The 54571-nt window shown below is 31.8% G+C and overlaps 6 protein-coding genes across 9 annotated transcripts; 3 read left to right on the top strand and 3 right to left on the bottom strand.

The window, feature by feature from the left end:
* Nucleotides 1-296: 296 nt before the first annotated feature.
* Nucleotides 297-4408, top strand: LOC111285513 (uncharacterized). The gene is made up of 6 exons (XM_022874992.2): nt 297-1469; nt 1568-1822; nt 1933-2385; nt 2744-3043; nt 3360-3407; nt 3541-4408. The coding sequence occupies exons 1-6, from the start codon at nt 738-740 to the stop codon at nt 4210-4212; spliced, it is 2460 nt and encodes an 819-aa protein (XP_022730727.2). The 5' UTR covers nt 297-737; the 3' UTR covers nt 4213-4408.
* Nucleotides 4409-16896: 12488 nt separating this feature from the next.
* On the bottom strand, nt 16897-22613 carry LOC111284198 (uncharacterized). Its single transcript, XM_089761666.1, has 5 exons — nt 21923-22613; nt 21601-21825; nt 21252-21494; nt 18031-18327; nt 16897-17699 (listed from the first exon to the last, which is right to left on the bottom strand). The coding sequence occupies exons 1-5, from the start codon at nt 22559-22561 to the stop codon at nt 17034-17036; spliced, it is 2070 nt and encodes a 689-aa protein (XP_089617792.1). The 5' UTR covers nt 22562-22613; the 3' UTR covers nt 16897-17033.
* A 6067-nt stretch (nt 22614-28680) lies between these two features.
* LOC111284199 (cyclin-dependent kinases regulatory subunit 1) lies at nt 28681-30113 on the bottom strand. Of its 2 annotated transcripts, none has more exons than XM_022872921.2 (4): nt 29973-30113; nt 29740-29868; nt 29515-29575; nt 28681-29092 (listed from the first exon to the last, which is right to left on the bottom strand). In XM_022872921.2, the coding sequence occupies exons 2-4, from the start codon at nt 29790-29792 to the stop codon at nt 28940-28942; spliced, it is 267 nt and encodes an 88-aa protein (XP_022728656.1). In that variant the 5' UTR covers nt 29793-29868; nt 29973-30113; the 3' UTR covers nt 28681-28939. The 2 variants fall into 2 exon arrangements, with proteins under 2 accessions (XP_022728656.1, XP_022728657.1); XM_022872922.2 differs by having other exon boundaries at nt 30009-30032.
* Nucleotides 30114-30515: 402 nt separating this feature from the next.
* On the bottom strand, nt 30516-37671 carry LOC111286350 (uncharacterized). Of its 3 annotated transcripts, none has more exons than XM_022876262.2 (18): nt 36422-37671; nt 36237-36326; nt 35923-36124; nt 35720-35828; nt 35050-35142; nt 34825-34906; nt 34682-34741; nt 34549-34601; nt 34293-34459; nt 33124-33337; nt 32438-32495; nt 32265-32321; nt 31930-32178; nt 31605-31672; nt 31437-31493; nt 31248-31341; nt 31009-31149; nt 30516-30931 (listed from the first exon to the last, which is right to left on the bottom strand). In XM_022876262.2, the coding sequence occupies exons 1-18, from the start codon at nt 37376-37378 to the stop codon at nt 30821-30823; spliced, it is 2862 nt and encodes a 953-aa protein (XP_022731997.2). In that variant the 5' UTR covers nt 37379-37671; the 3' UTR covers nt 30516-30820. The 3 variants fall into 3 exon arrangements, with proteins under 3 accessions (XP_022731997.2, XP_089617790.1, XP_089617791.1); XM_089761664.1 differs by having other exon boundaries at nt 34819-34906; nt 36422-37621; XM_089761665.1 differs by lacking the exon at nt 32265-32321 and having other exon boundaries at nt 36422-37661.
* Nucleotides 37672-47105: 9434 nt separating this feature from the next.
* Nucleotides 47106-48662, top strand: LOC111286354 (uncharacterized protein At1g08160-like). The gene has a single exon (XM_022876267.2). The coding sequence runs from the start codon at nt 47247-47249 to the stop codon at nt 47847-47849; it is 603 nt and encodes a 200-aa protein (XP_022732002.1). The 5' UTR covers nt 47106-47246; the 3' UTR covers nt 47850-48662.
* Nucleotides 48663-52136: 3474 nt separating this feature from the next.
* On the top strand, nt 52137-52842 carry LOC111286323 (uncharacterized protein At1g08160-like). The gene has a single exon (XM_022876233.2). It carries the CDS (start codon nt 52222-52224, stop codon nt 52840-52842), a length of 621 nt encoding a protein of 206 aa, XP_022731968.2. The 5' UTR covers nt 52137-52221.
* The last annotated feature ends 1729 nt before the right edge of the window (nt 52843-54571 follow it).

The raw sequence follows: 54571 nt of genomic DNA, 5'->3' as shown, positions 1-54571 counted from the left end.
AGACATAAGATTCAACCCCAACCTCTTTTCTCCTTTTGTTGTAGGGCTCTACCTATTGAAACAAAAAAAAATGTTGCTACGTGAAATGAAGGAAAAAAAAAAAAAAAACCATAAGTGACTAAAAGTGCTTTTTTTTTTTTTTTGCTGGAACACCATTGTAACCTCGAGGGATGTCGGTCAATTTAAACATTTAATTTACAAAATTGTACCATGCTGGGGTTGAAATCCTAGAAGTCTAGAACCAACGCTAGCGCGCGGTTTTCTTAATAAAAAGTAGGTAGCTACCTGCTGGAACCATGGCTGACGCGCGACTAGTCCCTTTTACCTGCAATGAGAATTGGTAGACCTCCATCCTGTTAATTGAATTTTCCCCTGCTGGTTTCCTTCGAGCTACCGTTTACCGTTTATATAAACCTTTCACATCTCCTGCTTTGTCAGTCTCCATGTTGATTATAGTTCTAACAGAGTGCAACCCATTTCCTTAATTGGCTACTCGACTTGCTTTTCCAACTTCTATGGCTTTCAGCAGCAACAGTTGCTGATCTTTTTAAGCTTACAAAACTACGCGCCTTTATTTTGTGCTAAGGCAAAGAAGTTCATTGATTTAAGAGACTCCACGCCTCTGGGATTGGTCCTCACGCTCTCAGTTTCCTATCTGAAAGGAATTCAAACCAAACGAAGTCCGATTCCCTGACAGCATACTAAAACTTTTGAGTTGAAAATCACTTTTAACAGCCATGTCGACGTTGCCAGCACAAGGAAATCCGAATGAGTTGACACAGCAGGTGATGAAATCATTCGCTGAGAACTTAACTTCTGCTGATCAGCGATTAAACTCTCAGATGCCGCCTTGCGTTGAGTCGGAGGCCGGTTCTATGGCACATACTGAAAATTCAGGTTTTAATTGGAAATCATTTTTGCCATTCACGTCGTCGAAATCACTTTTTGATGATGATTTATTATATCATGAGCAGCCGTTGAACTCTGAGCCGGAATTTATAGAGGAGCCCGGTTCCATGGCACAGAATGAGGATATGAATCCAATATGGGAAAATTGGGAATCATCTGCAAAAACCATGTCCTCGCTAGGAGAAGAAGAAGAAGAAGAGGAAGAAGAAGAAGAAGAAGAAGGTAATCCTAACGAGTTGCCACAGCAGCTCAGTTCTCATGATAACTCTCAAAGAGGCGTTGGTGAAAAGGGAGTTGGGGATAGTGAACCAAACCCAAGCCACCTGGACAACGCTGATCAAGCTTCAAATGAACGAATACAAAAGGATCGTAAACCAAGGCTACTACCAGTCGGAAAAGCAACAATGCAACTTGACCAAACAGGAACATCAGCTGAAGCAAGCATTAACTTTGGACAGAAACGAAAGGCTCGCGAAACGAGAATGCTCAAGGAAGAGCAAAAAGATGAAAGAAAAAAGAAAAAAATAGTAAGTGACAGAAAATATCGAGCAGATAAGAAGGTAAATGAATTATCTATGTATTCAATATTTCCGGTTGCTATATATGAGTAAAGTATATCATAGTATATTAATTTTTTGTTTTCTATGTGCAAATGAAGAAAGAGTTAAATGAACTGAGGAAAATCAAGCCACAGTACGAGAAACTGATGAAAATAGCATCCAGTTTTGGGGGGATTGACGAAATGGAGTCACAGATTAATCACATGAACTCTGAGTTATGTAGACTCCAAAAAGAAGAGGTAGAATACGATATGTTCCGGCAAGTAACTGAAACCGAGTTCCATCAGTTAGCGCGAAAGAGATCGAAGTATGGTGGAACTGAAGAAATGGAGTCCATGTTGGACAAATTCAAGGTATTTAATGTGTTGTAATATTCTCCAGTTACTATTAAGTTTGACTTTTTCCTTGCATCATGTTAATTTAACTGATGTTAAGGTTTATGATTTTTGATGTGAATGACAAGGAATTGGAGGTCGAGTCCCAGAAACTGAAACTAATGAAATCCAAGTATGGAGAAATTGGGGAAATGGAATCCATCTTGGATAAATTCAAGGATATGGAGGCCGAGTGCCATAGACTGGAACTAATGAAATCCAAGTATGGAGAAATTGAGGATATGGAATCCATGTTGGATAAATTCAAAGATATGGAAGCCGATTCCCATATACTGGATCAATTGAAATCTTTGTTCGGGGGGATTGAAGAAACTGAGTCCATGCTGGATAAAGCAAAGGAAATCGAGGCCAAGTTACAAAGGTTCGACCAAATAAAGTCTATGTTTGGTGGAATTGATGAAATTGAGCCCGAAATAAATAGGCTTAAGAAGATGGAGTTGCAGTTCGAAAAGCATAAGCAAATGGAGAAGCAAACGGAAATGGAAACCTTGCAGTTTCATGCATCTCCTGGTAGTCGCCGGGTATATCCCTCTTGCCCTCTATCTTTAGTTTTATATTTCTTTTGGGTTGGATCTGGAGAAAGTGTAAAATTCAGAAACCTATGATTTACACTCTCAGTCTTATTCTTCCATCCTTTATGTTCGGCTTATAGTTTTTCTGTTTTCCATCTCTCAGATTAGTGATCCGTCGTCAGATAATTCGTTGAACTTTTTGGACACAAATTTAGTGTATATACACACACATTTCAGTCGACCCATTAAGATTTCTCAAGGATAAACCAATTAGTTATGTATATCTTCTATCCTGCCTTTATTCTCTTTGTCTCGCAACATTTTGGCTTTGATGAAACAGTATTTTGCTGCCTTTGATATGTTCCAGCAAATGGAGTTCGATCATCAATACTACACACAACAGCAAATGGGGACTGATTTTGATCGATTCGAGCAAATGAAGTCTAAGTTTGGTGGAACTGAAGAAATGGAGATGAAGTTGGATAAATTCCATCATATGGAGGCCAAGTTACATATATTGGAGCAAATAAAGTCCATGTTGGGTGGCATTGATGAAAATGGAATCGAGAATGAAATAAATAGGCTTCAGGCAATAGAACCGCGGCACAACAAACATAAGCAAAAGGAGCTGCCATTCTTCCGTGAATCCCCAGGTAGCCTCCAGCAGGTATCTTCCGTCTGTCTATCAATTTTTTAGGTGAAAAGCACTATTTTCCATGACAGGTACTAGGACTTAAAGTTGTATTACGTTTTGAGTTGATGAAAGGAATGGAAGTGTTGTTTTTAAAATTCCAAAACCCAAGTTTTTCTGCTTTCAATCTCTCACATATTCATTCGAGTGAATTCGATAAAGATAAAAGACTCGCACATTAAGTCAACATAAATAATACCAATTAGTTACGTTTACCCAACTTTTTTTTTCTCTCCTGATATTTTGGCTATTATGAGATGCGCCTGTACATATTACATTATTTACCTTACAGGAGCAGCGGGGATCACAGTCATTGGACTTGAATGGCGACTCTCACATGGTATGGTTATTGCAACGTTGCAATACTTGGTTTGTTCAGTGAGGTTCAGTTTGTTATTTTTTTTATTCCTGCTTTTAAACTAGATCGTTTATTGTATTGATCCTTTCTCCAATAACTTATATTAATGTTTCAGGTGTCAGATCAGAATGGAATTAGTCTGAATTCCTCTGCCACCGTGAGTGGGATAACGCTTGACATGCAGTATTCTGATGTGCTTGTGCATGAACTTATAGCTAGACTTAGTGATGAGAACGTTGCGAGCAACTTGGACCACGAAAGCTTTAAAGATTTGTTAGATGGAGAGTGCGAAAGCGTTGGCAAGTATACAATCCCACGGTCTCTGGTCTCGACTGCTCGTGATATCTTCAGGGCCCATGATGATATTACAACAAGAAGCAGATACAGTTTTGTTATTGTTCAGACTATATTTGTTTTGTGTTGTGCTGCTATCAAAGAGATGGGTGATCGGTCTCTTGAAGAAGTTACTGAAAAGATTATCTGGAAGTGGAGAAACGCAATCATGGATGCTAAACGCAGTGAATGCAATGTGGAATTTGCGATGGAACATTTGAAGACAATTGCTAAGGGTTACTTTGGTCTCAAAGCAAGCAAAGATCGCGATAACTTGAAACAGAGGATGGAAAGTCTAAGGGCCTATGAAGAAGCATTGAGAAAGCAGCTTGAAAAGATGTCAAATGAGATAAAGGCCATGGAAATGAAACTAGGAGACCTGACATCTGAGCAATGCAAGATTTGCCAGGAATCCGCAGATAAATTTTTGGGCAAAACTGTTGGTATTTTCTGATTAATTGGTTCTGTACTTTTCATTTCCCCATTTTTGGCTGATCCACGAAATTGCCAAGGTATTATTGCTTACTGGGCTGCTGTCATTTTTTTTTTTTTGGTGACAAGCAGTCGTTGTTATGTAACCTTGATAGAGGCCATATTGACAAATAAATCTCCATTTATTCACTTAAAGATGTGCTACAACCATGGGCTTTAATATTTATATAGAATTTAATTGTATATAAGTTTAGATAAGAAAAAAAAAAAAAATTTCGTCCCAAAAAAATCAAATATTTTCGTCTTGATTTTAAATTGAAAATCCTAACTCTATTACGGACTACAACACTATTGGCTTTTGGTTTCGGATGCACAAAAAAAAAATAGTGCATCTCTATGGTCAAAATGATACTGACATAGGCCAAAAATGCAGCCTCGGCCAAATTATGGAGAATACTTTTGATTGGTTTCGCCAAGCTTTGCTTTGGAGCATTTTTGTTTGGAGCAGATGTTGCGAATTAGAGAGGAGAATTTGATGCAGACGCAAGCGAGACAAGCCCGGCTTTTGGGGTCGTCTTCAAGCTTCGAGAAGATATTTAGAGTAAGAAACTAGAGCAGAGAAGAAAGAACAAGATTGACGACAAATGAATCATTTTAAACCCTGTGATCTCCGAAACAAAATAACAATAACAGGAAAATGTCAGATCGATATGCATATATCTCGTGCTTCATATTTCTTATAGAACAACATTATGGGCATTTGTAATAGGATAATAGGTGTGCTTACGCAGCCACTTCCACTCCATAAGATGGAAAATTGGAATGAAACTTAAAAATGCAAGCCAGATGCTGTAGCTAGTAAGTTCTATATTGACAGTCGGTTAATTTCATTCTCATCATTCATGCAAGACCAAAAAACTCAGAACTAGTAACAATAATCTTCCTCACATGGCAATCAACTAAGCAGTGTATTCTAATAAAGGATTATTATATCATCCACCGCCAATTGATGAATAAGGCTGAGTTGATTCAGCAGCGGATTAATTATGGAGATAATGTGGGAAACTGGGTCTGCGTTTCTGATATTTCTTTTAGTTGTAGTTTGATTGTACTTTTATTTTCATCTGTGTAATTGACTACATTAATTGTTTGGTGCCTTTTGAGGGTTGAGCTGCAAACTCAGTTACTCAGGAAAAATGATACGATTTTAAGGTTAACAATGTGTTTTGTGCAGCCCATTAATCCACTTATTGTTAATGCAGATGAAGATTTTGAAACTGTGAATTGTTTGTAAGCTTTCATCTCTTTTTTCCTATTGTTCTGTTTTAAGCTTCAGGTTTTGCATTTTTTTAGCGGCATTTTGGACCGAGGGGAAACTTTCAAAAATGAAGAATTTTATGTGGTAGAGTCCATTGCTTGGTGAGTTTTCTTTGTTAACCTTGTTAAATTTCCAGAGTTAGGATCTTGCAGGTATTTGATTGTTTATGTGGGGATTCTCTTTTCAGAATTTCAAACAAGAAAAAAAGGGGCTTCACCAGGAGCCTGGCATGACCTGAGAAGAGTGGTTTTTTTTTTTTTTTTTTTGGGGGGGGGGGTACAGAAATTGTTTTCTATATTAGAGATAAGGGGGTCAAGGTCACTTATTTCAGGAAAATATGATCTCCAGGCTTGAGTCTGTGCCATGCGATGCTCCAATTAGGTTTGAAGTTTCATTTCGTCAAGAAGAGGGCTATAAGCATTGTGCAGAGAAATCTTACAGGGAAGCTGAAGTTATAGCTCAATATTGGTGCGTGAAATACTGGATGATTTTAAAAAATAAATAAATAAATTTGAATAGAGAACACTCTTTGAAACCTGTAGATAGATTTCTTCTAAAAATTGACAAGGCACAAAGCTTGACTTGACAAGGAAGATTAAATGACATCAACAAAATAAGGTGATCTTTAAGAACCACATAGAACAATGAGAGATAGAATTACATAAATCAATCAAAATTCAAGAAAAAATTTCATCCATGCTATCTAAACATTTTAAAATTTATATCTAAGATGCAGAGTACCAATGACATTAGGTCATCAGATGAAGAAAGTACCAAAGAAACCAAACATGGAATTATCGTCCACGGTATAGAACTACAACACAAAACAATCCAGAACATCCAAACTGTTTACGCAGAGCATAAACACAAACGAGTGTTTTGCTTTTCATCCATTTTTAGGATACTGAACACCAAATATAATTACTTAGCAAACATATTTTGCTGGGCCTGATTCTCCTGCTGCTGTTGATAGTTGAGTGGCCTCCTGAAGAGCTTGATGTGTGGTTCAGGGCGATGAATAGCATAATGGACCCAACCACGACTCTGCTGTACTCCAATCGCACGCCACTCATTCTACAAAAGGATACCAAACAACCCAATCAAACCTGGAAATCCCCAAAAACTAATTGACATAACAGAATCAATACTTTTAGCCCCAAAACAAAGTAAAAAGAGTGAAAAAAAGATAAAAAAAGACACAAATCATAAGATAAGCATAGTTCAAAACTAAGTGAAAAAAACACAAACCATGTCTAATGTTTTGAAAAGCAAAACAGAACATATGACATTAAAAATCATAGTTCATTCATCCAATTCATACTTCAAAACTAAGTGAAGGGGTTGGAAGAGAAGAAGTTGAGGAAGATGGATCAAGAGTGGCTGTTTATAAAGGTGAAGAAGCTAAACTGGTGGCTAAGAAGGCTGAGTTGATGCAGCAACAGATTTTGGAGATAATGGGTGATTTTGGGTCTGCTGATGGGGTTAATTAGTTTCTGATATTTCTTTTAGTTGTAGTTTCATTATACTTTTATTATGATCTGTGTAATTGATTTCATTGTTTGGTTGGCTATTGAGGGTAGAACTGCAAACTGAGGAACAATTTTAGGATTTTAAGGTTAACAATGTGTTTTTGTGCGCCCATTAATCCAAATGTGCAAATGAAGCTGAAAGTATGAAACTTAGAATTGTTCTTAAGCTTTCATCTCTTATTTTTTAATCTTTTTTGCTATTTCAAGCTTCAGGTTTTGCCTCTTTTATAGGTAAACTATAGCAGCAGCATTTTGGGCTGATGGGAAAACCCCAAAAGTGAAAATTTTGTATACTGTAGCTTGGTTAGTTTTCTTTGCAATCTTGTTAGACCCTTGTTAGATTTCCAGAATTAGGATTTTACTGGTATTTGATTTTTTTTTTTTTTTACCTGATGGCTCTTTTCTGTGGAGGATCCTCTTTTGAGAATTCGAACGAGAAAAAAAGGGCTTCACAATGAGGTTGACCTCACCTGAGAAGAGGTTTTTTTTTTCTTTTTTTTTTGGGTACAGAGAAGAGGCTCTTTCTTACATTGGAGAAAGGGGGATCAAGGTCACACAGGAGAGAGCTTCAGTAACTTCATAAATATACTGCTTATTTGTGCTTGTAAGTTGTAATCTTCACTTTAGAGTTCTGATGAGCATGAATTATGAATCGATGAAATACTTTTCAGTCAGATTATGAATCTTACAATCAAAAAATAACTTGTCAATAGAATCTAATATGATGCCTGTTACAAATATTACTATAGATAGATAAAATCGGGTAACGGAAACCTGACTATTTTATACGTTGTTTGATAATGGAACTTCCATAAAATGACACAGCGGGTATATTAATCATCAAGCCCACGCAACAAAGGCAAAGTTCAAAGGTAGAAAATCAGTCTAGTTCTATTCTTTTCGCTAGGAAAATATAGTACTTATGAACTATACCAACCTCTGCAACAGTAGCTGGGACAGAAAGCTAGTTTATACAAAGGTTCTATCTTGTTGGCAAGCGCACCTGAAAACTGCTGGAAATTTATTTAGTTATTTTAAGGCCAATATTGTTATGTCCAGCCCGTTAATGCTAATGGTGTTTCTGAAGTCAGTTGTTTAAGCCTTCATTTGGTTTCGTTGTTCCTTTGTGGCCCATTTTGCTGTTTTGAGCTTGAAATGTTACCCTCTTAAATTTATGGGTAACACTTTTAACATCAGATTGATTGAAAGAGTTGGGCCAGTCGGAAAAATCTCAAACATGAAAAGTTCATGTTTTTTAGCCTGCTGAATTTCCTTTGCTATCTTGCTGTACTCTTGTTATGTTTCAAGAATTATTGTGGTCTTACAAACATGAATTTTTATGTGTTTTCTCTTTGCTAGTTTTCAGTTTTCACGACCTTTTTCTAGGAACCGCACTTCCTTCAGAATTCATACTAGAAAATTGGCTTTACCTTGAGGATCAGAAGCGTCTGTTGTCATGTTCAGAGCTAGGGAATGTTACACAGAAATTTATTAACTCTATAAATAAATTGGTTATTTATTATTGTAATCTTCGAATTGGAGTTCAGATTAGCACTGAAATAAGTTGCGAGATAATGAATATTACTGCCTCAGAATAGTTTCAGTATAAACTACTGGTATGGCTGCTAATTTAGTGACAGAAACCAGACCATTCGAGATTATGCACCAAACCAAGGCGTTTGTATGATCTTTGTACTTTGAAAGCAAATGGAATAACTAAGGCGAATTCCAAGGCAGAAAATTGATAAGCAAGCAGAAATATGGAAATTATGAAGAAAGCAGCGTTCAGTGCAATACGAGGGGATGAAATCCCAATAATATCTACAAAAGAGTCTCGCACAAAAAGTTAGGAACAGCTGGAGGTTTTCTCTTTTGTTGGCCAAAGCATCTGCAGCTCTCTCTGCTACCTTGGATCTGCAATCTTCGATAGGGGGCCTTGGCTAAGGGTGCAAGGTGGTATTTAACTTCATTTTTCCACTTTCAGGATTCAGCTTAAATTCGTCCATCCTGGCTGTGGTGAGTTGGTTCCCAGGTTCCACCCAGGGTGGGGAATTGAACCCTCTTTGGATTTGGCCCAAAAAACTCAATTCACTGAAGGAAAATAGACTTGAGAGATAAATAAGAATAGGGTCGGATAATAGTTCAAATATTCTTCTATTCGTCTATTTCCAAAATTTCAAGTACCACTGGCAAACAAGGCAGCCTGCAGATGTCAAATGAGAAGAGAAACGAGAGGGATGTTCAAGTGAAGAACTTTTTAATCAAGATAGGCAACATAGATACATTACCTGAATCCCGTGATTTCCAACGACAGAATAACCACATTAAGACACAACAGAACAGAATAAAGGGCAAATTCTAAACTGTAGTCCGGATGCAAAGCATGCAGCACCACAAATCGAAAATAAATCAAACGTATTTTCTTTATATTTTTGTTAATTTGTTATGTATTGTTGATTTTAGGGGTTGTCATTCTTCAATATGAAATTAACTTTAATCTATTGATTTTGTTGAGACCTATATAAGTATATACTAAGTTTCGGCCATCGTTTTGTCTAGATTTTTTTTTATATATATATATATAATTTTTGTATAGAATTAACCTCAAAATATAATATCTTAATATACATTTTTTACTTAATGACATAAAAATTATAAAATTTTCATGTTATCAATTTTTTTTGGATAAAGAATTTTGTTAAGTTGTTTTTATCCTAATATTTTAAGACATTGTCAAGATAAATCATTATTCAATTATGTATGAATTATTTCAAAGATCTCTTTAGTCCTAAAATTATTTTTAAAAATCTGATGTTGCTTTAAATTGAAATACAGGGGATAATTTTTATTTATTGTATAAATTGGAAGAGAGAAAACAAAACGTGAGATAGAGATTAAAGAAATCGGGAAAGGAAAGCGAAAAAAACACAGCCAAAACCAGGCGTGGGCCATGGACACATCATCAATGAAGCAGTGAAGAATTCTTTGTCTTTGTCATATTTTCATAATTGTGGGAACCGTTCGATTTGTATTTAACCACAATCCAAATTTTCAAAATTTCTCAACGAAAAAGAATGGTCAACTTAAAATGACTTTTTCAGCCTTTGCCTAAAATTAACTCCGCTAACAAATGTTACTTCCGTCATTGGCCCTCAAATCATGAGTAATTTGGTGGCTGCAAATTGAATAAGAAATAATAGGGGATTACTTTAATTTAATTGTATTCATTGTATTCATCTTGATATGAAAGAGGTGGAAGCCTACAAATAAAGAAGACAAAAAAAATAATAATAATAACGAAAATGAAAGTGTTGGGATTACAATTTCAATGAAAAATTCACTTCTAAAATAGTCAATAAAATGGTTCTAAATTCTGATTAAGACCCTGTGCGATAACGTATTGAAATTGAAATTTTTTAATAAATTAATTTTTTCAATGCATTTAATAATACATTTTAAAATTCACTTAATAGAAATTTTTTTAAATAAGAAAAGTATATAAATACCTACTTATCACTTAATTTAATGCAGAAAAAATTCAATAATTTTTTTTTTTAAATTCTTAACTATTGTCCCCTAAAAACATTGCTTCATTATCCATAATAAAAATAAAAATGTAAAATGATCAATTTTCAAATTTTAATATTTTAAAATTATGAAACAATATATTTATATTCAACAATTAATTTTCAATAAAACATCAAACATTTTTTTTATAATTCAAATTCAATAGTAAAAGTTCAATACTTAATTTTTTAGCACTTAATGTTTCAATTTATCAAATCATAACCTAAGTTTATATTGTTGTTGAATTCCATAAACATCATAATATATAAATGAATAATAGTAAGGATGTTAATGGGTGGAGTATGAGGCAATTAAAGTATTTCTCATTTTTATTTTTGAATTTTTATATTATATTCATTCCTATATCCATATTCAATGAGTATTCTAAATCTATTCACATCTCATATCCATTGATATTTAATGGATAAAAATAATCCACATACTAGTAGCATTTTTTAAAAAAATAAAAAATATTTTTTATTTTTTTATTTTGATCATGCACATTTATGTAATATTTTTATAAATATATTTTAAATGAAAATATATTAGTTCTAATTAATCTAAAATAATAATTTACATTATTTAATTAAAAATTTATTTACTAAATATATATAAGATATGAGTATGTGATAAATGTCATATTACTCATTTTCATTCTTATACTAGATACAAAATTTAAAATTGTAACTATTTTCATAATGTTAGTATAATACCTAACCCTTTTCTCAATTTGGATAAAAAATAAAGTTGCTATTTGATATAGATAAAATTAATATTCAAAATAGTAATTTTAATATTTTCACTTAAAACAATTGATTTTTTTTAAAAATTAACAGTTTGAGCCTTCAACAAGATATAAAAAATTTTAAGTACAATTCGATAATATAAATATAAAAATATAAAAACAATAGAATTTAAAATAAAAAAATGATATAAATTTAATAAAAATAAAAAATATATTTCGATTGAAGCACTGCCAATTTTTTCCATGTAATCGCGCCGCGCGTATGGTTTGCAGTTTGGATAACGCCAGTGTGCTAACCGCGTAGTGTCCCATTCTTCCACTTGACTTTATCGAGGTCAAGTACTCTCACCAGTCACCGCACTAGACATTTGTATTATATTATTACTTTTTTTGTCCTTAAAAAGCATGGCATGTGGATAAAAATATCTCTATCATCATTAATTTTGCTATTTGGTCCTATCAATATTATGATTTGGTAGGTAACTTATTCTTCACCTATCTTTGTTTTAATTTAATTTGAAAAAAAAAAATTAAATGCCACGATAGCTGGCCTGGCTCATCAAGTTACTATTTCTCTTACTAAAACTAAAGATATACTTTTGTTAGCTCAATCTAAAAGAAAAAAAAGATTCGTCCATTGATCATGAAGTTCCGCTGGCCTTAACGTCGGTTGGATTTTGTTTGCAAATTTTAACTACTTCAATCCAGCTTTGCTTAAATTATTTTTTAAAATAATATTCGACACTTGTAAAAGTTTTAGTTTTGAATTGAGGTTGGACAATAACTTTTAAATGTCTCAACAAGATTTATGCTTCTAATTTTCTTTTTTAACCATATATTTCAGTAGCTGTTTGATTTATCTTAAATTCTCTATTCTTATCAATATCAAATGATTTTACTACTTTGCTTAGACTTTCGGCTTCGGTATTTATTGGAGTACAATATATAATTATCTCAATGTGGATTTTTTTAACACGGAAAGAAATATCGAAGTCAAGGAACTTTGAACTTTCTGCTTCGGTCGATTGCATTTCTTACAACGCACCCCACAGCGTTGTCTTCCTCGTGGCAACCACACGACCCAATTCATGCAATTAATGATGCAGCGTTTGGTTGGTCATGGTTATTTTAATTGGATAATGAAAGTCCTCATTTGGAAAAGTAAACTACATATGTGACCAAAATTTTGTTTATTTATAAAGTTTATAACTGATATATTGTTAATATATAAATTTTATATATTATCAATGAATTAAATTATGATAATTAATTAATGAGTAAATATTAATTTTTAAAATAAATATTAAAATAATTTATTCATTGATAAGATATTATAATTTGATTCGCTTAATTAATTAATTATTATTATTTAATTCATTGATAATATATAAAATTATACACTGACAATAATTTTTATTTATATATATATATTTGAAATAGGCTATGATTAAGATTTTGGTTGTAAAAGAAATATATATATAAATATGAAAAGTTGGAAAAAAAAAAAAGAAAAAAATTGGATAATATTAATATTTCCTTATATAAAATATTTTGGTAACACTTAAAAGAAAAGTAGTAAGATTACCTATTTTATTACTATATCCTTTATGAGTAGATTTTAAAAGAAAACCAAAATTATGAATTTATAGCACTTAATTCATCTTTCTAGTTTCATTTTCACCATCCCGTCATCTCCCTTACGTATCCACGATGAGTATGATTGCTTAATTATAGGCGGAGAAAGCAGAATTGAAGCTAAGATTACAATAGAGACGGAGGTCATTAACAATTCTAGTGGAAAGAGACAATGGGTGCATTTTTGTGATCAAGGAAAAAAAAAAAAACCAAAAGAAAGAGATTGAATCACAAAACTGTATCCATAGTAAGGTGAGAGTCCCCCTCCCCAAACTTTTTTTTTTTTTTTGAAGTGTTAGAAAGACTCCTCTCTCCCGTCAAGTGAAAATTAAGCCGAATGAACGATATACAGTGAGATCGGGGCAGGTCATGACATGGTTTGACCCACCAGAATCAAAAATTGCATTATAAAAGGCCTTTCTCGTATGAAAACAAGAAAAAGAACTACTCCCTAGATATTTTGTCACAAACACTATCTTCTTGCTTTCCTTCCTTTCTCACCCCTTTTACCTGTCCTTCTCATGTCATATCCAATTGAATCGGAATCACCACCTTTTTCACCTTGAAGATGAGCACGTTCGGATGGATACCGAGTTACTCATAAAGAATATACATCCAAGCATGCAGTCTTACTAATTTGACACCAAAAACTGTACTACTATATATGTACTAATCGGCCAGGCCAGGCTTTGTTTCCCATATTGCCCTAGATCACAGTCCAATATATATACAAAACATGCTAATTAACCATTTTTAATTTATTTCAGTGCTATAAATTCATTATTATTTTAAGTTAGTCCCAAAATTAAAGCTATCAAATTAATTGATGAAGCATATATATTACACAACATATCCACAACAAAGCTTAATTAATGTGTTCAAAAGCCAAAAGCCAAACCTTTCAGTACTTAGTGTTCTTTATACTTATATATTATATGCTATTTGAAGACAAGAAATATATATAATTATGGACTCACGCACTTATGAGATACAAGGGCAACAGTTAAAAGTGTTGCTATATGAAATTAAAAAAAAAAATCCATATGTGACTGGTAACGCCTTCTTTTCTTTTCTTTTTTTTTTTTTTGTATTAATCGGTCAGGCCAGGCTTGGCTCCCCATATTGCCCTAGATCATAGTCCAATATGTATACTATCACAAAACATGCTAATTAACCATTTTTAATTTATTTCAGTGCTATAAATTCAAGATTATTTTAAGTTAGTCCCAAAATTAAAGCTATCTAAATTAATAGATGATACCTATATTACACAACATATCCACAACAATGATTAATTAATGTGTTCAAAAGCCAAAAGCCAACCCTTTTAGTACTTCATTAGTGTTCTTTATACTTATATTTTGTGTGCTATTTGAAGACAAGAAATATACATATAATCATGGACTGAAGCAATAAGATACAAAGGAAACAGTTAAAAGTGCTGCTATATGAAATGAAAAAAAAAAAAAAAAAAACACTCGCAACTAGTTGTGCCTTTTTTTTCTTTTTTGCTGTAACACCTTTGTAACCTCGAGGGATGTTGGTCAATTTAAACATTTAATTTGCAAAATTATACTATGTGATACATGTCTTAATAAAAAAGTGGGATTGAAATCCTAGAGCTGGAAATTTAGAGCCGTGGCTGAAGCGCGGTTTTGTAAATAAAAAATAGGTAGCTACCTGCTGGAACCGTGTCGGCGGCTTTCTTTATAAAAAGTAGCCAGGTAGCAAACTGATCCAGCAATCAGCACCCAGATCTAAACATAAATCAAGAAAAAATTTCATCCATGCTATCTAAACATTTTTAAATTTATATCTAAGATGCAGAGTACCAATGACATTAGGTCATCAGATAAAGAAAATACCAAAGAAACCAAACATGGAATTATCCTCCACAGTATAGAACTACAACACAAAACAATCCAGAACATCCAAACTGTTTACGCAGAGCATAAACACAAACGAGTGTTTTGCTTTTCATCCATTTTTAGGATACTGAACACTAAATATAATTACTAAATTTCCACTAATCTTTTTGGTTTCAGTAATGATCGATGGGTGTGGTGCAATAGAAATTTTCCAGTCACCAACCCTAAACATCTTTCTTCAGTGTGAAAATATCCTTAATTGCACCGTACTGGTGCTAAAAGCAAAACTAAATGGGCCCTCAGGCAACGAAACAGAATAAAGGGCAAATCAAAATCCGGATGTAAAGCGCGCAATGACAGCACAACAAATCAAAAAGTAAAAAAATGCGGTATTTAAATAAATTAAGAAATAATGTCACATTATTTATGAATTTTAATAAAATATTTAATATATTTTTTAAATTTAAAATTTTTTTAATATGATAATTAAATTATAAATTTATTAATTAATATTATATTTAAAATATCATTTATTAATCATAATTATCAATAAAAATTAACAATAATTATCATATTAATTAATAAATTCTTAATTCATATATAAATCATAAATTTTTAAAATTTAAATAACATATTAAATATTTTATTATAATTCAAAAATCATTTGTGGGATTACAATTAAATTTAATTTATCATGATAACAGAAAAATTAAAGTTCTACAAGCATTATTATGAGAAACAAAGGCTAAATTAAATGTATTTCCTTTTTTTTTTTGTTAATTTGTTATTTATTGTTGATTTTAGGGGGTTTCATTTTTCATATGAAATTAATGTTAATCTATTGAATTTGTTGAGACTTATATAAGTATATATTTCGATACAAAGAGGTAGAAGTCCACAAATAAAGAAGAAAAAAAATGAAAATGTTGGGTTACAATTTCAGTGAAAAATTCACTCCTAAAATAGTTAGTAAATCCTTATGATTAGGACGCTGTATGATAACGTATTGAAAATGAAATTTTTTAATAAATTAATTTTTTAACGTTTTTGATAATATATTTTAAAATTTGCTTGATAAAATTTTTTTAATAAAAAAGTGTTGAATAAGAAAAATAGATAAATATCTACTTATCACTTAATGCAGAAAAAATTCAGTAATTTTTTTTTTAAAATTTTAACTATTATCCCCTGAACGCTACTTCATTCTTTATAATAAAAATAAAGATAAAAAAGTAAATGATAAATTATCAAATTTTAATATTTTCATACCCATCACAATATTATATCATTATTGCAATTTTGTAATATCTTACCTTTATTAGACTTGACATTACCTATGTTGTGCTACAAATATGTCAATTTATGTATACGCCTCATAATACTCACTTTCAAGCTGTGAAACGAATCTTGAAATATCTTAAAGGAACTATCAATTATGGTATTCGATTACTTTTTTGCACTACACCAAATTTGGTATGCTATGTTAATGCTGATTGGGTTGGTTGTCCAAACACTAAAACATTCTACAATAGGTCACTGTATTTTCTTAGGTTTCAATCTTGTTTTTTGGTGTATTAAAAAGCAAGTTTCTATTGCTCAATCTAATACTGAAGCAGAATATATAGCTCTTTCTATAGCTTATCAAGATATACTTTGCATTTCTTATATATTGAATGAGATTGGATTTCCTGTTGCATTACCTTGTTTTGTATATTCTAACAATATGGTTTCTACTCAACTTGCTACCGATCTAATCTTTCAAGCTCACACAAAGCATATAGAGACCTCTTATCACTTTGTTTGAGACTTTGTTTACAAGCATTTTCTTAATGTCCTTTTTTGTTTGTTCTCAATAACAACCAGCTGATATATTTACCAAATGACTTTTTTTCTCAATTTTTCATCCATTTAAGAACAAGTTCTTATGGCTCCCCAATCACTTGAGGGGTGTATTAGAATATGTTATCAATAGTTGTACACTTAGTTATGTGTAAATCTGCTTGTACTTTTTCATGATATAAATATACATGACATAACTCTAAATGGGATAGAGCAAAACATTTATTCTTTATAGATTTGTTTCAACAACAAGAAAACAAAGGAAATTCAGTGAGAAGAGAAACGAGAGAGATGTTCAAATGAGAACCTTTTAATCAACATAGGTAACATAGAACCAATTAATCAGAAAATACCAACAGTTTTGCCCAAAAATTTATCCGCGGATTCCTGGCAAATCAAGCATTGCTTAGATGTTAAGTCTCCTAATTTGGCTTCGATGGCCTTAATCTCATTTGACTTCATCTCAAGCTCCTTTCTCAAGGCTGCTTCATCGGCCCTTAGACTTGCCATTCTCTGTTTCAAGCTATTACGATCTTTGCGTGCTATTAGACCAAAGTAACCCTCAGCAATTGTCTTCAAATGTTGCAACGCAAATTCCACATCACATTCACTGCGTTTAGCATCCATGATTGCTTCTCCCCACTTCCGCATAATCTTTTCATTAACTTCTTCAAGCGACCACTCACCCATCTCTTTGATAGCGGCACAACACAAAATAAATATTCTCTGAGAAGTCATACCACTGTATTTGCATTTTGCTGTAATATCGCCATGGGCCTTGAAGATATCACAGGCAGTCGATACCAGAGCCCGTGGGATTGTATATTTGCCAACGCTTTCACGCTCTCCATCTAATAAATCTTTAAAGCTTTCGTGGTCCAAGTTGCTCGCAACGTTCTCATCAGTAAGCTTACCTATGAGTTCATCCACGAGAACATCAGAATACTGCATGCCAGGCCCACTCACAGCGGCATGGGAATTTAGACTAATTACGCATTCATCTGACACCTGAAACATTAATATAAGTTGGAGAAAAGATCCATAAACGATCTAGTTCAAAAGCAAGAATTAAAAAAAAAAAAAAAACCATAATGAACCTCTCTGAACAAAACAACTAATACAACGTGGCAATAAACATACAATGTACACGCGCATGTCAAGGGCAGCAAAATAATGTCTCATAACAGCCATTACGAGAGAAAGAGAAAAAAAAAAGTTGGGTAGACGTAACTAATAGGTCTTATTATCTTGACTTAATGTGTGAATCTTTTATCTTTATCAAAGGCACTCGAATATGCTTTTAACCTTAAAAAGGATAAACAGGCGGGAGATCAGATACCTGGAGACTACCAGGAGATTCCTGGAAGAACGGCAATTCCTTTTGCTTATGTTTGATGTGCTGCGATTCTATTGTCTTAAGCCTATTTATTGCGGTCTCGATTCCATTTTCATTGATTCCGCCGAACATGGAGATTATTTGCTCTAATCTATGTAACTTGGCCTCCATATGATGGAATTTTTCCAACTTCGTCTCCATTTCTTCAGTTCCACCAAACTTAGATTTCATTTGCTCGAATCGTTCAAAATTGGCGACCATTTGTTGTTGTCTGTAGTATTCATGATCGAGCTCCATTTGCTGGAAGATACAAGAGGCAGCAAAATACTGTTTCATCACACCAAAATGTTGCCAGACAGAGACTAAAGGTAGGATACATATAGGATAGAAATAACTAATAGGTTTGTCCGTAAGAAATCTTAGTGTGCCGACTGGAATGAGCCATTTGCCCGTAAGAAATCCCAGTGTGCCGACTGGAATGTGTGGCTCTTTTTATTTCGCACAAATTGATTTTTAAAAAATATATTTAGCAAAATGTTTATATTTTTCTTAAAAAGGAACATTTTTCTATTGTTTGAAAAATTAAAGAAATTTTTTTTTAAAACCTGTTTTTTTAATATTAATATAATTATTAAAATATTAAAAATTATTTATTATTAAAATTATTAATATTCAAGAATAATTATATTAATAATATTATTTAATATTAACTATTATATTAATATAAAAAATATTTAAAATAAAACTATATATTATTCTTTAAATTAATATTTTAAAATATTTAAAATAGTATTACTATTCTTAAAATATTATTTTTATTAATATTAAAATAGTAACATTTATTATTAAAATATTTGCACTATTAAAATATTTATATTTTATATTGAAAGTATCTATTATTAAATTATAACAAAAATCTCTTTTATTTATATTTATTACTAAAATAATAATATAAATATCTTTATAAATAAAATTATAAAATTATATATTTTAAACTAAAAACTATTTAAAATATTCATATTAAAATTATAAAAAATTAATTATATATATTATTATTGATTATTAAAATAATAACATTAAACTATTTATTATTGAAATATTTAAAATATTTATGTTTAATAATATACAAAATACAACTATTTAAAATTAAAATATCAAAAAACTTTTGATGTTAATAATTTATTTTTTAAATTAAAATCAAATAAAATATTTTTATTAATATAACAATATTTTAAATAAAATCAAATCAAATTTTAACTTAAAATATTATATTTAAAATCTTATTTGAGTAAAATTATAAAATTATTTTAAAATTAAAATATTTAAAAAATTTTAAAATTAATATTTTAATTTTTTAAATAATATTAAATAAAAATATTATTTATTATATAATAATATTTGAATCGAATGAAATTAGATTTGAACTCTAAAAAAGTCATTTACAAAATCCAATTAAAGTAAAATTATGTTTAAATACTTAGATAAATAGTTTTAATCATAAATAATTTTTTTCAAAAATATTATTTTTCTTTTTGAAAAAGATAAAACAATTTCTAAAAATATTACTTCATTTTATCTTGAGCAATTAATAATTTTTTATTACCTAATCAATTTTATATTAAACAAACATTTGAGAATACAAAATTATTTTTTCAAAATCATTTTCTGCCGAACAAATAAAACTTTTGCATACACAGCAAATATTTATGTCCAGGTGAATCTCGATTTTGTTTGGGATTTTGTGACTTGCTATTTAAGCTCAAAATCCATTTATGAGACCCAAAGCTTTTAAGCCCAAATTTATTAAATTTTAATTATTTAAAAATTTTGAAATTTTATTAAAAAAAAAAAAAACACCTGGAGGGCAACAGTCACCCTCACCCAGCCTTATCGACTCTCAGATTCCCATCCCATACCAACCACCCTAGCGCCACCTCTTACAGCTGAAATTCAGCTGCCATCAACCCTCCATACCCAAGACCATTTTCTCCATTAGATCACAACAATCTTCTTGGTCTCTCCATTTATCCCAAAATTATTTTTAAACTGAGCCAAAAATCAAGTGGAGGCCAATTTTTGAACGAAAAATCCTGCAAAAATCCCTTCTATCCAGCACTGAAACCACGACCATCAACCCGCACTTCATCCTAAAACCAACCCGAGCAGACCCAAATCCCCCCTTTGTTAACACCCTAAGCCAAACCCATCAGTTACCCACCACAACCACCTGCAAACCAAAAGCCAAAATAAACAAACCAAAAAAACGCATTCCACTGTGGAGAGAAGCAGCGTCAAAATAAAAGAAACAAAAAAAAAAAGCACAAAGAAACGAGGAAGTCTCTTGGGTTTTTCGGCTTTAAGGAGTTTGAAATGGTGTCGGGTCTTGATTTTCGGTAAGGAGGGAGGCTAGGACGAGATAAAGGGCATAGTTTGGAACAGCGGAAAGGGATTTTTTTGGCTTTGAGGCCGCCGGTTCTAAGAGTAGATCCAGGGAGTGTGGTCGATTTTTAAGAAAATCTAACGGGAGAGCGTTAATGAAGAGGTTGAAAGAAAGGAGTGGGTAGAATTTAAAACTAAGCCGACGTAGGAAATCAGCAACAGCGCCAGCGACCGCTGGCACCGGTCGGTTTCTAGGAAAGGGAGGTCGGTTGTTTAGCTTGCTTGAGAGAAGAAATTTTTTTTGAAGAAATGGTTTGAAAAGGTTTTTATCAAACACACTTGTGTTTTATAATTGAAAAAAACTTTTCTGTTTCTGTTTTTGTTTTGTTTTGGTTTTTTTAATTTTAAGATTTTTAAATAATTAAAATTTAATAAATTTAGACTTAAAATGCTTGGTCTCACAAATGGACTGTGAATCTTAACATTAAATAAAATAAAATAAAATAAAATAAAAATATGATCACAATAAAATTAAGTCCATAAAATCCAATTAAATTGATTAAATGTGTTTTAATTTCGAAACTCAAAATCCCGAAAAAAAAATTGAAATTTATTCGAATAAAATTAGTTTCTACAATGGTACGAGTGTACGTACGTTCATACAAGAGGTCAACCAAGGAGGGATCACTAATCTGACAGATGGAAAAGAGGAAATTAAACTATAAACCATAAAGCATGGAAGGATAAGACTGAGGGAGAAACTATAGCCTTCCTAATTTTAAACCTTCACCACGTCGAACCCAAAAGAAAAGTAAAGCTGAAGATACAGAGAAAGAGAGACGTACCTCGTGGCTACCAGGAGATGCCTGAAACTGATAAGATTCCAGTTCCTTTTGGTTGAACTCTATTTTCTTCAGCCTATTTATTTCCGTCTCTACATCATCAATTCCAACAAACAATGACTTTATTTGGTCGAGCCTATTTACCTGGGCCTCCATTGCCATTAATTTATCCAGTATGGACTCGGTTTCCTGAACCCCGAACTTAGATTTTATTTGATCTAATATATGGGACTTGGTCTCGATTTCCTTGTCACATTAAGAATCATAAATCTTAACATCGGTTAAATTAACATGATGCAAGTAAAAAGTCAAACTTAATACTAACATGAGGAAATTACAGCACAATAAATACCTTGAATTTATCCAACATGGATTCCATTTCCAGATATCCACCATACTTCAACTTCATTAGCCCTAATCGATGGAAGTCCGTTTCAATTTCTTGCTGGAACATGTCGTATTCTACCTCTTTTTTTTGGAGTCTATGTAACTCAGAGTTCATGTGATTAATCTTTGACTCCATTTGGTCAATTCCCCCAAAACTGGATGCTATTGTAATCAGTCTATGGTATTGATTCTTAATTTGAATACAGAAAACAAAAAATTAATTTACTATGAAATACATAAGTCATATATAGCAACCGGAAAATTGAAAACATAGATAATTCATTTACCTTAAGGTTTGCACGATATTTTCTATCTCGCTCTCTTTTTTTCACTTTTCTTTCATGTTCTTGCTCTTCTTTCAGAATTCTTGTTTCGCAATCCTTTCGTTTCTGTCCAATGGAAGCTGCAATTGATGATCCTGCTTCATCAAGTAGGCTCCTTGCTTTTTCCATTGTTGTCCGCCTTGGTTTACGATGTTTTCGTCCATTTGAAGCTAGACCAGCATGATCCAGGTGATTTAAGTTTGGTTCAAAAGACCCAACTCTCTGTTCAACAGCGTCTCTTTCAGAGCTATCCTGAGAATTGAACTGCTGTGGCAAGTTACGATTACCTTCTTCTTCTCCTAGCGACGACATGTACATGGCTGTTGCAGATGATATCCAAATTGGATTCATATCTTCAGTCTGCACCATGGAACCAGGCTGCACTCCAAATTCCGGCTCAGGCAACGGCTGCTCATCATCACAAACTGATTTCAACAGCAGCTGGTAGAACTCGCAATCTGTCTTCGATAACGTGAATGAAAATTTTGATTCCCGATTTCGACACGAATCTTCAGTCTGTGCCAAAGAACCAGTCCCTGAGTCAACGTAAGGCACTGCCACCTGAGCAGTAAAGTTCACAGCGACTGAATTCACCGGAGACATGGCTGTTAAAAGCAAGTTTCAACTCAAAAATTTTTGTCTGCTGTTTGGGAACGGCAGCCTTTGTTTGGTTTGAATCGTTCTAGATTGCAACCTAGTTTTTATTAAGAAAAAAACGCGCGTCAATATTAGTTACACCCCATTTTTTATTAAGACGTAATATCAGGCAATTGTCACGGGGCGCGCGTTGGTAAACAGTGCGACGGTGCGGCTCCAAAATGATTTTCAATTGAGATGTTCGCCTTTTTTAAAGTCCGCGCGACCGCAAAAGTATTTCGGGGATTAAATATTTTTTATTTTAAAATATAAAATATTTTAATTTTTTATTTTAATATAATTATTTAACTCACTTAATCATTTAGTTTTGATTATTTTTAATAAAATATTATATGTTTAATTTTAGAAACCAATAACAAGGGTATATAATAATTTAATATTTAATTAATTTTATATTATTTAAAATTTAATACATAATTTAATATGAGCATTATAGTAATTTTGAAATAAAATGTCACATGTTAACTTCTTTTAAAACATTCATATGGATATTTACATACTTATGATATAAAAGGTATTATAGTAATTTTAACTAATTATAATAGGATAGGCATTTTTATAATTATGATAGGATGATATTATAATAATTTTAGCTAATTATAAAAAGAGAGATATTTTTATAATTATGATAGAAATGCATTATAATAAATTTGTATACATGTCAACATCATTTTAAATAAATAAATTAGAGTTCTAGTAATTTTTATTGGAATTATTTTAATATAGTTATTGAACATTTAATAAGTAATTTAATATAAGTATTATAGTAAATTTCAAGCAAAATTTCATATGTTAAATATTTATGAAGCAATGGCAAGGGTTTTTTAGTAATTTAATATATAATTAATTTTATATTATGTTAAGATTTCATATGTAATTTAATTAAGGTACTATCGTAATTTTAAAATAAAATTTCATATGTCAAATTCTTATAAAGTAATGACAAAAATATATTAATAAATTAATGTGTGATTAATTTTATATTATATTAAAATTTAATATATAATTTAATAAATCTATTATCGTATTTTTGAAAAAAAAAAAGTCATATATCAACTTCCTATAAAGTATTAATAAAAGTATTTCTGTAATTATGATAAGAAAAGTATTATAGTAATTTTTGGTTAATTATGCAATGGTTATTTTCATAATTTTGGTGGAAGAAACATTGTAGTAATTTTAGCTAATTATAGTCGAAGGGTATTTCTATAATTATTATAGGAGGGTATTATAATATTTTTAATTAATTATAAGAAAATAACTATTTTCATAATTATAATAAAAAAGCATTATAGTAAATTTGGATACGTGACGATATTATATTAAATAAACAAAAGGTTATTATAGTAATTATCAAGGAGTTTGTTTTAATATATGTTATTGATTTTGAAACAAAATGCTACATATCAACTTTCTATTAAGCTTTCATAAGGATATTTTTGTAAATATGATAGAAAGGGGCATTATAATAATTTTGATCAATTATAAGAAGAAGGTATTTCTATAATTATAGTATAATGGCATTATAATAATATTGATCAATTATAAGAGAATAGATATTTTTGTAATAATGGTATGAAAATATTATAGTAAATAATTATAAAAGAAAGTATTTTTGTAATTATAATATGATGGCATAATAGTCAATTTCATCAAATGTTAATTTCTTATCAAGCAATTGAAAAGGTTATTTGATAATTTTTTTAGAACATTTCTTTAATTATAGTATGAGAGTATTATAGTAAATAATTATAAGAAAAAAATTATTTTCGTAATTATAATACGAAGGCATAATGGTCAATTTGATCATATGTCAATTTCTTATTAAACAATAAAAAATATATTTTGGTAATTTCTTGCGATATTATAGTAAATAATTATTACAAATGGATATTTTAATAATTATGGTATGTAAGTATGATAATCAATTTGATCAGGTGTTAGTTTCTTATCAAGCAATGAAAAAAGTATTTTGGTAATTTCATAGGAGAGGTATTATAATAAATAATTATAAAAAATGATATTTTTATAATTATGGTATAAGGGCTTAATAATCAATTTCTTTTTAAATAATGAAAATAACATTTTAATAATTTGTTAAAGATTTTTTTATGTATTGTAAAGATTTTTTTCATAAACAATTCTAATGGTACATTGAAATCTCACATAATAAATTTTTTTAGCTTGATCTCGCAGAATCACTCGCAATATTTCAAAACTCTTCAAAGAAAGACAATTAACTCTCACCATTAATATATATCTTAACTCTGAGAAATCTCAAGCACCCAAATAATATTATCCAAACATAAAGATCTCGAGCATCAACCTTTTAAGAATTTGTATAAATGTGTAGCTCTAATTTTTTTTATGATATTTTTTTTAAGTATGGTCAGAACCCAACATCATACCCGCATGTAATCTCCGCAACTCTCATATCTAGAATCTTGAGGCACAACACAAATAATGGCTTACAACTAGTTAATCAGGAGTGACACTAACCTCAAAGTATCATTCTCGAAGATTATATCTTAAGGTGCACATCCCTTAGCTTCGCATCCAGTTAGTTTTAAGCATGATGGACACTTGACATCATGTCCATGTCTCATTAAGTATTCGCATGTGTTACTCTAGCTGCAACACACTCTTCACACGTATTTTTGATCAACCATAAGGTTTTAGAGATTGATCTGTTGTGGTTTTACTAATTAAAAAAGATTAAAAAAAGATAAATAAAAAAATTTGTTAACCAAATGATTAAAATTTTTTTATTTTTATAATTTAAACATTAAATTAACAAATTTTTTATTCTCATTTTATTTTACCTTTCCTAACCAAACATTGCTTAAAATTTTACATTGGCCGACAACGTGGAAAGGAATCCGTAGGTTGCATGTGTTAAACCAACAAAAAAAAGGCCTATTTAAAAAAAAATAAAATAAAAAATCTCTAGTGACATAGATTACTTCTTGATCCAATTCAGCTAATCTGACTACTGTGTGGTTTGTCGCAACGAAAGAAGACAATGAACGGCGGCTGCGGAATGGATTTGTTGCAATTCAACTAATCTGACTATTGTGTGGTTTGTTGCAAGAAAAGCCAATCGATCGAAGAAAAAAGTTCAAAGTTCCTTGTCTTCTCTGTTACTTTTACAAGTATCTAATATTATTTTGAAAAATAATTTAAGCAAATTAATTCGGATTAAAGTACTTAAAATTTACAAATAAAATTACACATTAACAACGATGAAAATCCCTTATCAATACCAGGGATGTCAACGGTTGGATAGGAGAAGTTAAAAGTATTTTTCATTCTCAGATTTATATTTTAATATTATATTCATCTTCGTACTTATAATTAATGGATATTTTAAATTTATTTCTTTCTTATCATCAGAGGTATTTAACGAATAATGATAATCTTCATATCCATAACTTTTAAAGAAATTAAAATAAAATTTTATTAGGTAATTTTTTATAAATATTTATTAATATATTTTTTTAATAAAAATATATTAATTTTAATTAATCTAAAATAAAATTTTATATTATTTAATAAAAAATTTATTATATATAAATATATATATGTAAAATACAAGCACAGCTATAAGATGAAAATTATATTACCTGTCTTCATCTCTGTACATAATAAAAATTTAAAATTATATTCATCTTCATATTCATAATGTAATACCTATTTTTATCTCCCTCAAGTAAAAAATCAGATTCTTCATTAGATATAAGTAAAATTAATATCTCTAATTAATACGAAATCCATAAAATAGACAAATCTTTTTTTTTATTAAATTGAGCTAATCAAAAAAATATCTTGAGTTTTACTAATAGAAATAATAATTTGACATGCCAGACTATTTTGTATTTCCATATCTCATCTTATGCCGAAACTATAAAAAATTAAAATTGATATTTGATTTTATTTAGTTAGATAAATATCTCAATAAGAGAAAGTGAATTTTAAAAAAAAATTATCAAAATCAAATAAAGTTATATATCTTTTATTATTTAAAATAATAAAAAACCTTATATTTTGAACTATGAAGACTATATTGTTGTGCTTGTGTTTATTCATATTATGAGTTTTTGTTTTATATGTGTTAATTTGTATTTAAATTTTCTATATAATTGATATTGTAACAAATATCTCAAATTCTTTAAATAAAAGTTTTTTTTTAGTTTAAAAAACATTAATATCTTTGCATTAATATATAGAGAGTTTGCCCCCATTGAGAAAAAATTATGAATTCGTTCCTAAGCTGAATTGATACTTTTTCCATTTGAGAAAAAACACTTGATAGTTTTTCAAATTAAAATAAAAATCAATGATAGAGATATTTTTGTTCATACCTTGTTATTTTAAGGGAAAAAAAATAAAAAAAAAAATAATGAGAAAATGAGGTCATAGGGTGTGGAGCTGGATTGAAGTAGTTAAAAGTTACAAACAAAATTCAACGTTATAGCAGAAATCCATGATCAAATTGAAAATTTTGTTTTTAAAATGAGCTAACCAAAAAATTATCTCGAATTTTAAAAATAGAGATAATAATTTGTCGCGCGAGTCTAGCTACTATAACACTTAATACTTTTTTAAATTAAAATAAAAGTAAGTGATGGAGATATTTTTGTTAATATACTATAATTTTAAAGAAAAATAATAATACAATGAGAATGTGGGGTCATGGCGTGTGAAGCTGAATTGAAGTAGTTGAAATTTAGAAACACAATTCAATGTTAAGAGCAACAGATATCCATGATCATTAATTAATAGATAATTTTTTTTAAAATTAGGCTAACCATAAAATATCTCATGTTTTAGTAATAGAAATATAATTTATTTTTCAGAATAAAATAAAAATAAAATGATAAAGATATTTTTGTTCATATAATATAAAAATAAATGATAAAGTACATTAAAAATTAAAATATATAACTAAAAAAATAAAACATGTGATAATTTCTTAATTTACTTGTAAATTTAAAAAATTATATTTTCAATTATAAAAAGGAAACTCTTACTTCATGTCATTTTATTTTGGCTCTTATATCTTTTAATGGATTAAATCAGGTCTAAAGAGTCTTAATCGGTTGACAATCATTAAGAACAACTATTATTTAATATTTAAAATGTTGAGATTGCAAAAATTTTAAAAATGATAATTTAAATTAAAACAAATTATGTTAATTTTTTGAAGTAAAGATTTGTACATTGTAATTCGGATATGAAATTATCGATTAACTCAATAAATATAGCCCAATCAAGTTACGGTTTAATGCAAAGACTATAATTTAAAAAAAATTAATATAAGAAAAATCAACTTACACAATATGAAATTAAAAAAATTGTACACAATTTTTGTCAGATATCCAAGAGATAAAATTAAATTACTTTTTTAATTTTTTACTTATCTCTCTAACCGTTTAAAATTAGTATAAAAAAAAATCAACTTACACAAAATGAAATTCAAAAAATTTTACACAAATTTTGTCAGATATCCAAGAGATAAAAATTAAATTATTTTTAAAATTTTTTACTTATCTCTCTAACCGTTTAAATCTTAAAAAAATATGTTAAAACTTTTTTAGTTTTACTGTAAGTAATTTTTATGTTAAAAACTACTTTTAACCCTACCTCAAAACTAAATGACAAAAAAAATGCGACTTTTTAATCTGAAAGCATGATTTTCAAACCCAAACCAAAAAATCTCCTTAAGATATGTTTTTTGCAGTGAAATATATTTGATATAGAAAATCATTCTATTATCATTATATATATATAATACTTCATTATTCTATGTATATTATTTTAGATATGTTAATTAATCAATATTTTTTCATATAAAATATCAAACACTTAAAATTTCTAACTACACTTTTTAAACACTTTTCCCAATCCAATCCTTTTTCATCTATAACAGTAATGCTAAACTAATCCTAAATTATAGATAAAATCAATCACACAGCTTCAACTTAAATCAATATTGACAACACAGACACCAACAAAATAAGGCAATCTCCAAGAACAAAAGAATCACATAGAACAAAGAGAGAGAATTACATAAATCAATTAAAATTCAAGAAAAAATTTCATCCATGCTGTTTAAACATTTTTAAATGTTATATCTAAGATGCAGAGTACCAATGATATTAGATCATCAGATCAAGAAAGTAACAAGCAAGCCAAACATGAAATTCTCCATAGTATAGAACTACAACACAAAACAATCCAGAACATCCAAACTGTTTACGCAGGGCATAAACAGAAACCACTATTTTGGTTCTTCTATTTTTAGGGTAGGGATAACTAACATAATTACTTAGCAATCACATTTTGCTGGGCCTGATTCTCCTGCTGCTGCTGATAGTTGAGAGACCTCCTGAAGAGCATGATGTGTGGTTCAGGGCGATGAATAGCATAATGGACCCAACCACGACTCTGCTGTACTCCAATTGCACGCCACTCATTCTACAAAAGCATATCAACATCAACCAAATCAAACCTGGAAATCCCGAAAGCTAAATGACACAACAGCATCAACACTTTTAGCCCCAAAACAAAGGAAAAACAGTGAAAAAACACAAACCATAAGAGATATATATGTCTCAGGTTTTGTAAAGCAAAACAGAACATTTGACATTGAAAATCAATACTTCATTCATCCAAGTGCCGAAGCCAATGATATGCTGTAGCGAAAACTGGTTATTTCCATGTTCATGGTTCATGGACAATCAAACTCAGAACTCTTAACAACCATCTAAGCAAACTATTTCTCATAAAATTTTATGCAAATCGAAATTAAACAAATATTGCAATCAATTTAAAATATAAACAAAACTACATAAAAAGGTTTTTTGAGATTTCAGTAAAACCCTAAGAAACAAACATACTTCAGAGAGGAGCCGATTCTTGGGAAGAAGTTTTGCCACTTCAGGAGGAAGAACAACATGCCTGTACGGTCATCACCACCAAGAAAGGAAATTGAATAAATATAAAACAAAATCAAAATTACAAAAACAAAGAAAAAAACATTTCCCAAACCTAACGTTCTGAAAAATCGAACAGAACGAAGAAGAGATCTAAACCGGTGAAAAAGAAATGAAATTAAGTTTTACCTGTACTCATAAGTATCATCGAAGTACTTCTCAGAGTATTGGATCTGACCCATTTGATGCTCAGAAAAAAAAAAATCACTCAATTTTCTTTTTCTAATTTAGCGTCGACGTTCGATTTCAGGATTAGATCTGCAAAAACGAAGCAATTGAAGGCAGAAAAAAAAAAAAAGAGATAAAGATAAAGCAGCGAAGATTATTCGATCTTTTGTAAAATAAAAAAAAAAAAAAATTACCTATAGAGAAAAAGAAGAAGAAGAAGCGGAGCGCACCTTGAGAGAGTGAAATGAAGAGTGAAGAAGGAGAGAAGGGGAAGGATTGGGATTATTATAGAAAGAGGGCAAAGACGTAATACGATACTCCTGGAGAGGGGCAAAAGGTAAATTGAATTTCCTATTACGGGTTTTATTTGTTAAAGATACTAATTTGGCTTTAAAAAAAGAATTTTGAATTTCGAATTTGAAATTTCTCCCGCTTTTTGGATTGAATCATTCGTCCAATGAATCTTCCATTTTTTTAAAAAAATTGTTCAATGTTTTTCTCCAGGGGTTTCTCCACAACGTTCTATTTCTCTCTAGTTTTTACCCTTTCGGGTTTACGATTAATTAGATCTGACGACGTTTACTTTGCCACGTTGCGCCCAACTCCAATCTGTTATGAATTAAAATTTCTTTTAAAACAGAAAATTCTTGGCATACTCCCAACTAAAACAGAAAAGAAAAAGATACACAATCTTAATAAAAGAAATTTTCTTTTGAATAGATTGGACTAATTCGAAATAAATGAACAAAAAATTTTTGGAATATATTCAGCATAATATCAAAATTTTCGAAATACCTCAAATTAGCTTCCCCTAATTATTGGTGTATTTCGTCTCTTCCTTTTTTTTTTTTTTTGCTTTTCGTTTCTGTACTACAAACCCGAAAAGAAAAAAATGCAGTATTTAATTGACTTGTATTTCCTGTACAAACAGATAAAAGAAAAGCAACCCTGTGTACATTTAGTAGGAAAAGTCTATTTCAAAAACTAGCTTCTCCATGCTCAAAATTTCATATGCCCCATCTCAACACTGCAATGACATTAGTCATTCATTCTCTGATTTACTACTAACCAATCGAATTCCTGGGACTGGCTTCTGCAGTATTGATGTACCCTGGAAGATCATCATTTGGTAGTCTCTTTTATATTTGTTCAGCTGCAATATAGAAGAAACTTTACATTCATCAATAGATTCAAGGAAAGCAGACAGGCAGGCAGGAAATGGTGTCATACCTCCTCCTGGGTTATCTTGCTGAATCCGAATTTCTTTGTCCAGATGGATTCCGCTTCATCAGCTGCTGGAAGCACAAGGTTTTTCACTTTTAGGAAGCCAAGCAGCTTCTCAAGGCATGTGAAAAGGCATTGGAAATAACCCTGCAAATTCCAGAACGCACGTCGCCTTATCAGATGACCAAAGAAGAGCTTTGAGAGGGGAAAGGTTGTTGCCATCAGGCAGCACTAGTGACATTTACCTGCCCTTGACATTCAGTACTTGTTGCAACTAAGGGAATTTCAGCGACTTCCTTCCCAAAAATCCTAAAAATACCAGCTGACACAACCACTTGACTGCGAGATAAGAAAAAAAGCATCAGCATTCAGATATCCCCATTGTAGTAGGTAACACTGAAAAAAAAGTTAACAAAACAAAAAGTGAGTCTCACTTGACCGTTAATATTGCACAGTACATGCCACCAAAATCTTGGCCTTTGACAGTTCTCCTGCAAAACCAATTAATGATATTATTCCCAAAGCAAACTTCAACAAAGAACGACAAAATGGCAAACATCAGAAGACAACCAATAAAATACATAGGAAAAATTATTGCATACCCGTAAACCATTGATGGGATGAGATCGCCTTTACTTGATCCAGAATCACTTATAGGATCAAAGCGGTCCTAATAAAGCACAAAGGTAACATCATAAATCAATTAGTACTAAACTGGATAGTTTCCTGTTAATATCAAAGAAAGAATCCACATAAGCTGCCTACAAAAAGATGGCTTATGCCTTAGATGCACTGCAGCAACTACAAAACTTAAAAACTTATATTAATTAATGCCAGGATGCCCAGACCCTAGAGGCCCAAAACAAACAGTTTACAAAATGGATGATCAGCAGTAATTTTCTAAAGTACAAACAGAAAATTACATACATGAAAGATTGCAACAGCCTTCGAAAGCAATACTCTAGTGTTATCAGATGATGTCATTTTACCACTGAGAACCCTCCATCTTATATCAAGATTGGCCTTGCTTTCCAAACTATTGTCAGCATGCTTCTTCTTTACAACAAGCAGAGACGAGTCAGGAAGCTTCTCTTCCCCACGAACAATCAATTTCTGTAAAGCAGAATGAATTCTATTGCAATCTGTGCAACAAAACCACTTTCCTTTTGGCAACTCCTGTTGAAAACATGGCATCAATACTACTTTAAGAACAGAAAAAAATTAGGAAAAACTATGCATTGTTCAACAGAAACAAATGGCACCTTAAGGTCATCCATGTGATGATCCCTCAGACAGCCCACATGATACTCTCTCTCACACTGATAAGGAAAAAATATCGAACCAAGATGATTAAGTGTCGATAACAGAAATAGCAAATTAAGTACTTAGAAGCTTGAATTTGACAATGCAAGCACAAATAGATCCAAGAAGATACCTGATCACAAAGTATAACAGTACGAGGACCAAATCCTGACTTGCTAAAAGCATGACCTCTGCAAATATCAATAACATGTTAATAAAGAAGATGATAAATAAGGTTCAAAATGATTACACAGATAAATTAAGACAACAAAACAATGGGACCAACAAATCAAGCCTCGACGAGTGCAGCAGCAGACCATGTTGAGATCAAAAATTAGTCAATTGGCAAATAAAGACAAGTTCTGGGATCGGATTGGTAAGCAGTTTCTCAGCATTGCAGACTGTGAATTAATCAAGTAAGAAATTTTAAAAGTCTAGAAGATTTCAGGTATAGATTGTAATGTTAAATTTAACATCTTTTTGCAATTGTTAAAAAGGTAATTGCAAATATTATGTAAGACAAATGTTATAAATTTATTACAGTTAAAAGATCCACACTCTTTAAAGGATTTGGCAAATGGGTGTTTTGAGGATGAGATGAATGATTCAGGTATAGACTGCAATATTAGATTTAACATCTTTTTGAAATTTTTATATAGGTAATTGCAAATAATTTGTTAGACAAATGTTATAAACTTATTACAGTTAAAAGATCCAAACTCTTTAAAGGAGGTGGCAAAGGGAGTGTTTTGAGTATGAGATGAATGATTCATAACAACAAAGAAACATTCCAAATGGTCATGAAAGAATGAACCTGACCTGCATAGCACACACACGCTAAGAACCTCTGTCTCTGGAGTTTTGATAATACGAATGCATCTTTTTGTTATCTGTTCTATAGGATCTATTCCAGCAACTCTTCCAGCAGCTAGAGCATTGGCATTATGTTCCACAAACTTTTCCTTTTGGAAGGTATTCTGGCAATATCTACAGTGCCAAGTACCGGTTGGAATGCTTGGTAGAGAAACACACTCTGCAATCAGCCAGTAGTAAATCATGAGTCCAACAGGAATCTATACAATAACAAACAAGTACTGACCGAAGTAACTCAGATATTAAGCATTCTGTTTGAATGGAAAAACATGGATTGTGATGCCAAGAGCAAGAAGAGTGCATTTCTGAATATTTCATTTATTTTAAATGCAAAAGAATGCATTGCCAAGTGTTGTAAAAGGCACAAAATGCAGTCTAAACAACCCAAGGCATGAGGCGCATTCTAGGCAACCCAAGAGAAACACAAAAATACAACATAACCAAGATTAAGTAATAAAAATGGCTACAAGATGGTAATAAACACTCACCTCTCAATACAAAGTTAAGTTGCAAGGAAAGGTAACAGGGTAAGGGGGGAAAGGAGGAGAAAAAACAGTCCCACATCAAGAGCAAGTTAGGTTCACATATTTATCACTCCCTAGAATACTAAAAATCCATAAATATTCAATTTCACTTTGCAATATCATTAACAACATAGGTACTTCAAGTAATTGGAACATGCCCCTAGAACACAATTTGGCCTTCACTAGCGCCATTCTGTTAAGAAATGCATAACGGCCAACTAAGAGCAAAAGTCATAGTCCTCAACTTCAAGGTAACAGATTACAAGACAAAAAAGAAGAAAAGGATTAGAATAAAAACACAATAAAATAACAGCAGGCACTAAGATAAATTGTTCATGAAGTTTGGAATTTGATAAGGGCATTAATCAGAAAAGTTCAGAATTTAGTAATGGTTTGACATTCCAAAAATATCAGAGACGTCATGAAGGTTGGGAGTCAAAAACCACAAGGAATCATTTACTGTACGGTAGAGTTACTTTCTTTACTGCTATTGTTTAAATGTATCCAGCCGATCAATGATAAATACAATCAATTGCAGCCAGAAAAGTTTCCAATAACACACAATATTCAATGAAAAAGTTGAAAACTGACCTTTGTGAAAAGCCCTTGGACATGTATCGCAACACAATAGATTCCCTCCATCCAAACAGATGCTACATAGGTCATCATTCTCATTTGTAGAGACCTTCCGATTTTTCAACAGGGATATTGACAATTCATGGAGAGATACTCCATTTGATGTGTAAATGTGTTGAAAACTGTAAACAAAGTAAGGACATGTCAAAAACACACTAACTTTTATAGATATATACACGAGTTGTGGCTCAGTAGTATAACAGAGACTTACGGCTTGCGACGAGTTGCCCAACCAGCATGAGCTTCAAACTGTGAAGGGCTTATCTGCTCATTTAACAAAATGAAAATAAAAAATCTGACAGAACTTACGAAACAACTTCATTGGGGAAAAACAAAAAAGGTACCTCTGAATTGCAGCATGTGCAAAGTATTCCAAATCCCCTTTTATAACCAACAAGCATTTTCTGACACACATCAAATCACCACTTAGAAAGGACGTATCTAGTTAAAATAGACAAAATTTATTCTAAAATATACTCATGCCAACCTGTCCACAAACAAAATACCCTAGTTCAGCTCCATCTGGCAACCCATTTTCTTCAAATACCAATTTATGCATCCGTAGATCCCTTTGAAAGCAGTATCAAAGAGATTAACATGATATATAATGTCAATAAAAAGAATTATGCCAAAAGTAACTACATCAACTATATACAACAGAGCAAATGTCAAACAGGCCAACAGAATATATAAACACAAAAATGATACTTACTTTCTAGTTACTCTTCCTTGACTCTTAGTTTGTGATGAGCTGCATTTCAAAGCACTGATAGGTGACTTTGAAACCACAGTTGGTTTGGGTGTTCTGAAAAAAAATCAAACAAAAAGAAAATAACATTTTAAAATAAAGGGGGTGAATGAGTTAAACTTTAAGAGAAATATCCTATCTTTGATCCTGCAGAATAAAGTCGTGAAAGTAAAAGCAATGCACCGACTTTCTGTGTGCATTTGCATCTATAAGTTGCTAGCATACAAATTATATAAGCAGCAAACATAAGTTCTAGTTAACATTCACACAAAGTTACTGCTCTTTATTATCAGCAACAAGCATAAAAACACCATAAAACTCTTAAGTTTGACAAGAATTGATACCAAAATTTTAGCATCTGCTGACAAAGAAATGTGAAGCAACCAAGGAAAAACAACATGGTAATATGCCACAAAAACAGTACCGGACAAGAAGTTCCAATATAGGACAAAATTGATAGGATATTCTTTTCTGTCTTCCAAACTCAGAAGAGAAAGTATATTCCTATTCTTATTACTGATCTAACAAGGCCAAATCATAAAATTTTTGGGTTTAGTACAAGTTAATGATTCTGAACAAATTATTACAAAGGTGAACCAAAAAACACAGACTAGAAACGCAGAACAAACCATACCTATAAGTAGCATCAGCCACCTCAGTTGAGCTCTCTTGAGACTCTTTTACATCCAGGCATGAATTACATAGAATCATAGGTTTCCCGGAGCCAGCTCCAGTAATAGACTCTACAATAATAAAAGGCAAACAACGTTAAACTGTCTGGACAAACACCAATGAAAATGACAAAACATGTACATATAACAGAAATGTAAAACCAACCTCTGCAGTTCAAACAAAAGCTGGATTTCTTCATGGAAGAACCAATCACCGTTTGAAGAGCATTCTCCAACGTGGTCAATGAATTATCTTTGCACGCATTCATTACATCACGCAGGGTATGCCCATTCTCCAGGTAAATATACTCTGCTGGACGTTTGTTTGAGCTACCTGCATGAATCTCATATAAGGTCGGGGTAACAGCCTACACTCACAATAAAACATCCGAAAAAGCAACATTAGGGTATTCGGAAATTTGCAAAATAAGGCATCATAAGAAAATAGGTTAATAAATAAATTAATAAAGAAGCCCTTACTTTAAGCCCCTTGCAAGCACTGCAAAAACACAGTATCCCAGAGCCACTGATTATTCCTCGAAGCCCATTACTCCCTGAAGCTCTTGTAACCTACAATAATGGAAACATTCAGGAACCAAGATTTTCAAAATAGAGGAGCAAGATGTCCAAACATTTCACCTACAGAAAATTTTCCAGAACCATACCTTTGAGCTTCGTAAATACCCCACATTTACTCCTTCAAGCATACCTGAATCGAGAAGATCCCTTAACTTTGTCGGGAAACTTCTCACAAACTTAGGAGACACATTCGTTTCGGGCATCATTGGACTATCCACAATTTCAACTCCACTATCATGGCCACCACTTTTCACATTACTCACATCCACAACAACGGCATTTCTCACAGAAGTTTCCTTCACTGTCTCCACCTTCGGTTTCAACAAGGATCGAGTAAACCTCCGTAGAGGCTTCTCTTCCTTCACCATTTCCTCTATCTTGCTATCATCCTGGCAACGAACCAAAACCGGCATTCCCAATTCCCCTTTTCTGGACTCACTTTTTATCATCAAATCCACCTTTCCCTTATCTTCTTCTACATTCTCCGTTGCATTTTCCAATTCACTTTCCTTCTCGCTAATGTTGACATCCATTTTCGATTCCTTATCTTCCTCCTTCAGTTTATCTTCTTGGGAACCTATTACCGTGATTTCAGCTTCACCTTTTTCCTTCCCTTCCTTGTCAACCTCATCTTCACACATTGGTTCAATAACCCCATCTTTAACTTCCTCTTCCTTTTCCAATTCCACCCTTTTTGACTCCTCTTCTTCACAACCAACAACCTCTCTCTTCGGCTCTTCCACATCTACAACATCGCTTTCCGCCTCTTCTTCACTCATCAAATCCACCGATTCCTCCACAACCATCACAGATTTCTCCGAATCACTCTTATCTTTCTCAACCTTAGATTCTTCCTTCAATTTCTTGTTCCTTCTGTTACCTGGGCTCCAAACCGGTTTATTCTGGGCCTTCGTAGACCGAGTCCGCCCCAACGACCCGCAGATCTCTGCTTGAACCTTCAAAGCAAACTCGAATTCACGCTTCACACCAGTCCTTACCTGAGATAGCACCACGAAATCCTCCGCATCCGTACCGTTCGCCATATAATTTAAATAAAAAGAAAAAACAAACAAAACCGAAGATCAAGTCAAAAACCCTAGAGAGACTTCGTTTACAGAAACAAATCAAAAGAGATTTTGAAATACATGCATGGAGATGAATCGCCAAAAGGAATTTTTGAAGCGTCTTTGGGATTTCGTGAAGAGTAAATGAAAAGAAGGTTAAAAAAATTAGGGTTTTGTTTTGTTTTGGTTTTGTTTGTTTCGCGGATTGGTAGAACAAAGACTATGGGGTTTCTTTGATAAGGGAAAAAAACAGGAAAAGGGCGAGGAAGGAGGAAGAGAGATTCATGCGACAACCTTTGTAGTTGTCGAATGACGAAACTAGCCCTTACGTATCGACGTTATCTTTTAGTTTGTCTAACGGGTCACGTATTTTTATTATTTTCATTTGGTCCCCGTAATTTTTTGTTTTGCGTTGGGAAACCCTTCTATTTGGGAACTTTGTAAATTAAAATAGGTTGTATTGATTTATTCATGGTATAATAGCATATTTGGCCTTAATCCTATAATCTTTTTTAAATTATTATGATTCAATGGATTTCAACTCAAGTAGGCAATATATTATTTTCTCAAATTTTTTATAAGATAGAAGTGTGGCATCATATATTAACTTGATCTAAGTTCAGATTGTATTTTTTATTTAGGCGACAATGAAGAAAAAATTACTTGTTCGTAGTAATAAGTGATATATCAAACTATAATTAAAATTTTAAATGGTAATATATCTTAAATTATAGCTAGTAACATAGCTTCAAAAGAGACTAAACAAGTGATAATTAGAAGATGCAATTTGATTTTTCAATACACAATTTTAAACGATATCACTTTAGTTGAAATGTAACTTAAAAAAAAAAAAAACAAAATAAAGCAAACCTCTTTTAAGATTATGGTTAGCATTTGTCCTTAATCCATGTGATTGGTAAACCATCATTCAAATCTGTAAACTTTGCTTGAAGAGTTCTTGAATTATCATTGGAATATCCAACTATAATTTGAGAGATTAATTAGCTTAATAAGATTATTTAAATGTTAATTAAAAAATCTCATTTATTAATCAATGTCATGTATTTAATGAAAATGAAACATATGTCAACAATAACAAGATATGTTCACAAGATATAAACATTTATATGAAACATTGGAGACTTATTATTGCTATAAACAACTATTTCAAATTTATGGATAACAGTTTATTTTTCATTATGACTAGACAAGAGCATTATAACTTAGTAATCCCTTCCACTAGAAATGACTATAAATAGAACATTTTTTAAGCATCAATGACATCCAACAATCATCATTACTCTATTTTAAATCATTTTAAGTTATCTATTTAGCAAATTAGGTTATTTATTTACTTTTTGTTGCAGCTATCATTTTCTCATCTCTCAAATCACTCTATGTTTCACTTGAAGCATTTCATCTATTATGTATTTATTCATTTAGTATTAATAAAGTCTTATTTACTTCAATATTTACTCTGTTTTGAACACCTAAAAACATAATATAGTCAAATCTTATTTTGTTTATCTTTATATCTCATTTCTAATTGTTAGCACCAACTTAATCTCATATCAAGTTCCTGTCAAAATAGTTACATTTAACAATTTTGGGTTGAGTCATATTATGAATTTACTTAAAGCCCAACAAGGAGAGTCATTGACCATTTATTCGTCGACAAAATCTATGGTTGGCAGCCCAACTAGCATCCAGCGGGTTCTGACCCAACCCGACCCTATAGGATCAAATTTTTTTTTTTTAAATTGAGTTTTGAGTCGATCGAATTAGGTATTATTAAAGAAAAATCAAGGTCGAATCAGGTTCAGGTTTTAAGTAAACCTAATCCGACCTGACCTGATATTATTATATAAAAATTATTTTTTAATTTTTTATTTATATATATTTATATTTAAAAAAATAATATTTTATTAATTTTTAATTGGATCAAGTACGGTTTATATAAGATCGAAATCGGGATCGAGTTCGACTATGAAAAAAATAAAAAAAAATTTGGGGTTGGGTTCGGGTTTTATAATTATAAAATCAGATTGAATTTGAGACGAGTAAAAATCCGTCTCAATCCGATCTGTTACCAACCCTAACAAAAACAAATCCATTAACAATTGGTGACTCCGTTCCATTCTCTCACAAAGTGCCACAACACACATAGTAAAATCCTCTTCAATACCTTTCAAAACAAGAGAAAGGTTTACATTAAACAATTACATTACATAAAGCATATATCTTTTTCATTTAAATTATGTCATATAATTACATTATTAAAAAAAATAATTATTTATTGCATATCGCATATGATAATTAAAATGGTAAATATTTATTTTAATAGATTAATTAATTATTTTAAAATAAATAAATAATTTTGTTCCAATAATGTGATTATGTTACATGATTTAAATGAAATGGATATATAATGATAAAAGGTAATTGTTTCACATAATCATTTTTCTCAAAACAAATATAAGTTAATACATTAATTTAGTAAATTCACAAAAGATGTAAAGATCAACCACTAAAGAATTAAAATGCACTTCATACAACATTTTGAAGAATTGAAAAATAGACTCAAGGTATTCTATACCTCAAACTAACCAAAAAATGCTAAATAAAGTTATCATGAAAATTTCAAGCTGGTAATTACAATAAAGAAAACATGCAATGACTTTTTAGCAAATATTTAAAAATACGTAAGAATGAAAACACAATAAAATTACAACTCCACTACTGTAGGGGCATTATCGTCCAATGATGAAATTCGGAGAGTAATCCAAACTTAATTCTCTGCTCCTCGTTTTATAAAATTTTTTTGAAACTCGCGAATTTTCGCGGCTGAGCCAATAAACCTTTTTCCACCAATCAGATTTCGCCAAATATTTTTGCGAGAGCTTTAAGATTCTGCTGAGCTAATACCATAACATAGAAAGACACGTAGCCGACATGCCTTTAAAGCGCGTGACGTTTACATCATTGCTCATGGCTCCGGCTGCTTCCCTCTACAGCTTCGTCTCGTGCTGCCATTGGCTGGAGTTACGTGTTATTTTATGGAATTGAATGTCAGGGAAACGTCTTTTACCCCCGTTAAGGCGGCGCGTGAGATAAAATAATGGATTATGCCTACGCTTTATGTTGGGAAAAAATGTTAATATTGTCAAATGACAACATTTTGGAGTGAAAATGAGAATTTTTAAAAAGGATGGCGGGAAAGGAAAATGGAGTGCCACGTGGCTATTAATTTTATAGCCGTTAGTGGATTTAAAATTTTGGAATTTGACCGCTATAAAAAATAGTACTACATTTCAAATATTGGTATAAACAAAGGAAAATTGGATTGGGCTTCGTTGATTCAAATTGAGTATTTTTTTTAATAAAAGTTTAAGTGAAGAGAGAATATTTTGTTTTACGATTTAATTACATAGTAAATTTTAATGAAAATTTATATTAAAAATTAAGATTTAATTTAATATTGAAATTTCCCATAACTAGTGAAATTTGATGTAAGAAATTCAAAAAATGACATGAAAGCGTAAGGGGATTAGTTTATGTGATATTACTATTAGCAAGGTTACTTTAGAATTTTTTGATTAAGGGTGATCCAAACGAGAAGCAAGGAATTATAATTTGCTAGGAAAAGTTACCCCATCATACACAGTTTTGTTAAAAACTATTTTTGGCACTAATAGTTGTTTAATTAAGCACACTAATTGTCGAATTTTGTTGATAAGGATCTCCTCATACATTTTTGCTTTTTATGTTTTTGAAAGCCGAAAACAATACTATAACGGATAATGTTACATATTCATATTTCATATACATAAATTGTTGCATGTATATAAACTTTCTGATAGCAAATACGTCAAGAACAAAGAATCTAAATGTCATTTTTTGGCAAGGTAAAAGACAATACCCCTTTTGTTTTTGAAACTAGAGACAATATATTTATGTCCTTTGCCTGGCAAACTGCCGGGCTCCTTCTTCTGGCTCATTCATATTAGTTATGGGCCACACCTTGGTAGCTTTGAGAACCATGAAAGTCGACTCTCAGTATGGTTATACTTTTACTTAGAGATGTTAAATGGGCTTCACAGTCTATGAGATCGCCCAATTTAATACAATGTGGATGTGTTTGGTATGATTTATTGATATAATTATAGATTAAGTATGGCTTTTATATTTGTATCATATTGAGTTTAGGAGTTTTGCATCTATTGGGCATATAAGTTGTGTCATACTTGCTCAATCAATTAAAGGCTAGCAACAACATGTAATACATGAGTTAATACATTATGATATATAAATATTAATATGCCGTGTCATATAAATTTATAAATTGTTATAAATAAATTTAATCTCTCAATTCTTAAGTTGTATTTCATTATGTTTATGTTAGCACTTAGGTAACAATTTCAAGTGCCAATTTTACCAAAACCAATGCATAGGCAAGTGAGATCTAACCCAATTCACAAATATCTTTAGCAATGTGAAAAAAAAAAGAGTGAGGTATTCATTAATATTTGAGATTATTATTACTTATAGAACAAAAAATCGTATGATACAATTGGGGTTGAATCTCTAAATATATATATATATTATATTTTCATATTGTTTCGAGTGGGATTGGGGTATCACAATGATAGCTATGAGAACCATTAAAGTTGACTTGAACTTAGGTGAAGGAAATTGTGGGACTTGACAAAAAGTTTTAGGTTCAAATCAGATATTGCTCCTGTTGCATAAAAGTATAGTCTTTTTTAACTGTTGTATGTCACCAAATATAATCATGGTCCTATATAAAAAAGCATCTTTCGGCGATACCATGGAATAAACCCATCACATGCTTTAAAAAGTTCTCTCCAGCCATTAGCCATCGTATCAAAAATATGGTATCACCCATGAGTTATAACCAAACTAATTTCTTGTTTTCTGTCATTATCATGACGCTTTTATCGAAACATGCTCTAAATTGATGATCAGTTTGATATTAAGAAGTTACTTACGAAATTTAAAGTCTCTAACTAAAGTAGCTGGCTCGTTTTTTTGGATCCAGTGAGAGTGGGTCCTGTTGAAAGCTAAGTTAGTGAACTTATGAAATTGTTAAAGACAAAAAGCTGATCAGGGGATTTTAGAATTAGAACATGTTCCGACACTTAAATCAATGAATTATAGAAGAGAAGGAAGTAGGTTAAGGAGTTTTACATGCTTACAACTCCCTTTTATATTTCACAAGTGATGTCGTGATTGTCTATACAAGGGACATGTCTGCCTTGAAATCATGTATGATGCCTTCAAATCATGCGTGAGGCCTCGTGTAAATCATGTGTTAGTGTTGATAACATGGCTCAAACATATTTCTGAGTAGAGTTAACATATGGTTTTTAGAAGAGGAGCCAGAAACAGATAGAGACGTGTTGATTTAAAATTCTACTGATAAGACAATCGGAATATTTCTGATTTTAAGCATGATCACAGGCTTAAAAGCCCGCTCTTCCACTTTCTATTGTCTGCGTGCTCCAAATTGAACTTTGGAACATTCAGCACTGTTGGATGGAATTGGTCAGGTTCAATATCTTTCTCAGGAAAATAAAAAAATCCAATATCTTTGATAGTCAGGTGTCTTTGTCTAATATACCAACAAATAATAATAAAAAAGTTGAAACCACCACATCCTCAACAACTCATTTTCTAATTAACAGAAAGGCCATTAATGCTGTCTGCAAGATGCCTTTTCTGCTGCCCTTTAGGCCCGTGCTTGAGATAGCAAGAAAGGGCAGAAATGATGGATGCTTGCCTACTTTTTCTTGCTGTTGAGTTTGCTTTCATGGTCTTGAAAGGCGGAGAAACGCAAAGGCAGTGTCATCTGCTCTAACATCAATTCCTATTAGTGTTCAGAGTTTGGAGCTTCCTGTTCTGTTTGGTAATGAATTATGAGCTTTGCAGGATCTTAACAAAATCAGGAGCCCAGCTTATATATCCTTTTTTATGCGAGTCTTTTTAAGTCTTTACATTGTAAGAGTTAATGCTTGTTGAATGTTAGCACTGTCATGCTATACTTCTGGCCTATAGGCTGAATTGTTTCTTCAGGTTTCAACTCAAGGGGGAGATATAGAAGGCCTAATTTTCAAGTTGGCAAGAGTATGGGGTTAGAACTTGATTGCCAGGTGAAAAAAGAAATCTTGAAAGTTGAACATAGTTGTAGTCTGTGGAACTGTGAAAAGGCTGTGATGCTTGACAGGATTAACAGAGTCCTCGAAATGCTGAGGTTAATTAGGGTTTGAAATCAGTTACACTTATCTAGTAATACAAGATATACCATTGCCACCTGGGGGTATGTATAACTTCAGTACTTTTTAATGTTTAATTACTCATAATTAAGTACTTCGATGTGGGTCGTATCTGTAAAATCATGATCGATGTCTCAAAAAATACCACATTAAAATAATGGACTGATTATGTGCATGTGCAGTGTTTCCAACCTTTTTATTTAGTGGGTTGCATGGAGTTTGAGTTCTTAGCCATATCCCATTAGCACAATGGAGCTGCTGGTAATAATAATAAACTAAACAGGAAGGATCAGCAGCCTAAACAAAATGAGCTGTGCCGTACATTTATTTTGGAGGACTAAAAGGTCTAACATTAGGCTGCAAATCAATAGAACGATTTGGATTCGGAAATATCAGATAAACTATCATTTTTTCATGATTTTTGTATGGTGCATACAGCTTGCTTGTTAAATTCTGATACATCCAGGAGTTACGGAACCAAAATCACAAATGCAAAGACCCCAAACCATTGCTTTGCTTATTTCATATAAACATGAACTAAGATAATATGAAAAGAGAAAAGAAGAAAAAACAGAGAAAAAGTAAAACAAAGATTAGCAAAATAGAAAACTAACTCTTGGCTATGCTGCAGATAATACTTTGTAACCTTTTTCCAATGATCTAAGCACATGACACAGAGAGAAGTCGAACTGCCAAAGGATTGAAGTTGCCCTGTGGTAGAAACCAGCCCTTCAGTGAAATCTGATTGCCATAGAAAAACCCAGTTTCTCCAATCACGTGAAGTGAAGAGATAAGAGATCATCCTCAACTAAAAGTGCATGCCAAAGGATTATAGTTGCCCTGTGGGGGAAAGGCTCCTGGAAGAGTAGAATTCAACCAAACCCTTTTCCCCCATCATATCAAATTCATAACCTGGATATTTATACTCTGCCACCTCCCACCATGCTGAAAAGACCCGCTAGGCCCTTTGGATCTGTTGCCAAGTTTGTTGGGTGGGGGTGGACCATGACTAAGTGAAATAACTAGCAATCATAATCCTGAATGGCTTCTATCTTGCTGAGGATGATGTATGTGAGGACAGCTATATATAAGACAGAAACAATGTGTGATTATTTGAATTGTGGGTTTCTTCTCCCCTTGGTTTACCAAAATGAAATAACGGCATCTTCCAAGGGATATGCGACGACCAACTCCATTGCTCCACATTTGGTGACCACAACTTTAGTCCTTTTTGGCCTAATTCTTTTGCATATTTTCCCTGCTGTACCAATAAAATAGTAGTATGCTTCAACTTTGACACCCTCCCACGCGCTACACGCATTGTTTGATCGGATTCATCTTGATTCTTGCTTCTAATGAGGACTCGATGAACGTGTCAGATGTGAGTAGCGCGTGGTTTTTAGCTGCTTAACATGCTTTACCTCAAAATACTTTGCTTGGATGTGGATTTTACTTTATCCCCATTAGTTCTTTAGCTAAAGCATATATATTGTTTTTCATTGTTATTGCAAAAGGAGGGGGAAAGGGAAGATGCCAAGTAAAAATTCCATCCAATTGATGGCGTAATGCATAATTTTGAATTAAAATTTAGCAGATTTTGATGTCATGTGAAGATCACCAGAGAAGGGAATGAACAAGAATATTGGAGTTAGAATGGAAAGATTATGATACTAACTCTAAGGTCAAAACCAATTGAATATAAATAAAATTTGTTTGTTTAATTAACAAATCTTGAATGTTGTTCGTGATTATTTATTAAATTTAATAAATGAAAAAAATTAAATCTATTTATGAATTATTCGTCAAAAGTTCTATTTAATTATACTTCACTTAACTCTAATTATATACTATGGATTAAGTAATACATAGTCTCCTATCTCCTTTGTTTAATTTCAATGTGGACTGTCTCATAAAAAAGTGTGAACTGTGGTGACATTCGATGAAATTTAATTGTTTATCAGCGTATGGTTTTGTCTGCTAATAGTAAGAGGATAGCCTAAACAAGTACTGGAATCACATTCAACAACCTGTCAAGCCACAGCATTTATAGCATGGATTCCGTATTAAGTTTTAATGTTTCATGAATGAGTTTATCCTCCTATCCATATTCCATAATAAAGTTCAAGTGAGGGTGGCTTAGGAATTACTTAGAGGTGAAGCAAGAACCATGAAGGAAGGTAGGAGCCTTAAGTTTCCCTGGAAGATCACTACAGATAGAAAAGAAAGTAAGCCAGCAGGAGGATCAAACTCAGTTCCAAGAATCATAATCTTGAAAATATCAGCTTCTAAATTTATTGGTTCCCGTGTTAATGACTTCATATTTTTGTGGCATATGTGATACACTTCAAAGAATCCTTTCTCCTTTTGGTTACAAAATTTTACTGCCAATTTTTTAGAGGTTAGAGCATCAGCACCATCATCTTTTGGGGGTAAGAGACTAAAGTTTCAGATGTTTAAAAAAGTGGATTGGAATACCTTGGATATAAAGCAAAGGACCAGCAAGTGAAAAATGAAATCTTTATGCATATCCTACTGAGCTTCAGCACATATCCTTGATTGGATTAGTAATGTTCAAGCCAATATCTTTGTTCAATGCTCCTCCAATTTGAGTTGAAATGGCAAACTATTTTGCCTGATGACTTGTTTTTAGGCATAATTAACCCAATAATGTAGCTCAAAGTTGGGTATTGAGCATAATTATTCAAATTAAACCTAGTCCAGCTGATCTTTTCACTTAAAGAAAAATCAGAAAAGTGAGCGTCAATGCATTATATGTATATGCTTGGCCCAAGGATCGATTTATGGGTTTATTGATGCAATGTCTTTAAGCTTCACAAAATTTAGCTCCTCCAGCAATGTCTGCCAAGTGGCAACTGATATCTAGTGGAGCCTATGAATTATCACAAGACTTACAGAAATTTAAGGCTTGTTGGTCTGAGGGAGATTAAGCCATGCCAGGCCTAGCCAATGCGGAAGAAAGCTTAGACAAGAAGAGAGGAATTATAGGAATTGCCTAATGAACTATGCTAAAGTGGCAATCTACTCAGACCAGCATCTAAATTAACCTAGTCGGTGAAGCTTCTAAACACCAGCAATTTAATTTATTCTTTAAACTTTTTTTCCCTCGTTCTTTTTTGGTGGGAAAAAAAAATTATAATCATATATGTCAGTTACGAGCAAAGCCAGTTAAGACTCGAATACGGTATCAAACAGATACTCTATATGAAAGCATATTCTTTCACTTCATTATTCGTCCAAACAAAACAAAGTTGCGGCAATGAATCTTACAACATTTGAAGCAGAAGAAAAGAACAGAACTTGAATCTTTCAGATGTCTTGAGTTTCATCCAAGAAACCTTAAAGTCCATCGAAGGGAATAGACAGAGAAAAAAGCAAATAAAAGAAATTAAAGAACAAAGACAACAGAAAATATTTCAACATTCTCTTATCTATATATAAGTTCATTAGGCAAAATATTCCCTAACTTTTTACCCTGTATAAAGCAGCATTCAACATTCTGACTTCAGAGTTCAGATCATACAGTCCTTAAAAAAATGGCTAATGGCAATACAGCACCGGCCACCCAACAGCAAAGAAGACATTTTAACCTAGTAAGAAATGTTGCCACTTGCTTGCTAGCCCTTTTTGTTCTTGTTGGTCTAGCCGTGCTGATCGCTTGGCTTGTCATTAGGCCAAAAAGGTTTGTTTACACCCTTGAAAATGGTTCAGTCCAAAATTTCAACCTAACGGATAACCATCTCAATGCTACGTTCGATTTTGTTCTTAAGGCATATAATCCTAATAGCAGAGTCTCTCTTTACTATGATTACATGGAGACAACGGTGACGTACGAAGCTCAAACTGTAGCGTTCAATACGATCGACCCCTTCTTTCAACCCCATAGGAATGTGAGTCGAGTAGAAGCGAAGCTCGTGGCTCTGAATTTGGCATTGTCACCATCAACATTTAAGGATCTCAGGATTGAAAAATCATCCGGGGAGATTGAAGTTGATGTTCATTATAAGTCAAGGATTCGGTTGAAGGTAGGTATATGGAAGTCTAATCATCGTATTCTAAGGATTGTGTGTCCCTCCGTGATAGTGCACTTATCTTGGTACAGACATTTTGATAAGATACCATGTGAAATAGAACCTTAGTGCAGAGTGATCTTTCTTTTTCTGTTTTGTTTGTGTTTTCCCATTCTCTTTTACGTGGCTGAATTGGTGTCCTAATGTTGCCATTTTGTCTCTTCCATGCTATTCTTGTTGTTTTCTCCTTTAACTAATATGGTGTGAAAATTGATGTTGTTCTTTTTACCTGCCATCATCGAGTATGCATAAAAATCAATGTATTAGTCGGTGTTCACCTTGTCATTTAAACTTTTTTTTTTTAATCTTTATGATCCAAATCCCAGATTTCATGTCATTAGAATGAAACATTCCAATTTCCAAGTATGGGTCGTTTATATAGTAAAGCCTTGGTAATAGAACGATAGGTCATTGAAAAATTTGAATAGGGATGGGGGGACAAATTCCAACTTCCCAAACTGCCTGCAGAAATGGCCCTGACCTGCTTGAGCTAGTCTGCTGGTTTGGCCCATAACCTAAATGGGCTGTGCTATCATTGACTTTATCACCAAGGCTTCCTTTTTATAATTTGGAGAAGGAAGGTTTCCAATGCTCCTCATTGAGGAAAAAGATCATGCACAGATTTACTGAACAAAATCTTGGGTGTGTCTCAGTTCTCTGTTTAATGGTTAAAAGGCTGATCTTCTCCAATGCTAAAAGGGAATGACACTATACAAGTATCCCAAAAAGTGAGAAGATTTTACATATATTTTCATTTAGGATAATATCAGCAAAGCATTCATTGTTGAATTGTGGTGAAACTGCCTGACCTTTTGATATTAGTAAGTAAACATCATTTCATTTCATTTGTTCTAAGATAAACGTTGACTCCAAGTGAGTAAAAACTCAGGTTCATTTCATTTCATTACACTCTTCAATAGCTTACAACTAGAGAGCCCACAGATTTATATATAGCACTGAAAGTTTCATTTAGCTTGATGGGTTGTAATCCGACTAATCTTTCATTGAATGAGACGATTTTCATCCTATGAAAATCTCAGGACTCATTCTCATCTACATATATGGAGTAGGTAACAGAGTCCTAATCGCCATATTTACAAAGGAAAGTATGCCATTAATGGCACTCAGCCACCAACCCTGAATACATACATATAAACACGAACAATTCCATATTTTGATTTACTAAATACACGCGTCAAATCTGTGAATGTAAACTGAAAATTAGTAAAGGAAAATGATATGGAGAGCTCAATCAATTAGGACTATATAAGGTATTAGTAGAAACTGTTTCGATCCTTTTTTTTATCTGTTTTCGGTCATTTAGAACCAACACCAAAATCGTTTCAGACCTAAAGTTTATATTTATTGATCATTAGTTTGATGATCACTAATCTGTGATTTCCAAAAAAGTGGATTAACTGTTCATTCTATGATCTAAAAACCACTAGTAATCAATAACTGGTCACTGAAAAAGACTTTGGGGCTTCAGCATCATCAGCTACATTCTAGTGATTTCCTAGAGAATGACTGAGAGAAAGCATAATTATAGTGATAAACTATAAAAAAGCACCAGTGCATGACAAGATATGCCTAATGTGCCATTAAGAAGAGACGAGCTGGGCCTCACTTTTGGCTGCCAATGCCTCAACCATTTGCAGATTTGTTCCCCCTAATATCTGTCAATGGATGGGTCATTATTCAGTTGATCATATATATAGAAATTCTATCCATTATTATTTACATAATAATAATAGTTTTCATTGTCTAATTATTGAACACTATCATTATAACATTTACTAATTATCCTTGAGATAGATATTAATAGGGTCAAAAATTGGGATCCAATCAATATATGATAAGAATTCAATCTAAAATCTTTAAGATTTTATAATTTTTTACCACTAAAACAAGACATCGTTGGCTAACTTTTGATATTTGTACCTGCAATTTTTTTGGCACTTGGCATTGATGAAATTAAGGAACCATAGCATGCATGAGAAATATTATTGTAATTGATGAAGCCATATTAGTATTATATATGAACTTTTCACTTAAAGAAAAATTAGAAAAGTGAGTGTCAATGCAGTATATGTATATGCTTGGCCCAAGGATCGATTTATGGGTTTTATTGATGCAATGTCTTTAAGCTTCACAAAATTTAGCTCCCCCAGCAATGTCTGCCAAGTGGCAACTGATATCTAGTGGAGCCTATGAATTATCACAAGACTTATAGAAATGTAAGGCTTGTTGGCCCGAGGGAGATTAAGCCATGCCAAGCCTAGCCAATGCGGAAGAAAGCTTAGACAAGAAGAGGGGAATTGTAGGAATTGCCTAATGAACTATGCTAAAGTGGCAATTTACTCAGACCAGCACATGGGCGGATGGTAATCATGGCCAAGGGGGGGCGGGGGGGGCTACGCCAAGATTTTTGAAAAATTTCCATTTATTCATATATAGATAATTATATTTGTATCAAATAAATTTAAATTAGAACCTTTTTTAATTTAGATTTTTTTAATTAAAAAATAAATCTATATTAATATTTATCTATTTATTTTAATTACTAATCACATTCGACAAACATTTAAAATCAATTAACTTGTGACAAATATTAAGTCATAATTCATGTGAATTTAAAAAAAAAAATTCAATTTAACTTATACCAAGTAAGATAAATTAAATTTAAAATGTCAAATGAAACAATTTGAATGTGACATGCATAATAATGTGAAATATCAAAATTTATCTTTTTATCATAATTCTGCCTTATTTTGATAGAAATTGAAAAATAAAAAATATTTTATCTCATTAATATATTGATCAAATTTAGTTTAATTCTTTTCGATATCTAAATAATTAATCGATTGAGACAACATTTTTAGCTATAAAAATCATCAAAATAAAACTATAAAATAACATGAAATGTGAGTTTTTATGGATAATTTGGTTGTCAATATAGAAAAAAAATTTAATTCAGATTTAAATGTTGAAGATTTTATTTTTCTTAAAAAAAAACGTTGCTCAAAATTTTAAATAAAATTATTTTATTTTTTATACTTTTATTTTGAATTAATAAAATTTAAGATTTTATAAGTTTATTATTTTTTAACATATTGTTAAATATATATTTTACGTTAATAAAAATATATAGTAGTATAACTCAAATGAAAAATATATATAATTTTAAAATTTTAATTGATCTCTCAAAATCAAACTGCAAGATCCGGGACCAGCATCTAAATTAATATAGTCGGTGAAGCTTCTAAACATCAGCAATTTGATTTATTCTTTAACCTTTTTTCCGTCTTTCTTTACGGTGGGGAAAAATTATATCTATGTTTGTTACAAGCAAAGCCAGTTAAGACTCGAATATGGTATCAAACAGATACTCTATATAAAAGCATACTCTTCCGCTTCATTGTTCGTCCAAAGTAAAAATTACGATTAGTTGTTAGATAAAAAAGCATCAATCCAATTATATCAGTGAAAATAAAATTAAATAATTAATCAATTACATAAGAGATAATAATTTAATATGATTTGATCCAATTCATTTACGTTCACAGATGAGAAATAAGATTTACTAATTGTAAAAAATTACAAACATACATAAAATCAAATCATCAACTACTCAATACCCATAAACTCTCTCAATCTCCTCTAGTTTTACGGAGTATTCTCAACCCAAATAAACACATACTCATGTGTACTATTTTAACACAATCAAACACATACCTATATGCACTCATATATCACATCTATGTGGATCTTCTCAGTCTCTTTTTGTCCACTCACAAACAAACATACACATTCATAAGACATAAAATCCTAATACTCATATCGGATGTCTATCTCATAAAATTTTACAACTCTCTTATATCTTTTTCTCATGCCTAATCCTATAAAGACTTCACTTATTTATAATCATACAAATTTGTCAATTAAGAATATTTTTTTTTTTAGAATTTTTTTCTTGCAAGTCAAACTTGTCTATTAAGAATCTTCTTTCCCTTAAATTTTTTTTTTTGTAAGTCTTCTTATCCATCAAGCAATATCTTACCAATCCCAAAAAAATTTCTAATAAATTTCAAATAAATCTCTTATGAAATTTAAACCATTATTCCAATATTAGCCCTAAGGAGGGAGTTGCAGCAATGAATCTTTATTACAACATTTGAAGCAGAAAAAAAGAAGAGAACATGAATATTTCAGATGTCTCGAGTTTCATCCAAGAAACCTTAAAGTCCTTCAAAGGGAATAGGCAAAGAAAAAGGCAACTAAAAAGAATTAATGAACAAAGAGAACAGAAAAAATTTCAACGTTCTCGTCTGTACATAAGTTCATTAGGCAAAATATTCGCTAACTTTTTACCCTGTATAAAACAACATTCAACATTCAACATTCTGAGTTCAGAGTTCAGATCATACAGTCCTTAAAAAAAATGGCTAATGGCAATAGAGCACAGGCCACACAACGGCCAAGAAGACATTTTAACCTAAAAAGTCGTGTTGCCACTTGCTTCTTAGCCCTTATTGTTCTTTTTGGAATAAGCCTGCTGATCATTTGGCTTGTCATCGGGCCAAAAAAAATTGTTTACACCCTTGAAAATGGTTCAGTCCAAAATTTCAACCTAACCGATAACCATCTCAATGCCACGTTCGATTTTGTTCTTAGGGCATACAATCCTAATGGCAAAGTCTCTGTCTACTATGATTACATGGAGTCCACGATGACATACGAAGATCAAACTGTAGCGTTCAATACGATTGACCCCTTCTTTCAACCTCATAGGAATGTGAGTCGAGTAGAAACGAAGCTCGTGGCTCTGAATTTGACATTGTCACCATCAACATTTAAGGACCTCAGGATTGAAAAATCATCCGGGGAGATTGAATTTGATGTTTATTTTAAGTCACGGATTCGGTTCAAGGTAGGTTTATGGAAGTCTAATCATCTTACTCAAAGGATTGTGTGTTCCTCCGTTACAGCGTACTTATCTTGGTACAAACATTTTGAGAAGATACCATGTGAAGTAAAAGATTACATGGCTGAATTGTTCTAATGTTGCCATTTTGTCTCTTCATGCTTACCTATTGTTTTCTCCTTTGATTAATATGGTGTGAAAATTGATGCTGTTGTTTTTACCTGCTATCATAGAGTATGTATAAAAGTCAATGTATTAATCGGTGTACAGCTTGTCATTTAAATATTTTTATTTCAAGTATTCCTTTTTTAAAATTTTTATGATTCAAATTAGGGATATAAATGATACATTAGTATTTATAAATTATTCGAGTTCAATTCGAATAAAATTCGAATTCGATTTGATTATTATCGAGTCGAGTTCGAATAGTTCGAATCATCAACCGAATTGAGTTCAAATATTTTTACATTTGATTCGAATAACTTGTGAGTCTAATTAAATTTTTATATTTAAATATATTATTATTATTTTAATTAATAAAATATCTCTAATTCGAACTCGAATTTGAACACAAATAATCAAATTTTTATCGAATATAAGAATCGAGCTTATTTTTACATATTAATTGAACAAGCTCGAATAACTCAATTTTTATCTCGAGTTGAGTCGAGCTAAAACTAAAAAAATAAAATATGATCAAATTTAAGCCAACTTTTAAACTTTAAATTTCAAATAAATTTAAACTTAAATTTAATACTATATTAATTTAAATTCAATCGATACACCCTTAATTCAAACCTATGATTTCACGTCATTAGAAGGAAACATTCCAATTTCCAAGTATAGGCCTTTTATACAGTAAAGCCTTGGTAATAGACCGAGAGGTCATAGCAAAATTGCAAAATTGCCTGCAGAAATGGCCCCGACCTGCTGGAGCCAGTCTGCTGGTCTGGCCCATAACCTAAATGGGCTAAGCTATAACTGACTTTATCACCGAGGCTTCCTTCTAATAATTTGGAGAGGAAGGTTTCGAATGCTGCTCATTGAGCCAAAAGATCATGCACGGATTACTGAACCAAATCCTGGGTGTGTCTCAGTTCTCTGTTTAATGGTTAAAATGCTGATCTTCTCCAAAGCTAAAAGGGAGTGACACTATAAATGTAGCCCAAAAAGTGAGAAGATTTTACATGTATTTTCATTTAAGATAATATCAGCGAAGGATTCATTGATGAATTGTGGTGAAACTGCCTGACCTCTTGCTGTTGGTAATTAGTAAACATCATTTCATTTGTTCTAAGGTTAACGTTGACGCCAAGTGAGTAAAAACTCAGGTTCATTTCATTTCATTACACTCTTCAAGAGCTTACAACTACAGACCCCACAGATTTATATATAGCACTGAAAGTTTCATTTAGCTTGATGTGTTGTTGCACCTAATCCGACTAATCTTTCATTAAATGAGACGATTTTCATCCTATGAAAATCTCATGACTCATTCTCATCTACATATATGGAGTAGGTAACAGACTCTTAATCGCCATATTTACAAAGGAAAGTATGCCATTAATGGTACTCGCCACCAACCCCGAATATATACATATATATACGAACAATCCCATATTTTGATTTACAAAATCACACACGTCAAATCTGTAAATTTTAACCTGAAAATTAATAAAGGAAAATGATAGAGAGGGTATAATCAATTAGGACTATATATATGGTAATAGTAGAAACTGTTTCGATCATTTTTTTATCAGTCATTTAGAACCAACACCAAATTCGTTTCGGACCTAAAGTTTATAGTTGTCGATCATTAGTTTGATAATCATTAATCTCTGATTGGCAAAAAAGTGGATTAACTGTT

The sequence above is a fragment of the Durio zibethinus genome, chromosome 6 (genome assembly GCF_047325235.1).
Source record: "Durio zibethinus cultivar Kanyao isolate XHJ-2024 chromosome 6, ASM4732523v1, whole genome shotgun sequence".
Taxonomy (NCBI): domain Eukaryota; kingdom Viridiplantae; phylum Streptophyta; class Magnoliopsida; order Malvales; family Malvaceae; genus Durio; species Durio zibethinus.
The sequence above is the reverse complement of the archived record's forward strand: the minus strand, read 5'-3'. Positions and strand labels throughout refer to the sequence as shown.

Coding starts and splice junctions, on each gene's coding strand:
- LOC111286354 (XM_022876267.2), top strand. CDS start 47,247: ATGGCTAATGGCAATACAGCACCGGCCACCCAACAGCAAAGAAGACAT.
- LOC111285513 (XM_022874992.2), top strand. CDS start 738: ATGTCGACGTTGCCAGCACAAGGAAATCCGAATGAGTTGACACAGCAG. Junction 1,470..1,567: donor AATATCGAGCAGATAAGAAG/GTAAATGAATTA, acceptor GTGCAAATGAAG/AAAGAGTTAAATGAACTGAG. Junction 3,044..3,359: donor CCCCAGGTAGCCTCCAGCAG/GTATCTTCCGTC, acceptor TTTACCTTACAG/GAGCAGCGGGGATCACAGTC.
- LOC111286323 (XM_022876233.2), top strand. CDS start 52,222: ATGGCTAATGGCAATAGAGCACAGGCCACACAACGGCCAAGAAGACAT.
- LOC111286350 (XM_089761664.1), bottom strand. CDS start 37,378: ATGGCGAACGGTACGGATGCGGAGGATTTCGTGGTGCTATCTCAGGTA. Junction 34,907..35,049: donor CAAGGAAGAGTAACTAGAAA/GTAAGTATCATT, acceptor CTGCTTTCAAAG/GGATCTACGGATGCATAAAT. Junction 34,742..34,818: donor TTGTTTGTGGACAGGTTGGC/ATGAGTATATTT, acceptor GATGTGTGTCAG/AAAATGCTTGTTGGTTATAA.
- LOC111284198 (XM_089761666.1), bottom strand. CDS start 22,561: ATGTCTCCGGTGAATTCAGTCGCTGTGAACTTTACTGCTCAGGTGGCA. Junction 21,826..21,922: donor AATATCGTGCAAACCTTAAG/GTAAATGAATTA, acceptor ATTCAAATTAAG/AATCAATACCATAGACTGAT. Junction 18,328..21,251: donor CATCTCCTGGTAGCCACGAG/GTACGTCTCTCT, acceptor TGTATCTTCCAG/CAAATGGAGCTCGATCATGA.
- LOC111284199 (XM_022872921.2), bottom strand. CDS start 29,792: ATGGGTCAGATCCAATACTCTGAGAAGTACTTCGATGATACTTATGAG. Junction 29,576..29,739: donor GATGATACTTATGAGTACAG/GTAAAACTTAAT, acceptor ATGACCGTACAG/GCATGTTGTTCTTCCTCCTG. Junction 29,093..29,514: donor AGAATCGGCTCCTCTCTGAA/GTATGTTTGTTT, acceptor ATGCTTTTGTAG/AATGAGTGGCGTGCAATTGG.